The 72,089-nt window shown below is 34.1% G+C and overlaps 5 protein-coding genes, 1 non-coding gene and 4 pseudogenes across 6 annotated transcripts; 3 read left to right on the top strand and 7 right to left on the bottom strand.

Moving 5' to 3' along the window:
- Nucleotides 1–4,843: 4,843 nt before the first annotated feature.
- LOC120171631 (ABC transporter G family member 1-like) lies at nucleotides 4,844–7,482 on the top strand. The gene is made up of 7 exons (XM_039179312.1): nucleotides 4,844–5,199; nucleotides 5,281–5,360; nucleotides 5,443–5,913; nucleotides 6,010–6,096; nucleotides 6,174–6,299; nucleotides 6,385–6,666; nucleotides 6,747–7,482. The coding sequence occupies exons 1-7, from the start codon at nucleotides 4,911–4,913 to the stop codon at nucleotides 7,431–7,433; spliced, it is 2,022 nt and encodes a 673-aa protein (XP_039035243.1). The 5' UTR covers nucleotides 4,844–4,910; the 3' UTR covers nucleotides 7,434–7,482.
- A 4,805-nt stretch (nucleotides 7,483–12,287) lies between these two features.
- LOC120171547 lies at nucleotides 12,288–13,128 on the bottom strand (annotated as a pseudogene).
- Nucleotides 13,129–14,523: 1,395 nt separating this feature from the next.
- Nucleotides 14,524–16,306, bottom strand: LOC120171632. The gene is made up of 2 exons (XM_039179313.1): nucleotides 15,333–16,306; nucleotides 14,524–15,034 (listed from the first exon to the last, which is right to left on the bottom strand). Exons 1-2 carry the CDS (start codon nucleotides 16,171–16,173, stop codon nucleotides 14,679–14,681), a joined length of 1,197 nt encoding a protein of 398 aa, XP_039035244.1. The 5' UTR covers nucleotides 16,174–16,306; the 3' UTR covers nucleotides 14,524–14,678.
- Nucleotides 16,307–17,626: 1,320 nt separating this feature from the next.
- Nucleotides 17,627–22,833, bottom strand: LOC120171416 (annotated as a pseudogene).
- Nucleotides 22,834–24,853: 2,020 nt separating this feature from the next.
- On the bottom strand, nucleotides 24,854–24,925 carry TRNAT-UGU. Its single transcript has one exon. It is a non-coding gene; the product is annotated as a tRNA-Thr (tRNA).
- A 354-nt stretch (nucleotides 24,926–25,279) lies between these two features.
- LOC120171546 lies at nucleotides 25,280–26,385 on the bottom strand (annotated as a pseudogene).
- A 2,139-nt stretch (nucleotides 26,386–28,524) lies between these two features.
- On the top strand, nucleotides 28,525–32,418 carry LOC120171545 (tobamovirus multiplication protein 1-like). The gene is made up of 11 exons (XM_039179234.1): nucleotides 28,525–28,541; nucleotides 28,852–29,020; nucleotides 30,726–30,816; nucleotides 30,901–30,953; nucleotides 31,042–31,134; nucleotides 31,225–31,296; nucleotides 31,373–31,445; nucleotides 31,532–31,577; nucleotides 31,655–31,718; nucleotides 31,820–31,951; nucleotides 32,131–32,418. The coding sequence occupies exons 1-11, from the start codon at nucleotides 28,525–28,527 to the stop codon at nucleotides 32,221–32,223; spliced, it is 903 nt and encodes a 300-aa protein (XP_039035165.1). The 3' UTR covers nucleotides 32,224–32,418.
- Nucleotides 32,322–54,826, bottom strand: LOC120171488 (annotated as a pseudogene).
- Nucleotides 43,080–52,291, top strand: LOC120171490 (ubiquinol oxidase, mitochondrial-like). Its single transcript, XM_039179199.1, has 6 exons — nucleotides 43,080–43,085; nucleotides 46,750–46,756; nucleotides 50,510–50,887; nucleotides 51,303–51,431; nucleotides 51,519–52,007; nucleotides 52,175–52,291. Exons 3-6 carry the CDS (start codon nucleotides 50,534–50,536, stop codon nucleotides 52,232–52,234), a joined length of 1,032 nt encoding a protein of 343 aa, XP_039035130.1. The 5' UTR covers nucleotides 43,080–43,085; nucleotides 46,750–46,756; nucleotides 50,510–50,533; the 3' UTR covers nucleotides 52,235–52,291.
- A 2,178-nt stretch (nucleotides 54,827–57,004) lies between the features above and the next one.
- Nucleotides 57,005–66,964, bottom strand: LOC120171489 (copper-transporting ATPase PAA1, chloroplastic-like). Its single transcript, XM_039179198.1, has 17 exons — nucleotides 66,439–66,964; nucleotides 66,289–66,342; nucleotides 66,059–66,212; nucleotides 63,892–63,966; nucleotides 63,506–63,783; nucleotides 62,560–62,775; nucleotides 62,225–62,323; nucleotides 61,792–61,941; nucleotides 61,156–61,302; nucleotides 60,925–60,975; nucleotides 60,653–60,825; nucleotides 60,074–60,206; nucleotides 59,636–59,733; nucleotides 58,611–58,854; nucleotides 57,824–58,027; nucleotides 57,633–57,713; nucleotides 57,005–57,364 (listed from the first exon to the last, which is right to left on the bottom strand). Exons 1-17 carry the CDS (start codon nucleotides 66,946–66,948, stop codon nucleotides 57,107–57,109), a joined length of 2,925 nt encoding a protein of 974 aa, XP_039035129.1. The 5' UTR covers nucleotides 66,949–66,964; the 3' UTR covers nucleotides 57,005–57,106.
- Nucleotides 66,965–72,089: the final 5,125 nt, after the last annotated feature.

Genomic DNA, 72,089 nt, shown 5'->3' with positions numbered 1-72,089 from the left:
AACGGTCGAAATATTTGAATTTTACACTTAGGGAACCGATTCCCTATGATAGGGAACCGATTCCCCCCACTGTCCAAGCTGTTTTATTAAATGTTTTCACACTAAAACGGCTATAATATCTTCTCTAATTATCCCCAACGTTCAGAAGTGATTCAAGGTATATTTAAGCAAGCTTAGAAGCCATTGATCAACAACAAGAAACATCAAGCAACTAGAATCAAGAGAGAATCAAAGAGAAAGCATCAAACCTCAAGTTTGAGCATTTCAAGCCCATTTTCATTCAATATTCATTTTGCTTTCAAGAACACTTTTTGTGCTCAATTGTATTCATCTTTGAGTGTTCTTTTCTTTGTTCTAGAATTGTGCAAACATCTTACCTTGTGAGGTTTTCTTGTAAGTTTGCAAATTTGTAATCTTCTCTTTGAGAAAAGAGTGTTCTCAAGAGTTGGGGTATACTCTTGAGAGAATTGTAAGGTTATCTCTTTGGCCTCAAAAGAAAGAACAAATTAGTGAATTTGTTGGAAAATCCTTAGTGTGGATAGCTAAGGTAGTGGACGTAGACTTTGTTTGAGAAAGTCGAACCACTGTAAATCGCTGTGCAATTGCTTTCAATTTTCTGCAAAAGCTTCCACAAAATTTTTATTGCCAATTCACCCCCCTCTTGGCCAATTTCGTCATTCGATTAACTCAACAATTATCCTCGTAAAATTTTATAAATTTGCATTTTAAAGTTTAAAAAAAATCCATATATGATATTTCATTGGTCTTCTATATTTATGTTTAATTAGTTTCATTGGATTTAGACAGGTCACGGGGCTGTCTTGTAAACACCAATGAATAAATACAACATTTTCCTAATCAAATGTCATAATGACCATTAAGAAGCTGAAATCCACGAGAAAAGAATCTTGTATAGTGAAGCATAGATTTGGAGATCAATTTATTTTTTCAAGTTTAATTTACTAATTGACTTAATTATAATAAAAAATTATTTATTGTCGTTAATATATTATTAAAAATTATATTAATTCAGCGTGACATATAGAATGTGATGGGTGAATCGATTATAACCATTAGCCAGTTTGATTTTTACGTACGCCAGTAAATGAACAGAACGAACACGAACGAATATATGTTCATATTCGTTTGTTTAACTTTAATCGAATAAATGAATGAACACGAACATAAATAAATGAAAAATTTCTTGTTCGTGTTCGTTCATTTAAATGATAAACGAACACAAATGAACGAACATAAACGAACATAAACGAACACAATAAACGAACGTAAACGAACACAAGTGAACGAACTTAAACGAACACAATAAATGAACATAAATGATCGTAAACAAACATAAATGAAAATATATTTTTTTCTTTCCTAACAATTTTAGGATTATATTTTATTTAATAGTTTTGAGCTTTTTTTATTTGTATTTAAAATTAATTGATTTTTAAAATATTTATGGGTATCAAATTAAAATTTATTGGACTTTAATATTTTAAATGGGTCTAGAGAGACTGTGTTAAACATAAATGAACGCACATAAACAAACATAAACGAATGAAAATAAGCGAACATAAACGAGCATAAATGAATGAATATAAACGAACATATTACCGAACGTTCACGAACGTAAATGAACGAACGAGCGCTCTGTTCACGTTCGTTCATTTAATTAAACGAACACAAAATATTGATCATGTTCGTTCGTTTAATAAATAAATGAACATAAATGAACTTCCCGCCGAACTGTTCACGAATGGTCCGTTGAACATTCGGTTCGTTACAGGCCTATTTTTACGGTATCATGTCTGTAAGTAGGGATAGGGATAGACCAAGTCAGTTCAAATTTTCGATCAACTCAATTCGACCCAAAAATATAACCCTCAACCCAAACCTCGATTCTATCCGACTTAAGGGGTGACTTCACCCAACTTGAACTTGATCCAATTTTTTGGTGTAAAACCCGAACTAGACCTGACTCGAAATAAATATATTTATAAAAAATATTATTTTTATTCAATAAAATAGGGATCTAATTGAAAAAATAATATATATAGTGTTATTATTGTAATTATTCATAAATATATATGGGTTGGTCGGATATTTTTTATCCTAAATCTGAATCAAACCCGACCCGAATATATTTTCTAAAAAAAATTAACCCTATCAAATAGGGTTGAGATACATCGGGTTCGAGTCTTGCATCCATCCCTATCTATAAGAATGGATCGAAGGAGGAACATATGGATATCGTCATCCTTTTTAAAATTTAAATTATCTTATATTTAAATATTTATTTATATTTTTTTTATTAATAATTTATTTTGATTCTCGTAAAATTTTATTTTAAAATTTGAAAAAATGATCTTTCTTTGTTCATTATTGGATTTAGACAGGCCACGCGGCTGTCTTGTAAACACCAATGAATAAATACAACGTTTTCCTAATCAAATGTCAGAATGAGCATTAAGAAGTTGAAATCCACGAGAAAAGAATCTTGTATAGTGGAACATAGATTTGGAGATCAATTTATTTATTAAAGTGTAATTTATTAATTGACTTAATTGAAATAAAAATTATTTATTGTCGTTAATATACTATTTATAAAAAAATAATAGTGGATATGAATATATATCATTAGTACTGAATAGCGGTGAATGATACACAATATTTCTTCTTAGAACGTATTAATTTGACCCCATAGATGGGATCACCACCCCATAACATGTTACCGTCAAAAATAGAACCCGTATGTATTCTAGAGAATCTCTTAATTGTTTCAAAGCAAGAAAGAGATTTTTTAATCAGAAAGAATTTAGTTCAGATATATAATATCTATCCAGAAGTTTTTGCAACTCAATCATGTAAATCTTGTACAGAAAAAGAGATATTTATAGGTTCAAATTAGTTATTTAAAAAAATTATCAAAAAATTTATTTAAATTTCAAGGTTTGTCTTGCTTCTAGCACGTTCAATGACAGTAGACGACTTACAAATTGGATTTGAAACGAAAATATTATATTTAAATATCGATAGAATTTAGGTTTTGATATGGGTATTGACAATTTTATTCAAATATCATCCAAAAAAAATTATTACATCATCCTTTTACTGATGTGTACCAAATTAACACTCTTTTACTGATGTGGGTAAAATACGTGTTTCAGGAGATGAGCTTTTCAATGATTTTTTTTATCCACAACAAAAAAACTCTTGAAAAGCTCATCCTCTGAAACGCGTCTTTCATAAAACCTTGAAAATTTTACCACCAAAATGCGTAATCCTCTTATATCATCCTAAAACAAAAAACAAAAAACAATTTAAATATCGATAGAATTTAGGTTTTGATACAGGTATTGGTAATTTTATTCAAATATCATCATAAAACAAAAAACATCATTACAACATTTTTTTGGGTATCAAATAAACATTCTTTACGGACATGAATGAAAGGCGTGTTTCAGGAGATGAGTTTTTCAAGAATTTTTATCCATATCAGTAAAATCCTTGGAAAGCTCGTCCTCTGAAACGTGCCTTTCATCTACATCAGCAAGACCTATGAAAAGTTCGTTCCCCTAAAACACACTTTTCATAAAACCCTTGGAAAGTTTATCAGAAATGCGCCTTCTTCTTATTTTATCAGAAAGGATGCTAGTTTGATACATATTCGAGAAAAGATGCACCGTGCATCCCATTATTTGAGAAAAATGATTAAATTAAATTTAATGTATTAAGAATAAATAAATAAATAATTTGCATACCTATTAATTTTTAAAAAAAAAATTAAAATTTTGAACATTCATTCTTAAATTTTTAAATATATCACTGCATCTAGTTATTAGAGATGGTGAGTGGACCCAAATCCAACTCGAGAATTATATCTCTTTATTTACATTGAATTTAATTTAAATTTAGAAATGTTATGTTTAATTTAAAAATAGATTTAATTTATAAGATAAAAAATTATACTTAATACGATCTAACATAAATATATATTTTTCTAAAAAATTATTTGAGATAATTATAATATTTTCTAACGTCAATTTGATTTGTATTTTTCATCATAAATCTAAACTCGACTCATTTTATACTTGAAAATATATTAATCCAACTTGACCTAAATATAAACTAAAAAATAATAATATTATCAAATTAGATAAATCAAAACTCGTCATATTTGAATTAATGATAAATTATGCGTTTAATATTTAAACTGTCAGTTTTGATTTATTTAATACTTAAACTTTCATTTTTTTTAACTATAACTAATGGTTAGTTTTTGTTTTATTCTAGTAATTCGTTGTTAAACACTTAACGACACTGCAGTTTTTATGGGTAAATTATATCATTAATAACTCAACTATCTCCTCACTCATATTTTGATAATAAATTCTAATTTTTTTTTAATTTAACTACTCAACTTTCAAATTATTCATATTTTAATCACTCTAATTTATTTTATGAATAATTTTTGTGACATGAATTTTTTTATTATTTTATTAATATATAATTAAAATAAATAATTAAATTTGAAAGTTAAGTAATTGAATTAAAAAGTTTAAACTTTACTAACCAAAATAGGAGTGAGAAGATAATTAAGTGATAAATGATACAATTTACCTAAAAAAAAGTTCCACATGTGGATCACCCATAAATTTGTAACGGTAAGAAATTAAAACGAAACAAAAACTATACATTATATCTGATTTTGAAAAAATTAAAAGTTTAAATACTAAAATATGAAAAAATAGTTTATGTAATAAACTATAATTAACCTTAAATCAAATTGTTGATCTCTAATGGTCATCACATTCCCATTATAAATAAAGTATGCGTTTCTTTTGTGCTCCTTGAGCTATACAAAGGAGTAAGCTAAGTCGTAGTTCCTTCTTGTTTTCCTAATCATGACGGCTTCATTTCGTAGTTCAGAACCGGTTCGGAGTAGGCCGGAAACCCAAGCTGTTTTCGAAGTTGAAAGACGTAATCCGATACAAGCTAGTAACACTGGCGCCCGGAGTAACCTGTTCATGGAGGGTGGCTGCGTTTCATTGACTTGGGACGATTTGTGGGTCACGGTTGCCGGAGGAAGATCGATCCTTCGGGGATTAACAGGCTACGCCCGCCCCGGAGAGCTCTTGGCAATAATGGGTCCTTCCGGTTGTGGCAAGTCCACGCTTCTCGACACCTTAGCTGGTAAAAATTCATTAAACCGCATATGTTCCATGAAAATTCATTCATGGTGAGAAGAACAGATGATCAGTTTTTCATTTACAGGGAGACTTGGTCCAAACACAAGGCAAGCAGGAGATATTCTCATCAATGGCCGTAAACAAGCCTTGGCTTATGGAACATCAGTAAGAAGAAGATAGAAATCAACAAAAACAATAAATTTTGATCAAAAAAGTTTTTTTTTCATACAAATCATATTTACTGCAGGCGTATGTAACCCAAGACGACGCATTGATCACCACACTGACCGTACGCGAATCTGTTTACTACTCGGCTCAGCTTCAACTGCCTGATACAATGACGAGATCGGAGAAGAAAGAGAGAGCCGAGATGACAATAAGAGAAATGGGATTGCAAGACGCCATGGATATTCGGATCGGTGGGTGGGGAGCTAAAGGGCTGAGCGGTGGCCAAAAGAGGAGAGTCAGCATTTGCATTGGGATCCTCACAAAACCAAAGCTTCTGTTCCTCGATGAACCCACCAGTGGGCTCGACAGTGCCGCTTCTTACTATGTTATGAGCAGAATAGCCAGCTTGAACCAGAAGGATGAAACTGGAAGAACGATCGTTGCTTCCATTCATCAGCCTAGCTTTGAAGTGTTTCAACTCTTCACCAATCTATACCTTTTATCTGCAGGCAAAACAGTCTACTTCGGTCCTCTTTCTGCAGCAAATGAAGTATATCATTCTCCTTTTCCTAGTACCATAATCCCACATGGAATTGGCGTAACAATTAACATACTAATCTGTCTTGTTTTCTAAAATATGGTCCAGTTTTTTGCTTTGAATGGATTCCCATGCCCCAATCTCCAGAATCCATCAGATCACTTCCTCAAAACCATAAATAAGGATTTCGACAAGGTATGATCCGACCCTTTACTCTAAACGACTTTTTTCATCACAAATCTCGAAAAGACTAATATCGCGTACGATCTTAGGATATCGAGCTAGGATACGCGAATGGTATCCCGACAGAGGAAGTAATCGATATCCTGGTGAAGTCATACAAGTCTTCTGATGTGTATCAAATGGTTCAGTATGAGATTGCTCAGATTTGTAAACAGGTTGGGTTAATAGCAGCAACTCATTCTTTTTTCTTTTTTCTTTTTCTGTATGGAATGACAAATAAAAGATACTCCATATTGTAAGGGTGGGGAAGCGTTGGAGAAAAACAAAGGGCAGGCTAAGTTCTTCACCCAGTGCCATGTCCTGACTAGAAGATCTTTCACTAACATGTCTCGTGATCTCGGCTACTATTGGATGCGTCTGTGTATCTATGTCGCGTTATCCGCTGTCCTCGGCACCGTGTTTAGCCACATCGGGATGGGCGACGGATCGATTCAGGCTAGAGGTTCACTGCTAATGTTTGTGGCATCATTTCTAACCTTCATGGCCATTGGTGGATTCCCTTCTTTTGTCGAGGAAATGAAGGTTTGTGATTGTTTTCATCGAACTTTACTAGACGATCATCTCGTCGGTCCATCGAATTTTAATTTTTGTTATCGTTTTAGATATTCGAACGCGAAAGACTAAACGGGCACTACGGAGTGACTGCCTTTGTCATTGCAAACACATTATCTGCACTGCCATTCTTGGCAATGGTGGCACTGATTCCAGGCGCAATTACTTACTTCCTCCCGGGACTTCACAAGGGATATCAACACTTCTTGTTCTTCGTAACCATATTATTCGCTTGCATGATGTTGGTCGAGAGCTTGATGATGATCGTCGCGAGTTTGGTACCGAATTTCCTGATGGGAATCATAGTCGGTGCCGGAATTCAAGGCCTAATGATATTGGTCGGCGGATTCTTCCGATTACCGACCGATCTTCCGAAGCCAGTTTTTAAATATCCCTTGTACCACATCGCCTTCCACAAGTATGCTTTCCAGGGATTGTTCAAGAACGAGTTTGAAGGCACGACATTCCCTAATGCACAAGGTGGAACGATCAGTGGTGAAGAAATCTTGAATCAAACATGGCACTTAGAAATGGGATACTCCAAGTGGGTCGATCTTGCTATCTTGTTCGGAATGGTCGTGCTCTATCGGCTTTTGTTCTCGGTCATCGTCAAGACGACCGAGAAGGTGAAACCGATGGTCGTGAAATTCCGGTCGGCGGCTCACAAGGAAAGAGTGCAGGCCATGGTAAATCCATCGGCCGCACCTCCTGATGAAGAGAAGAGACAGTGCCAGTAATCACTTTCAAGATAATTTCGCTAGGGAAATCGTTACCGAGTTTATGAAATGTAATATTAACTTTGTTATTATCATAAAGTTACTGTTTTGAAGTTAAAGACTCATTTCCTATAACGTAATACGTTTAATTTTTATTTTTAAGAATAATTAGATTAATTGAGTTTGATGGTTAAAATTAAAAAAAATTAAAAATAAAAGATTTAAACTTTAAATATAGATTGGAAAATAGGAATGAAAGATAAAAATAAATAAAGATTCCTCGTACATTTTTATGTAGTTGCATGTCTTAAATTATTACCCGCCAGCTTTTAGTATTGGTTTGAACGTTGAAACATGCGGATACGACCACTAAATGTAGAGTTCAAATCGGAAAGAAACAGGTTCTATATTAGGGTAAACTATACCACCCAACTATAATCCCTTTTATTTTGACAATAATTTTTGAATTCTTATCAATTAAGTCACCTAATTATTTAAATACATTTAATCAAACCACTAACTGATAACTAAAAAATTTAGTATAATTACACGTTTAACTACCATATCATTACTTTCGTTGACAATAATTATTCCTAATTTAGTAACCATGCATGCACAATGGTGGGGTTCATAAGATTTAAATCCCTTAGACAATAGATTTAACTCTTTACACACTCTTCAAAATTAAGGGAGAACATGAGATACTTCCTAGGGACGGAACAATGACTAAATATTAGTAGGATCAAAATATATATTAGATCTTTTTAAAAAATATAATGGTTTATTAAGTATTTAAATTCAAAAATTAAAAGATAATGTTTAATTTATCTAATATCTAAGACCTAAATTGTTATTAGACCAAAAGACTTGAGAATATTGGATTATTCTTCTTTAGTTCGACTACTACTTAATTAAATATTTAATAAATTTTGTAATTTTTTTAAATTTGAATATTCAAGTATTTAGTTTCTCTACTTTTAATTAAAAAAATATTTTATGTGTTCTTTTGATTTAATAATTATAGTTTAATTGCCTCCTCCGGAATTATATTGACAACATGAGCAGAATGTTTTCTTTATGAAAATATATATAATCTAATTTAATGAAATTGCTTATAATTAGATTTCAATTATTAAATTAAATAGTGGATGAACTAAATTCTTTGTATTAAAAATAAAAGGAATTAAACTTCAAATGCACAAAATATATAGGAATTAGAGTATAATTTTTGGATTAATAATTTTTTATTAGCATGCGATAATTATAAGATAATATATGTTTAAAAAACTCTTAATCATTTAACAATGAACACTCAAATACCCTTACAAAAATTATACTCGAGTCCATAATCTCTAAATATAATAATTACACTTTTAACCATTAAGGTCGCTTAACTCGTGTTTATATTAATATTTTTTATTAAGAATGCAAGACATAACGATTACTAGACAAACTTAGGGTGAATTTTATCATTATATATATTTTATTCTAAGATTATATTGCCGGAGATATATCAGGTGATGCATTGTTCGTTTCTTTGTGGATCTTACAAAAACAGAATTTTGCATTATATTTCTTAGAGTGGATTATATTTTGGTTGATCAAAGATACCCTCATTACTACTTAGATATTCTATCATGACTAAACCTACCATTATCTTAGGCATATAATAAACATATACATAAGTGTATGTTCGTATTAGGGGATTCAAATTAATCCGTTACCGTTAATTGTAACTGTTATAAAGGTTAACTGACTGTTTAGACTAAACGGTAAAGTTAACCAACCATGAACACTCCTAATTAATTGATATGTATGCATGGATGTATGTCTCGTAGGCATCATTGTTATTTCTTTTCTCTTTCGGTCCTGCATATATGTATATGTTTTATGCATGCATGTATAGGCATCATTGTTATTTCTTTTCATTTTCAGCCCTGGTGGGCGGCGTTTTGTATCATGTAAAGAAGTCTCTTCACAGTCGTGGGCTGTTTGTTGCGAGGTGACCTCGGTCATGGGCTTGCAGTCCGTGATAATCTTTGCTTGGGTTGTTTTCAGACTGATTTAGCTGTAATAACTCAGAAAGCGATTAAAGCCGCACGTTCGAGTCGTTGAAGTTCGAAAGGTGTGACAAGTGGTTTTACTTATATGTTAAATTTGCATATACTGGCACTTTTGGGGCTTTGGACACCATATTTTCTTACATATGAGATTTCATTGAAGAAGCTACTTCAATGTTTTATGTTATCTATGTGTAACAGCAGGGAGAAGATGGTTTACGCAGCATCGACGAGGGGCATGACAATCTGACAGAATTCAATTTTTTTAAGGAAAATTATTTTTATTTTTACCGTTAGTTTCAATCATTCATCCTCACTTGTTCAATCATTAAAAAAATACAAAATTTAAAATTTTTATAGATGATGGTAAATTTTACCTCATTTATTTATTTAGAGAGGTAAAAAAATTTTACTGTTAATCTCAATCATTCATTCTCACTTGTTCAATAATTAAAAAAATACAAAATTAATTTTTTTATAGGTGAGAGTGAATTTTACCTCATATATTTACTTAGAGAGGTAGAATCTCTTAACCAAATAAAAAACTTAAAAGATTATATATATATATGTATATAATCCGTTAACACAATATAAAGCTTAAAAATTGTATATATATTTTTGAAATATTAAATAAGTGTAATTGTATGACTTAAATTTATAGTATAAAATGAAGATATTTTCAAAAATAAGAATGAATTATTTTAATTTAAAAAAAATAATGTAACATCCCAAATTCCGGGGTAGCAATTTCGAGTTTATCAGAGAGGTATGTGGACCTTGTGAATTTCATAATTTAAGTCGTTGGATTTAATTGGGTTGGAATTGAGCCCAATTATCCATAAAAGAGATATTTTTGAATGGTAGAAAGATGAGAAGGGACCAAAAACATAATTACCCCCATTTTAAAAGATGATAGCTTTTATATCTCTCATTTCATCTTCTTCCCTTCATTTTTTCTTCTTCCTTTCTCCACCTTTTCTTCTCCATTCTTCCACCCAAGTACCATAGCTCAAAGGTAAGTTCTTAAGCCTCTTTCATACTTCAATTTCGCTCCTAATCCCTCTAGCAACATCATTTTAATGATTCAAAACCTTGAGCTATTTGTTTATAAGAAAAGTGGGGTTTTATCATCTAAATCTTGGTGGAGGGTGATTGCTAGCTAAAGGAGCTTAATTTTTGGATTCTTTATCCAAGGTAGTGTATTTCTAATCATTTGGAGTGTTAAGGCTTTCATAAATATGAATAATTGCAAAGATTTGTGTAGTTGAGCATATTAGGGTTTAAACTTGATTTCATGATTTAATTACGTTTTATATGTAAATTTTTATGCAACTTTAAAGCCCTAAGTAATATCCTAAAGCTTTATCATGAGATTAAGAATCAAACTAAGACATTTAGGATGAATTTTGGGTGTTTCTCGAGCCTAAACAAGTTATTTCTGGGTTTGAGTATCGATACTAGATGAACAATATCGATATTGGATGAATTGGGGCAAAATTTAGGATTTTCCAATAGGGAGCATTGATACTGAGGATGGGAGTATCGATATTGATCCCTTGGTATCGATAATGAAGCTTTTAGTATCGATATTGAATGCTCGGAATCAATACTAGGTTCTCAGTATAGATACCCTTGGTCTCCGTATCGAATAAACTGGTATACATACCGAAGATCGGATATTCATATTAAAGGCTTGATATCAATACCCAAAGTGGTTGAGTGACTTCAAGATGTTAAATAGACTCAAGAGTGAGGACCTTAATATCGATCGAGATCGAGCATCTATTTCGGGTGTGAGAGATTACTAAAATGCCTTTAGGGGATGTAAATTACCAAATTACCCTTATGGGTCTCGTAGTGAGTAACTAAGAATGAAATATCATTATAGAGGGTATATCGGAAAACAATATGACAAATTAATCAAATTACAAAATAGAGGAATCATGTACTATTAGCATGTTAATGAACCGAGGACATACAATTGTTCATCCGATTCAACGGAAAATTAAGGGAAAGTGTGGTAAGAGTGACTAGAGTATTGCTACCAAGTAATGAACCCGAGTCAGATATCGAGCAACTAACTAATACAACCAACAACAAACACAATAATCATCGTAGAATCACGGAATGCGTAGAGACTTATCTAGAGACAAAGAATGACTAAAATGCCCTTAAGTAATGAATGAACAAAATAGACCAACTTAATAACTAACATCAACAATAAACCCTTGCATAACGTTCTAGATGAGAGAACGAGCGAGATAACAAATACTGAGAGGATGACCTCACTTTAGTATGTCCAACTATGCTACAGTGTAGACAGATTACCTTAGTTGCCCTAATAGGGCATTGTCAATGCACGAGGCACTTCAGTGGTTAACTAGGGCGCGAGGCCTAAACACTCACGAGGAGTGGGTTAGTAATGTTAGTGTTGTGCGATCTTTGGGCCCTTAGTCATGCATGTATAGTTGCATCAGTCCAGTAAAACATATATCTTAAATCTTGACTTGAAGGTTATGTGAGACCGAGCCAATGCTTCAGTTGAGCGGGAATTGTACCAATGCTATGTTACACCGAGTTCCCCCTCCATGATCTACCTGATGGCTATGTAAGACTAGGAGATTAGTCAAAACCTTAGTGAAAATTTCATCGATGCTATGTGACATGGGTTTTCTTAGTTAACTAGTTTTTGATGACTATGTGAGACTAGATACTAGTCAGGGTTGCATTCAAACAATGAACAATAAAGTCGGTGTTAAATTCAGATAATGCACAAGAGTGTCAGTGTTGCATTCAGATAATGCGGAGGAGTGTCTTAGTCTACAGAAGGCTCATAATTACCAGTCTCAAAGTTAACCCTTGAAACAGGTTTATTCAACAAATTTTCTGCAACTTTGGCCAGATTCTTCAGATTTTCCTTGGTTGAAACATCCACAGAGGAAAGCTCCCCTTTCAGCTTATCATCCTGTATGATTAGTTAATTCAGTTAAATCAGTGATAAAATTTGAAGCAAGAATATTACTGCTTGAAGATGACTTATTTAAACCTGGATGCGGAGATAATTCTTCTCGGAACTCAAAGCTTTGAAAACAACGGAAATGTGAAAATCAACCATATGCCTTCACTGAACGCGTTGATTAATGGGGTAGAACCGCCGGAGATTAACCAACCGATTACACCCCATCGTGCCGCTTGCTTTGCTGTGTATTTCTCTGTAAGTTTTTCTGAGCCTGTTCCCAAGGATAGCACCAAGAATCTGTTGTAATGATCTGCTGCTTTAATGCATGAGAAATCGGAATGCCCTTTGTTTATCTGTTTTGTCACTTCACCAATGGCAACTAAAGCCTGTGAAATTCAGTAAGTGTTAGTCACACATCCCATACTTAAACACATAATTGCCAGTTAATAGTTTTGTGGTGTGTTACCGGATTATTAGCAGCGACCCCACCGTCGATAAGATTGAACTTCTTAACCTTTCCATTAGTGTCTTCTGTTTCAAAATAATGGACAGGAAGATAAGTTGGAGCAGCTGAAGTTCCAATGCAAATATCCGACAGTAAGGCATTCAGGTCTGGATATTTCTTCACCTAAAGAAGAATGGTTAAATCAGTATATCTATAGAATAGTGTATAAAAACTTGATATCAATACCAACATCATAAGTGGAAACAATTAACGTCCACATCAACAGAAATTAAATGCTCTGTTAGTCAAGAAAGTCCACCTTGATGAAATTAAACAATTTCAAAGGCAAAATTGATGTGAAAATACGATAGAAATGAAATTGATAAATTTAATCTACTGTTGGGGGCAACCGTGACCCTTAAGCCATAATTTAATAATTTCTAACCAATAAAATTGTCTTATAATATCCAATAAATAATGCTTTCAAATAATTATGAATGTTATTTATTTATAATAATTAAATAATTTCCTACAATAGAATTATCTCACCATCCCAACCAAGTATTTTTGTGGATATAACAATCGAGTTTAATTGACTAGAAACCTAGCGCACCATGACGAACCTTGTCTACATGTGATACAAGAGCAAATACTGCCTACTCTGGCTTTGTAAGGAGGATGGAGGCCGAAGAAATGAGAATGTTTCGATGAGCATTTGGTAGGACTCTGTGGGACATGACACCAAACTCTGCTATTAGGACGTCCTTGGGGGTGGTGATTGTATCCGAAAAATTGAGAGAGGGAAGACTACGGTGGTTTGGGCATGTCCTTAGGCGACAATCGTCGGATACGGTCGGAGGGTAGAGTTGATTACAGTCGACGGTGCCAGAAGGAGATGACGACCAATGCGGAAGTGGGAAGACTGCTTGAGATCTGACTTGAAGGATTTAGCCCTTACCGAGGACATGACCTCTGATAGGAAAGTATGGAGACTTAAGATCAGGGTAGCCGAGTAGTGCGGGTCACAGTTATAGGTTATAACATCTATGTCTTCTTTTTAATGCATTTGTAGTAATTTACTGACTTCTACTTTCTTCACGTTTCTGTCATTGGAATTTATGAAGGCTTAGATCTAAGGTAGCGGAATAGTGTTGCCTTAGTTTAGGTTTTAACACATTTGACTTTACTCATTCTCGTAGCTTGCTATCGTTGGCTTCTGTATATCCTTCTCTCCATGTTTCCTCTTTTTAAATTTAGTCGGATCTTACGTTTCTGTTTATATTGCAGAGATTTTTATGCATGGATTTATTTGCAGGGATTACTTCTCATTACAGACGCGCATAAGAAGACTGCTTATAAAAAAACGGTCAACTATTTATTTATTTATTTATTTATACATGCATTGTATTTTATTTTTATTTATAATTTTTATGACTGCCGGAGGTCTTCTACGGAAGCTGCTTTCAACCTGATGTTGGGAACAACCTACTACCCTACCTCTCTCTTACCCCATTGCACATGAGAATAGGGTTTCGTTATTGTCGTTGGCTTTGTAATAATAGTTTATACCATCACGTGTTTATCATGTATTATATTTATATCATATAGATTTCGACATGTTTGTGTCATGTCTAATGTTACCGTAAATACTGCAAGCATCCCATCCTCTTATAATCTGATTAAGACTATAATAATATTCGAATCAAGATCAAAATAATATATATTTACAAGGAATAATTGTACCATGATGACCAATAGTCCTATCCTTGTATCATACAAGATGATTCTTCTGGTTCACATCTTCAATGGAGGGGTAAGAGTTTGCGAGAATCGGTACACCAGCGAGAATACGAAGCATGGAGGTTCGGCCAGTCGGATGACGGGCAATAAGCGAAATGGTGCAGCCATAGGGAGAGTACCTGCTCTTGCTCCTCGTGTTCTAGCCTTTCTATGGTCTCTTCCAAGACCTTCTCTAGCTCGGCTCTTTCCCCGATGCCGAGCACCGGCACATGGATGCCATTGCTAGCTCGGCAGAGCAATGGCAGCCATGACTTTAACAACTTCATCTTCGTTTCCCTCCAGTTATCCTCGTTGCCTTCTCCGGTCCCGTCCGGTGCCATATCCATCTCCATTGCCCTTGCTTGTTTGAACAAGAAGGCTGCACATTTGAATCACCAGACGGAAAAAACTAGGAGCATCAGTGTAATATTTCAAAATTTTCGAACACATTCGGATTTGACATCGAACAATTTAGTACAAGCATTCCAACAACACTATCAATTGACATCATATCCGTAAATCAGTGTCTCAATGTAATATTTCTCAAGATCATCGCAAAATTGAAACATCCGTGATATTAAAACATAATACATCTATGATCGGGACTGCGATCGTAATTTAATACTATGATCGGCATTCTTATTCAAATCTAGCAAAGAAGAAAGGGGGAAACGTACCGGAAATCTTAACGAGGGAACCCTGAACCCGTGGCTCAGACGAAAGAGAAAGCGAAGCCAGATTTGAAGCCGACGCCCACCGCTCAACAGCATCTTCCACAAACCCACAAGCAACCATCTTCTCCGCCAACCAAAGAAGCTCAGCCGCCAGCTTCTCCGCCGAATTCCCAGACCGGTTCACATCCTCTCTCCCGTTCCCGTTCCCGTTCCCTCCTCCCCTGGACCAAGCCCCATCCCCAACTGATCGAACCGTCCTCAAAACCCTCTTCACCAAATACTGAACCGGAGCAGGTCCGGCGCCGTCTAGAAAACCAACCCTATCTTGCCCCGATTCAACCATCGCAGCCTCAAGGTAGCAAAGGGTCCTCGAAAAAGCCGAAGACAAAACCGACCGGTTCACTTCACGCAAACCGTGGGTATCCGCCCTACGATTCTCTTCTATAAGTCTCTCGGCTAAAGATCGAACAATCGCGTACTTCCTCGAACTAACGGGAACATCATTAACAATAGTCAGTACCTGCAACAGAGCTCGAGCAATCCCGGAATCGTCAACTCCAGAAGCAACCGCGTAACGATCGTTCCCTTTCAAGGGATCAAACGTAGAAAACTGGGGTTGGGATTTAGGGGGTAAATCGGAGACGAAAAGAAAAGAAAGTAAGCGAAGGAAGAGGAGAAAAGACGAAATAAGAACGTAGCGTATGATTTCAAGAGGCTTGAATCTTTCGGCTAAGTTGAAGAACGATTTGTCGGCATAAATGAACGCTGAAGACGCCATGGACCGGAGGAGCAAAGGGGATATGATGGATGGTGCGTTGTCCATCATGTCCGTGTCCGTGTCCATGATGGTCTTTTCTACTTCTGGGGAGGAGAGGAGGGGAGGGGAGGATTAAGTTTTCGTATCAATGGAGAGAATATTCGAGATGGGGAAGAAGGAAGGAAGAAAGAACAGAGATTTTGGTGTTTGTGTTTTGTCTGAAAGTGCGTGATTTTAGTGGTGAATTAGGGATTGGTGGGCTGGAAATGGAAATTGATGATTTGCTTCCATATTTAGTTGGTGGTTTCGTGGGCTAATATGATACTACAGGCAGAATCATCATATGAATCACGAATGCCTGATTCATCAACCCAATTCCGTAATTTGATTCTTTTGGGAGTGTATTCATTATTAACAAGATTTTCTTTTTCAATTTTTTATATTCTCATCAAATTAATTATATAATAAATTTCTTATGATAATTGCTTTTTAACGTAATTTGTTTAATGAATTTAAGCATGTTTAACTCGCAACGTCAGAATTCAAAATTTTAATTTTATTTAAAAAACCTAATATTTTTTATCGCTAGACAAACTAATAATTGATTAATTTCGTCATTTATTTAACCTTCGAAAATATAAATTTTGTTCTTCACGAATCTCTACAAGTTTAGTGTTGTAGTAATTATATTTGACCTACCGATCAAGTTGCTCATATTTATTCTCTTAAATTCCTTTAGGTCATAGATTCTACACGAGTGCTATCTTTCTTTCCCCTAGAGTCTCCTTCCCCTCTCCTCAAATAAGATTAAGGTTATATTTAAAACTTATCAGAAAAATTGGAAAAATTACACATTTAGCATATAAATTACAATTTTGATCCGTTTTAATACCTAAACTTTCATTTTTTCCCAAATCACACCTAAAATTTAATTTTTATTTCATTGGTACCTGCCATTAAAAACTTTCGTTTTTGTTTCATTAGTATCCCATCGTTCAAAATTTAACGTTAAATTAAAAAAAATTGATTGGATACTAAAACAAACCAAAATTGTTAGTTTAGGTACTAAACGCATTAAGTTTTTAAAGGCGAGACACTAAAATGAAATGAAAATTAAGCATTAGGTATGGTTTTGAAAAAAAATAAAAATTTAGGTACTAAAATAGACCAAAACTGATAGTCTAGATACGTTACCCCCAAAAAATAATTTATTGTTCTAATTTTTCACTAAACAATACTAAACTCAATGAAGGAATATTCCAATTATATAAACTTGAAATAAGAAAGACGGGTAAAAACTCTAGTAACTTCTTCAAAATGAGTAAAAATATTCTTTGTTCGAAACAAGTCATGTAAACGATTAAAAATTTACTGCGAGTAAAATTAGTTTGTTGCTAACTCGTATAGTAAGATGTTCGTAGAAATAATAAGGAATCCTAGCAAAGATGGAATAAAACTTTGAGATTACATTTTTTTTCCTTTTTCAACATGAATATAGCACTTGAATAAGTTCTCATTGCATAGGTGACTCTCAATGGCATTGAACAAATCCAACATATATTGATTACAAAGAAACAATGTGTCCAAAACTAAAATTACGGCCAAAACCTGCAACAGCCGGCACCCTCTAAACAAGATGTGCTTTTGCACTTCGATTTTCAGTTTATCCAAAGGGCCGACTTTGCACAAAGATTGCGCATATCTTAAATCGGCGTTCTTTCATATTCGTTAGACAAGATAAGAAGCAGAGAAGGGGAGTATCAACTAACCAGTTTTCTTAATCTTCTCTCTGCAAGGTTAGCAACTTTATTTTGTGGCTCTAGAACCAGAGCGTGTTTGAAATCTGCAAATGCCACAAACAAACCGCTGCTTAAACTATGATGCATGGGGTTGAATTCAAAAACTATTAGATGCAAATAGATCGCGACCTGAGCAAAGAAATTAGTTCTAGGATCAATTCTTAAACTATCTTCTTCTCTCTCACACTTACTACAGATTCGAACACCATATAAATGAGTTTGGGCTCCAAACAAAGGGTAAATCTGTTTGCACCCATACATGTCCACCACTATGTATCCGGGAAGAACTTTTGCAAGATGCTCCATAAAACTTATACCTTATGTATGATTCTATTATACCCGCATCAGGTAGGAAACCCAGTATGAACAAATGGACCTACCAAAATGACGAGGAATAGGAATTCTATTATGTAAACTAATTTTCCCATCTTTATCCCAAATTAGGAAGTCCAAACACTTCATAATTTAGATGAAGAGAAGGAAATAAAAGAAAAGCCTGAAATGCATAATTAGTTGTATTTCATCAATAATTTTAGTCATATGGGTGGAAATGAGTCTCTTATCACAGGCAAAGGATAATAAGCACCATAAAGTATACTCACCTTGAAGGGCCTCTTTATAACAGAGTAGTGACTCTCTGGCCGTCCCACGTCTCAGATATGCCTTCACATTCTGCACAAAAGTGCAGCAGCTTTTTTCTCATGTGTGCATAAAAAAGCTCAACATTTGAAGTTTAAAAGATAGCTATTTCATTGAAGGGCACCATTGACCGTCAGTCCGTCACATGTTTTCTAAAGTCTAAATTACCTTTTTTCAAGTGATATTGCCTTATTGCAGTCCTCTTCAGCTTGCTGGAAGCTGCATATACGAAAATCATTTTCTTTTCGGAGGTATGTGAACTGAAGTGAAAGAAGGCAATAAAAAGTGGCAAAAATCTTAGAGACACTATACCATCCTAGTTCCAAGTAAGCTGCTGCCCGGTTGTTATAGTATGTCGCATTTGTCTCATTCAACTTAATAGCTTCACTGTAGTAATTAACTGCCTTGTTCCATTGCTTTCCCTTAAATGCAGCATTTCCCTGAGATGGAACTTGTCATTAAAAAAACTTATAACAGCAGATCTTTCCTAGACTAAAACTCAAAGCAAACAGAACGTACTACTTTAAATCATAACCAGTTCTGATTCTCCATACACCGAAACTTAAAAAAAATGTCTACTAGGATTTTATGCCGAAAATTCTACTTTTGATTCTGGTCACAGTTGCTGTTAATAAACTTAAGAAGAAATGACATATCACAAACACAAAAGAGGCTTGGATGCCACATTGCTCAGAAAAGTTGCAACATAAAAAAGAAGTTGAACAAGTGATACGCAAGAAATAGCAGTTATCCATAATTTCTTTACAGGTTCAAGAACTCAACCATCCAAGTAACAAGGCATTTTTCCTATTGTTTCTCGTCTAGTGTAAAACAACTTACAAATGGGAAACAATACAAATATACAAACTATGACATCATTCGGACAAGTTATAATCAGATAAGGTGCAAACTGACTCCATCAATAAAAAACTCCATGGCACTGTTCACATTGGCAGAAATTTTGTTTAGCAAATCAAACAATTTAGATATTGGGAGATGTTGGTAAAACCTTTTCCTTCAAGAGTTCAGAAGCATCCATATTACCATTGACATCAGGCAATGGTGCTGAATTGGATGCAATGCTCACTTGGTCTTGCAGAGAAGCGTACATATCCAAAACTGTATCAAGAAGAAATTTATCTGCTCCATGGTATGTGACAAAGGAAAACAGAAATAGGACAGCCATCATGCTTTCCTAATGGAACAGAGACCTGGAAAAAGCACGTAAGGTTAAATAAATGACTGATATCGAAGCTAGAAAACAACATACAAGATTGAAAACTTAAGCCTGGTACATCAAAAGCCACCTGACAGCCCCCAGACATGCTAGCAATGCTCAATAATGTGCATGCTCTGTCATGAAACTCCGTGGAATGCCCTTTCTTTGAATTAAGCTTTAGTGGAGGATCTACAATTGTGGGAATCACTAATATCCCATCATCCTGAAACAAAGAGGACAACTTGGTTATGTGAAAGTGAGATCATCCAATTCCAGGACATGTCCTATCATCCTAGCATTTTGGGCCCATGAAAGTAAAACCTAAATTAAACAGTGTTATGCTGCTAATGTACATCAGCCACTTAATATATATAAATTTTGATTCAATCAATTCTAGCAATCTCGTGTACCATTCTTCTGGCCGGTTCTATCATTTATTTATGGCAACAATTTCTCAAATATCAAGTTTGAGGTTCAGGATCTTAATAAGATAGTTGCTCCTGTTTCATATTAAAAAAAGCAAAATCTATGTTTTCATTTAAAAGTACAAGGCGAGATCATTCTAAGAAGTTGTCATAGCAACAAAGCTGTCCTGCCAATAAAAAGGGAAACTTATTTGTATTATTGTATTGGCTGAAATTCTTATCAAAAACAGAAACAGTAATTAACTATAACAATGGGTTAGAAAAAGCTTAACACCTTATGAGTGGAAACAAAATTGAACCAAAAGAAAAGGGGAAGTAGGAGAAGAATCTGCAACACCTTTAGAAGACTTTGCACAGCAGCCCGCATCTCAGTCTTGACTTTGTACATATTTTTTATATTTTCATACGTAGTGTTGATTGCAGCAAGAACACGATGAGAAACCTCAGGTCCTAGTCTTGGTTTTACATCTTTAAACCATTCTTCATGGTTTGTTTTAAACTCATATCTGAAAAGTAAAACAACAAGATTTTAGGAGTATTGGTCTGTCTACAAACCCAGAAACAAATATTCCACACAACAATGATTATTATAATATACCAATTCAAGGATTGCAACAAGTCAAGGTGGAAGAGGTATCTACTCCAGTATGTATATGACAAGTTATTCTCAAATACCTTTGTAATGACACCATCACAGAAGAAAGAGCTAGCAAAGCAGAAATTCCATTTTGTAGGTTTGTGGAATGTTGAAGAAAACCCTTCAGGCTAGGTACATTTGAAGCAATGAACTGAGAAAAGTTGGCATGCTTTGGAGGCTGGTCTGTGCAATTAACAAGAGATAGACACATCAAGAAGTATTCACACCATTGAAACAGGAGACCTAGTAGTAGACTATGACCAGGATTTCACACCAAAAAATATGCAACTGGTATGAAAAAAATTGAAGGCCATGCAACTTACATCCAGAAAGCGTTTCAACTGCTTTGCTAACAACATGCACCGTCTTTTGCCTGGGAACCTTTGAGAGCTGGAATAAGTCATCAGCAAAGACAAGCTGCCTTCCCCTTCTAGGTTCCACTGCTTTTAATTGAAGTAAAACATGTCCAACACGATGTAGAATAGATGCATCACGAGCAAACATCCTTAGACATGATAATTTAACAAAATCAGTAAAAAGAAACAAAGGAAATCTTGAAATGGCAATGTGAATTTCCAGAATTCTAATGCCAAGCAAGAAATTAGAATCTTGAATTGCCACTAAATATTTGAACTAGGAACTCTTATAATAGAAGAGCAACATGCATACCACAAACCTAGAGGGGCACCACACTTTTTTATCGGAGCGGTATCAATCCATTAATAGATCACACATTCCGACGACACACTTCAGTAAAAAGAAAGGAGGTAGTGAAGGCAAGTTAGTTGGCATAATTATAATTCATACTAGCTAATATAACAACAGCTATGATCTGTATGAAAGGCAACAAACATCTAACAATCTAAATAAGAATGCCGCATTACAGTACCAATAGCATCCAAACTTTGTGAAATGGGAACAATTCCAATCGTAGATACAGCTCCATGAGATGGACGGAACCCAATAATACCACAAAAGCGGATGGAATCCTCATGCAGCCAATTGTGTCAGTACCTACAAAGTCATCAAAATAGCATTATCCGCTTAGATAGAACTAAGAAGAACAAAGCCTGTATCAAGAAGATTCAGCAAAACAAGTCTACTGAAAGCGCACATCTTGGATGGAATGGAGAAGAAAAGGCTATGAAATTCCAGGCTTAGTTATAGGTACCGCTACTGGGGAACCATTTATTGATTACTTAGAAATGTAAAAGACTGAAATTACCTAGAGTAAAGTCCACAAGTTCAGCAGCAACTGCCACAGCAGAACCACTTGAAGAACCTCCGGAAGGTGCGACGGCATGATCGGATTTGTAGGTGTTCCATAATACTTATTTTCCCCAGTCATTCTATTAATATTTAACAAAAATAAGGGGAAAAAGGAACACTGAATACATTTTAACAAATACATTCTTCCTAGTAAAAAAACACAAGAACAAAATAAAAGGTTACCCGAAAGCCAGTTCGTCCATAACTGTCTTGCCAACACATTTAGCCCCGCCTTTCAACAAATCAGTAATCAAAACCGCCGTCCGATCAGCAGGCTCATGTGCTCTCTTCCAATCAGGATTCCCGAACCCCGTCACGTAACCCTTCACGTCAAATCTGTAGCAACCATTAAGAAATAAATAAAATACGAGAGAGAGCATAACCAAGGGGGAAAGACAAAGTGATGTAATTACGAACATATCCTCGACAGCAAACGTGAGGCCCGATAACGGAAGTTTGGCGGCGGGTGGTGGAGGCTGCGGGAAAGGAGTCAACTCGAAGCGTTCGAGGAAAGCGCCAAAGTCCTCTCTGTTGACGATCATCGCTTTTCTCCTCCTCCTACGGGTCTCCGCCACGACTATGATTCCGGCCACCGTTATTTCCGCCACAATCCACACCTTGGGGTTGGAAGCATTGTTTTTTATTAGACTCAGCGTTTTAGACATGATCGGATTCGAATAGAAAGGAAAAAGGGAATGGAAAGAAAGGGTTTTGGGAGGGTTTTAACTAAGGGTTTTTGTTTGCCAAAGGAAAAATTAAATTTTGATACCGTAAAGGCGTGAACGGACCTTTTCGTGGTTAAGCAGCGCGTAAAAAAGACGCACCGGGTTTCGGCTTTTGTAGGTATGGAAATTTTGCGTGCCGTATCGCGGTTGTTTATTTTATGCCTGTTTACATTTTTAAGGTTATGTCTGCTTTTGGCCCCTATATTATACACATATTCTCATTTTCCATTCAAAAATATTTTGGGTAATTATGCATTTAGTAACTAAACTATCAGTTTTCATCTGTTTTAGTACCTAAACTTTCAATTTCAAAACTATACCTAGAGTTTAGTTTTTATCATTTTTAGCACCACCGTTAAAAACTTTAGATTTTATTTTATTTTAGTATCCCGTTTAAAATTTAACGTTAAGTTTTAAAAAAAATGAAATTTTATATACTAAAATAGGACAAACTGATAGTTTAGGTACTAAACGCATTAAGTTTTTAATAACAAGGTACTAAAATGAAATGAAATGAAAATTAATCGTTAGGTATGATTTTGAAAAATTGAAAGTTTATTTATTAAAATTAATAGTTTAGGTACTAAATATGTAGTTTACCCAAATATTTTCAGTTTACCCACTAAATTTTCATTTCATTTATCATGTTATCAATCTCAATTTTCTGTTTGAAAAAATGCTATGTGATTTGTTCACAAGATATCAAGTGTAATAAGGATACAGATGACAATTCGACCCGACCTGATGCAATGGGACTAATTCTTTTATTCAACTTAAAATAATAATATATTTTTTCTATATTTTTATATATAATTGTTGTAATACTCTTCTCTATATTTTTTTCCAATTAGATTCATATATTATATTTACATTAAGTCGAATAGGATCTTATCCTAGAATTTTAACCAAATTTCGAATCGAATAAAACTTCTAAACTTAGAATGATCGAGTGGAGGGATATACTTCTCGGATCAAGTTAGTCAGAGTCCGGCTTAAATCGACCTATTATCAGCCCTAAAATAAGGATTTGCTTCAAAGCCTCTTATAACTAGGGGTGTGCAAAATTACCCGACCCGGTTGACCCGACCCGTTGACCCGTCGACCGAGATTTAAAAAAATCGGGTAATTCTCTAAAAAAAATACCCGACCGGGTCAGGTACCCAGCCTGACATTTCCCGGGTCGGGCCCGGGTCACAAAATCTAGTTTTTCCGGGTACTCGGTTAGTTTTTATTTCTTTTATTTTTTATATATAATTATATAAAATATAATGAATTATTTATATTATGGATTATTAGATTTTGTATTTCGAACTTTTAAATTTTATGTTCGGATATTAGAGTATGTAATTCGAAGTTTCGAACATTTCAATTTGTGTATATTTTTTTAAAATTAATATTTGAAAATAAAAAATAAAAAAACCGGGTACCCGTAACATCCGGGTCGGAACACGGGCCGAGAAATCGTCGACCCGAACCCGGACTGGGGTGTAATTTAATCATTGTGAAGTATTTAGATAATTGACGTAATTTGTAAGTCTCATTTAATCAATATATCAAATTATATTCTTAAGAGGAAAATTAGATTCTTAAGAGAAATGAGGTTCGATGTAATTGTACAAATGAATAATATTTTTAATTTTATAATTAATATTATTTTAAATTTCAAGTTTTAGATTATAATTTTCAATATAAAATTAAGACATTATTATAATTTGTACGATATAAATAACATAAACTAAGATATATATATATATATATATATATATATATTGTTCTTGTCAAATAAATATAAATTATTAAAATGGTTAACAATTACATGAATCATTTTTATACGTTTACGATATGATGTCCAAACTTATCTTCGATACAAAAAGATAGAAATTTTAAAATTAGCAGAAAAACAAAATAATATTATTAAAAATCGAAAAAAATTCCTAAAATTTCTACAAGGGACAAAAATATAATAATTTGATTTTATGTTTATTTTTTTAAATTAAAGTTATACTCAATTTCTTTTTATAAATTAAAATTTCCATAAACTGTAAAATTACCAGTGCCCCCATGCAGGATCGAACTACAGACCTTCAGTTTACAAGACTGACGCTCTACCACTGAGCTATAAGGGCTTTGGTGACGGATTGCTTTTAATGTATTAATTCAACAAAAAAATAACTAACACATTGATCTTAACATATATCAACCGTTAATTATTACCTTTTGCATCTTCTAATGAGATTGCTAGTTGGTGTTTACCCATTGATTCGTATTTTACGCAATCGAAGAACTGTTCTTCGTTGCGTTTCCGGTTTCACGTTTAACCTTGAAACGAACTATGATACATGAGATATCATCTTTGCCGTCTCGGTTTAATGCCTTGGCCATTAGCTGTTTAGCTGGTGGCAGCGGATCCTTGGTCTTTTTCGCAGTATCGACGGCTTCTTGGTTGGACGTGACCAGGATAAATTTGCAGATAAAATATGAGAACAAATTAGAAATTATTGGTCCGTGCAGAGAGAGATGTGGATCACCTTCCATACTTCATCACTTGCAAGGATAAGAAGTTCAGTATCCGAGTCAATATCAGCAGTTTTCATGTCCGGATCGGATCGGAGGTGTGATTTAAGATTCTTGTCTCCAAAAGCACGAGAAACAGCAAGTTGTCCGTTGACTCTTGCAACATCCCCTGGGAAAGAATGCAACAAGATCAATTTCCTATCAACAACATTACAACAGTACCAGTAAGTCGTTATCATACAAAATTTTAGTGCTGATTCATCTGCATTCGGAGGCAATAACTATACCGATATGGTGCTGATTAGTTTCGCTCGGTGATATTAGAAACGAATTTTCCTTAAAGAGAAAATCATACATAAGCACAGGGGAGTTGTGAAAGAACCTGGCATGTTACAGACAAAGCCACCTCTGTTCTCGATGCTTCCGTGCTCTGTGTTCGGCTCGTGATCAATACTCATCTGTATCGCCTGCCCTTTCTTTGAGAGAACAGCACGCGAACCTCCAATATTGGCCACCCATAATTTCTGCCCGTCTATCAAAATTGCAGTGACAGCAGGATCCCCCTCGACCCAAGTCGGGATTGTGTGAGAGAATCGCTTAGTCTGTATTCTCGTAAGCTTTAGAGATGGACCTGCCGGATCGGTCCAAAATTCCTCCTACAAGTTATTATATGGCACAAGGACATATTTAACAACCAATTAACACAGCCCGGAATTCGGTGCTATCATAATAAGAATCACAGAACCATCATCTCAGTTTATTATCCCCGGAACATTCGCTTTGACTGCGGTATCCAGAGCCCCTAAGCCCTTACGAATTATTAATATCGGATTAATCGATAACTCACATCGTTCAAGATATGGAAAACAAATGCTTTTGCAGATAAGATGGTACACTATCTCCAAATGGCCATCATATACAGCAAAAAGTCCGAGTTCGTGTCCCCGAAGCTGATCAAACTTTGCAACATGATAATCCTCCATGGGATGATTTGATTTGCCTTTTACTAGGATGATTCCCAAAAACCATGAACCACCGAAATCGGGAAGAGCACTCTCTCATGGTAAGCCATTGCTGTGATAGTAAATGAAACAGTATTTGCACAACACGAGCACAAGGCTGGCGATGTTCTCCGATGCTTCCAACCGAAACAATAGAAGGAATACAAACGATGAGTAATGCAGGTAATAACAACCCAGAAAAGGTTTGATACTTAAGCTAGCAATTGCTTATGCACTCGAAGTGAAAGAACACAGAATCTTGCATGAAATCAAAGGTACCACTAAACTAGATAATGTCCTTACAAAAATCTAACCAAAATCACCAACCAAAGAAATCCAATCATCTATATAAACATATGATGAAACAATATGATGAAACAATCTAAACTGAAGGGACTGAACTGAATATAAGCTGACCTGGGAATATACAGAGTTGAAACAATATAGGGTATCCATAAAATTCAACCCCTCTCCAGATTTCTCACCTTCTTCAGTTATCATTCAACATCTAAAGAAATCAAAATTTTCCCCAGAATTCCTCAACCTGCATAATCAAAGAAAGAATTTTTCTTGATCATCAAAAACAGGCCACCCTCCACCAACAACCCTAAATCCCTACAAACAGAAATCGATACAAAATCATGAAATGGGTAACTTTGAATTCACCTTACCGATCCACCAGAACACTCAAATCCCCAAGAAGAAAAGAAGAGACAAACAAACCACACAGACTATTTCCTCTGTTTTCAGCAGAGAAGAAATGACGATACCTTGAAAAGGGACAAGAATGAAATTAAAGTCTTTGGAGGGGCTAAGGGAGAAAGAAAATAACAAAGTGTACGAGGAAAAGGCAAGAGCTTGCCCTTATTGACTTTTGGTTTGGTTTCTCTTATTTGTTTACTGAGTACTAAGAATTAAGAAAGGTATTATTTTTCTTTTCTTTATCTTTCTCAATCTCCATTAAATTAGTGGTTCAGAAACTGGTAATTTGGAATCCTTGGATCAGTCACCCACCTCTGGAAGTGGAATTCACTTTGAAGTCAGCTCATTTGTTTAATCTTCAACTGGCAAACATCAAGATGACACTACTGCTTTTGGATATAGAAGTACTTTTCATGCTAAAACTAATAATACTAAACAGTCATTTCTTCAGGAACTAAAATAATATATATATATATATATATATATATATATTACAAAAGCACACTTATGTAGCAACGACTTTTAAAAATTACGTTCCAAAAGAAACGTCTTTGTTTATATAACATGTTGTTCGAGTGATTTCTTCAATGTTAACTTTCCTTGTAGCTAAGATGATGATATGATACATATTTAAAATGACGATATAATTAAATAAGTTATATTCTTGTAGATCTCGTACTTAAATTCGATACTCTAAATTTATATTTTCAAAGCAGAATAATTTTTTTAAAAAATTTTAGGGTCACTTGATTAAACTAGTGGCGAGTCCAAAAATATTTTTTAGGATAGACACTTATATATTCCATAAATGAAATGAGTAACTAATTGAAGAGAATTCAAATCTCTGGGTGGACACAATAAAATTCCAGGATGGACATCATCAATAAAATATGTGTATAATCGAAGAAAATTCGAATTTCATGGTGGACACGTGCCTACCCTCAACCATGAGTGCATCTGCTACTTATCGGATATATCAATATTTTTAAGGGTTACGTACACATATAGTCCCCACTGTATAGTATTATTTTATTAAGTCTTCGACTATTAAAAGTTACAAATTCAACTATAAAGTGTTGTTTTGTTGAGTTCCTTGACTAACAAAATGACATCTCGTTTATTCATTATGTTCAAAACTTATCATTTTCTGTTAAAAATTGATGGTATTCTGAGTTGAACGTTAACTTACTGACTGTGATATGATAAAATCTGATACCAGAATCTCAAATGACTATCATATCTCAGTCATCATGTTAACGTCCAGCTTAGACAACTGTCATTTTTTAACGAAAAAGTACGAGTTTTACATAATGAATAATTGTGTGACCATTTTATAACTTTTAATAGTCGAGATACTTAATAAAGTAATTTTCTATAGTCGAATGACTACTTTATAACTTTTAATAGTTGATAGACTTAATAATACAGTATTCTATAGTCGGAAGACTATTTGTGAACTCTACCCTACTTTTAAATAATGATATTTTTAAATGTCTCACCATCAGGCCATGGCTGCCACCGCCCAGTGAGTCAAAAAAGGAAGAAAGAACTCCGAAGCTTCTCAGCAAGGGGTTACATAAACAGCCATAACTGGCTAGCTTTCACCATCGATTCAATCACAGTTTGTAATTTGTCACCATTACCAAAGCCAAAAGCATTGTATGTTCCGAAAATCAACGAATATGCCACCGGCTATCCTACATTATCTCTCTCCTCCACATTTTCTTCTTGATCTCTCCTTCTTTTGTATGAACTTTGCCCTATGGGTTTATAAAATTTTCTCTCTTTTTGATCTTTTAATTGGGTTTTTTTTCATTTGATGTCATTGTTTGCAGGGCTAAAATGGTGAGAGTAAAGGGTTTTGTTTTAACCGAGGAAATATGGTTGAAAGGTGGAGGAATGATGTTTGATTGGTGGGATGAGATTGACGAATCTGAGGGATGGCAGAGATTCATTTTCTGTTTGTTATCAGCTTCATACGCTTTGGTTTCCATTGTTGCCCTGGTAACTTCTTACTTTGCTGCATTTTTTGTTGATTTGTGAAAAGAACAATGTGATCTAAGATGACTTTTTTGATTGCATGCATGCATGTGATATCATGTTGGGGTGTAACCGAGTTGAGCTCCATATCACTGAATTTGATTCGACTTGAAAACTCTAAAATGAATTCGATTCAATTTCAAAATCAAGAGCCTAAAATTTTCAAACTCGACTCGAACTCGAAATTATGAATTAAAGCTCGTAAAAACTCAAAACTAAAAAAAAAACTTTAACTTAACTCTTGAAAATTCAAATTCAAACTCGAACCTGAACTTTAAATATATGAAAATTATACAGTATTTTTAAAAAAAACACATACATAAATGTAATATTATTAATAATTTATTCTTTTTAAAAAATAAATTTTAATATATTATATTTTCGAGTTGCTCGCGAGTTTTTCGAGTCGAGTATCAGGTAACTCGTTTCGGCTCATGAAGAACTCAAGCCGAGCTCGAGTTCGAGTCCATTCAAGTCTAGTATTTATCAAACTTCGACCGAATTAATCTCAAGTAGCTCCGATATATCTCTCTCATTTATGTCCCTAATGATATGTAAGCTTGAATCTTTGTCTTCAATTTCCTTTCATAATAAAATTCAGGATTCTCTCTCTCTGGCTCCTTGATTGCTTGATAGAAATAGTGATTTGTATTTACAAGAGAGAGTAATTACTTTTAGGGTAAAAATTAAAATACCTTGATGATCACTGAATTTTAGAACTTGTATTACAAGTCATTAAATTTCTAATTAGTTTCCCGTTAGTTACCCTCAGAAAAAAAAATAGTTGTTCTGACGTGTTAAAGTCTCATTCTGCAAAAAGAAAAAAAATTAAAAGTTTTAAATTAGCAGTCTCCGGAAATGTCAAGTTTTCGATGAAAGGAACGATCGCGGATCAATATCAAACATGTGAACTTCATTTGGCTAGAAATAGCCAAATAAACATAGTTTGATTACAAGTTGATCATACGGTCAATGACAGTAGAAAATCGAAAAATTTTAATTTTCACTTTCGACTGAGATTTCAGAAGATTAAAAGGTTTTCCGACGGGTTTGAAATGAATGAAAGAAAAAGTACTTCGGTGATATTTTCGACTAGAAAAACTATCGAGCGGCGGCAGAAACAACAACGGAAGAAACAGCAATGACTGGCAAGATTTTTTAATGTACCACTTCAATTTTCTTTAATGATTTTAACGGTTCATTGACTGAAATGAAATTTTTTCGATTTCGATAATCAAAGTTTCCTAAAGGTTCATTGATCAGTATAGCTTAACCTTTAATTTTATCGATATTAGATACCCATTTTTATGTTGCTTCAAGCATGCTCAGTTCAATACCTTGAACAAGTTTTGCCACTTTCTTTCCTTTAGGTAACAAGTGCTTAAGTGCTCTTCTTCAATAATGTTTGATATGGATATGCGTTTTTCGACATGTTTATACTCAAAGTTGTTTCACATATTGGTAGTATCATAACTGTGGATATTTTAAGAAAAATGAAGAGTTCGAATAACATAGATGGAAATCATACCAATCATTTATTTCCGATTAATCGACTCATGGTTTAGAAGTAACAGGTTTATGTTATTCTTTACTATCCCAATCTCATGGACTGCTGTGAATCTCGACACTGATATGTACGACTAATGACATTAATGCTTCTAAGTTTTAGGTACAACTGTGTCGTACTCGCTTGAGAGTGCCAGAGTTTGGGTGGACAACGCAGAAAGTTTTCCACTTGATGAACTTCATTGTGAATGGATGTAAGGGTTGTGTGTTTTCTGCATAGCTATGACGAAAGCCGTTTTATAACTTCTGCTAACAGATTTTGTGCTGCATTTCAACAGTGAGGGCCGTTCTGTTCGGTTTCTACAAGAGCGTGTTTCTCGTTCGTTCAAAGGTATGGATCGTTGTCTAGAGTCGATGTACCATGCCGGTGTTTTGTGCTACTTATAGTGAAAGAGTATTTGGTTCACCTATGGTTACAGGCACTTGAAATGGTGCTTCTGGATCTCCCCGGTCTTCTGTTTTTCTCGACATATGCATTGCTTGTTCTTTTCTGGGCTGAGATATATCACCAGGTAGACAACCATCCCTTTTTACGAAGTCCTTTGACACAAGTAATCAACATCACTTTACGAATCGATGCTTGTGGGATCATTCTTTTACAGGCAAGAAGTCTTCCAGTTAATAAACTCCGGCCTGCATACTATAGCATCAACGGACTTATATACTTTGCTCAGGTAATGTAATCACCCATCAGCTAAAAACTACACCTAAAATTCATCCAAGTTGTCTACTTGTGTCCTCTGTTACCAGGCATGCCTATGGATTTCTGTACGATTAAGTGAGAGCCAGCTTACAGTGGAAATCAGTAAACTCTCTGTTTCAGGTTAGGGCTTTATACCCTGATTCAACAAATGAGTAGCTTCCTAGGAATTGATGAACACGTCTGGTCTTTTCATCTTGTTTTGACAGTCATATCGTTTTTTGCTGCATTGGGGTTCATGATATATGGTGGGAGGTAAGAATCGATATCAACTGGATGGAGTTTCGGTTCCATTCCTTGTCTATTTACTTTTCAATCTTCTATGCCGGTAGGTTGTTCTTCATGTTGAGACGGTTCCCTATCGAATCGAGAGGCCGTCAGAAGAAACTGTTCGAGGTATGTATGCGATTTTCCTCTTACAATGGTGTCTTCGACTGGTTTTTCTTTCTTTTAGTAGCATGCAAAGAAAGCTAGCAATGTAACAATGTCTATCTCAGGTTGGCTTTGTGACAGGAATCTGCTGTATTTGTTTCTTGATAAGATGCATTGTGGTGACACTTTCAGCCTTCGACCCCAAAGCTGACCTTGATGTTCTGGATCATCCAATCCTAAATCTTATCTACTACATGGTACATTTGATGTTCATGGCTTCATGCTACAATTAAACTGGTCACGTTAGATCGGTTTACTTGCTTAACGACTCGATATGTTTCTAGGTTTCCTTTTGATGATAGCTAGAGCACTTTATCATTAACAACTTATCGAATGGTGCTTAACCTCTTTTTCTTTCTTGTTGTGGGTGTAACAGTTGGTAGAAATTCTTCCATCGGCTTTGGTGCTGTTCATTCTACGAAAACTGCCTCCGAAGCGCGGATTGGAACAAGATCACCAAATAAGGTGAAGAGCTGAATGCATTTGAATTTGTACCTGCAACTCCAAAAGATTATTTGCCCCGAAAAACATGAACAGTCTGCTTCAATCGTTATTGCTGCTCCAATCTTGTTCATGATCAGTTACTTGGTTTGATAAATGAACATAAACAAACAAAAATCGAACTATCCATGAGCACCATGTATGCTTAATCTATAGTCTAACTTCCTGTCACATGGACTTAACATTCTCAAATCTCATGTATATTCATTCATTCTATTTCCCCTTTTCCTACATAAAACCATTAAATTAACATTTTTGCTACTACAAATTCAGAAGTACCAAGAGAATGAAGGCTCTGTTACCACAGATAAATGGTATGAAATCTGACTGGATTTTTCCAAGCTTCCTCTATTGAGTTAGGTCAAGTGTATCAAGTCACCTAAACCAAGCAGAGTATTAATTTATACATCAGAACCTAAAAGAGTTGGATGTTATATTTATAGACAGAATGAAGTTAGTGACCTTCCAAAATGCTGCAATGGAGTTGTCGGTCTATGTACAACGTTGGACGCCCCTGTAGGTTATTCAAATGTATAAGACATAAAAGTATCGTCAGCCAAAAGAGAGTCAACGTCGAGAAGGTCTTCATCATCACAACCAGCCACTTCTTCTGTACTGTTCAGAACCATGCTGCAAGCCTGTAGGATAGTATCTCAAACCAATTCAGTCATTTAAGGTGCAAAGATCGATCTTCAGATCGACTTCGTTATGGCTGTCTAACGTCATCAAGATTACTGAATTGCCAATTTTACTAAAATATAAATTTATGTCAAATAAAACAACATATACCTTGTTTTCTTGAATTCCTTGAACCAATGTCAGCAGCCTACGATATTGGCCTCGTCCTTCAGGATTCTGAGCCATGGACTTCACCCTAGTAAGTGCTTTCTGCAGCCTTTCTTCAGTTTGTTTTCTTCCCTCCTTTAGAAAATCGTAATCATCCTCTTCTGGGGGCATGCACTCTGGAGCAGGTTCTTTGATAATTGCATCCCGTCGAAATCCTCGCAAACCACTCCCTTTACGCCTCCACCGTAAAATAACTTTCTCCAGAATTCCCACTGACCAGGTGATCGTTCTATACTGTTTCCGCACCTGGTGTCCTCTAACATGGGCCTTCAAACCATAAAATTATACAACAATAAATCAATTTTTCATGAGGTAAATAATTTCACATTTATGGTAAAAAAATTAATTAATTTCTTCCCAGTTTTTTATAAGTAAATGCTATAAACAAATGAAGAAGGTTAGGGCACAGTAGCCAACAGAAACCAAATGATCAAATATGAAAGACGACATCGTAATATGTTCTCGTGAAAAAAGAAGTCGCATGGAAAAATTGTCCATGAAAATATCACCATATCAGAAAGTCATCACTTGAGCTTTCCAGACAATGGACGACTTATCCTTACATTGTAAGGCAACTACATAGAGACAACCAGATTATGGCATAACCCCTTTCCAAAAGAAAAATATAAACGAAGATACCAAGAAAGATAAAAACAGCAATGAACCTGAATTTTGACAATTCTTTGCCGGATTAACAAGAATTCTTTTCTTTTCTTCCATCCACGGAACTTTTTCTGGATTTGTGTTGCAGCAGCATAAACTACCCCATCACTTTGCAATGGCCTGCGTGCCTTAGTCGATAGAAGTGAAATGGCATGTTCATTGGACGCATCATCAACAGTCTTGCACAACTGTTTCCACTGGAAGGATAGCATCCTGAACATTTGATGTATACGATCAGCAGCTTGTGTGGCATTACATACAGCATTAATTGAGTCCTTCAATGACATGTCTTGCACATCACTATCATTCAGAGAAGTTGCTATTCGATCTGAAACTGTCCGTACAGCTTCCTTTCGATCATTCATTGTGAGAGAAGAAAGGTGACTGGTCAAGGAAGATTCCGCAAGGAAACCCGAGATCCCTTTGTATCCATTACCAGAAGCCAAGTCAGCAGGAGTTCTGCCCAAAGGAAATTCTGGAGATGGGTCCGTAAGAGTTCCAGGAGCTACTCCCAGGGAGACTAGTACTGCAACTGTTTGCTCTCTGAGTATTGCAAAAAAAAAAATAATCGAATAAAAAACAATATAAGTTCAGCTTCTAAAGCGACATTTAATTTTATCATAAGCCAATGAACTAATGCAACAAAACCTGAGATGTGATCAAATGATTTCATAATCAAAGAGTACATATCAGATTATAGCCGATTCAGTCAGAATTGCCGGAATATAAATTGAAGGCTCTAAGCCTGAATATAAAACAAACAAGAGTAAGTTTGGGGGTGCTTGCCTGCCATAATAAGCAGCCCAGTGAAGCGCAGTCCATCCATTCACATCACGGAAATTTATGCTCACTCCAGCAGTAACGGTAGGGTTTATTGCCCAATCATAACCAAGTGCAGCTGCTAAGTGTAGCACACCTTGCCCCTTCTCGTCTAATATATTCGGCCCTTTACCATCTTCCATTATTTTATGAAGAAGCCACGAGTACAACTTCTCTTTCATCAATTTCTGAAGGAGGCACTCCTTTTCTTTATATTCAGATAAATCCTGGTTGGTTGAGGGGTCCATAATCTGGTGGCATTCCTCTTCTTCTTTCATTGATATGAGTTTAGTAATTAACTCTCGTTTCTCAATAACACCATCAAAATGATGATTAGGAGGAATGAAAGATTTCAGAGAAAGTAGCATCTCCAATCGCAACAGCGTTTCTCTTGAAGCAACACCATAGATATCAAAAAGATTTATGTTTTTAGTGAATCCACCTCGGTAGTCAAAGTCTCGGACTTCACTACAAGCTAACCTGTTGGAACATGTGACATAAAATGGGACTTGTCCAACATTGTGAGGTGGAGCATGAGAAGAAAGAATGCCATCAGCAATAACCACAGCCGGAACCTCCACTTCCCCAAACATACATGACCAGTTATATTTTGATACTTCCTCTTGACTCTTAAAAATGTTCCAATAATCAACACCTGTTTCATGATACAGAAAATGAGAAGGGAAAAAACCCAGTTTTCTCAAAAGTAATTGAAAACTGGATAGACATCTAAAGGGAAATGGGGCAGTTGCGTGACCTTGAAAATACTTACAGCATGGAGGACAATGTGCAGCAACATATATTGCATTAAGAAGATAAAGGTGAAAAATGCACAATAAAACATGACAGTTATCTATTTTTCAGTGAGAAAGTTGGAGAGAGAAAAGGCCAAGTGAATAAGCAAGTATTGATTAAATCTTCAACTTTCCAGATGCACAAAAGCTTTGATACCTCAGTTTCTAGGTCTATGTAAGCCCACTTCGGTGAAAAATCAACTATGCTGAAAAGTTGGTCTTGGGATAGAGAGGGGCTCAAAGAGGCATCATCCGATACATTTCCACACTCAACAGTGCTCCAGGCAAAACCAGACGAGGACTGCATCTGTAGATCATCTACTTCTCCAAGTTCTTTAGTAGCCCATCGTGAAAAACTGTCAACTTTCTTTAAGCTTTCTTCTCCATGAAGTAATGATTTCTTCAGAGAGAAAGCATAGTTGTCATTTCCATCCAAATATATATCATTCTCAGGATATGTTTTTGTGACGGAATTAGTATCAGCATCGGTATGCTGCATTTGAAGTGTTTTATGCTCAGGCAGCTCATTTAGAACATCATGACTGGTAAATTTTTCGAAAGCATTAGTTAAATGAAAATCATGAGTCTTTTGCTCGAATGACCTAGTATCATATGGCAATTCAAAACTTGACAACAGATCCGAAGGCCATTTGGGAAACTCTAGGGGATATCCAAACTCCTTGTCCACGCTCTCAACAGCTAATAACTTGCCTTCCATCATGTTTTCTTGTTGCAGGCTGATGCTCGTAGTATCAGAATGACAGGAAGTCATTGAAACATTAGAAGATGCAGCAGCAGCATATGCAGGAATATATTGCTCCAAGCCTTGTTCCCAAGATTGCAAATAAAGAGCTCTTTGAGATTCAGTCAAGCAAGTGCCATATTTAATATCCTCAGGTCTATCTCCGGGAACAGATGACCAACCTTCATAATCATATTGCAAGAGTTTCAAGTTCCCATAAAACTCAAATGCAAAATCAGCAAAGCATGAATTTGAAAGGAAAGAAGGACAAAAAATACCAGAATCAGCAACTTCACATAAGGATGTTAAAGTGCTGGTAGGGCTTGCTAAATCTGCATTTGCAGAAGGGGCTTTTGTATGAACAGAATAGCTAGAAGTTGAAGGACTGCTTGTTTGAGAATTTGATACATCGCTAGTCTCTCTTATGCCTCCAATCGTCCTACCCTGAAGGTAAAGAAGACTAAAGGGGTCTGAACTCTGAAGTATGACGAACTTTAACACATGAAATAATTAACCATTCAAAAAGCCTAAACAGTGGCCTAGTTGAAATCAAGCTACTAAAGAAATAACATAAATAGTTTAAAAGCTAAAATTAAAATCATTCTTTTCTAACTACTCAATCAATCAATGTTGATACTTAAAAGGCAATAGTTAGTTGGAATATTAGTCCAGAGAAATACAAGAAACAACACATGACTACCAAGTTCAACCCCAACTCCAGCACTACACTCGCAAATATTCCCCCGCCTCCCCTTAAACCAGTCCAGAATTAGTTCTAATTAATGAAGAACCAGACGTGAGTTGAAGGGCACAAAGAAACTAGTCAACTGTCAACCTGAGTCCTGATCTTTGCTTATTAAGGATGTACCAAATAATTTTCTTCATTCATTTCTTATCTAAAGTTATTGGTAAAGAACAGTGGATATGGAGACTGTATGCTACAATATAACAAATCTTGCAAACAATCAATCATCTAGCCTTTCTAAAAATTAAAGGTGAAAAATTGGAGATTTTAATAGAAGTGAGCAGTACCTTGACTTCCAAGTAGTGCACAAAAACTATATGCGTCAAATCCCTACAATATTAACAAAATCATTCAAAACAAAAATAAAAAAGGTTATAGACAATAAATTGAGTATATAATTCATAAATATTTCACCAGGAAAAAAAACAGATTTCCTATAAAATCCAGAGGCATGATCATTATTCGTTCGAGATTCTGCTACAATGAGTACATCTTCTTCTCTTACATAGACTTGCAAAGGAAGTAAAGAAATTGAGTATATAATTCAGCCCTAAAAATGCTTAACTTTCTTTACAAGTCTATGTAAGAGAAGATGATGTACTCATTGTAGCAGAAATTCTAAAGAAAATGGATCATGGCATAACTATTACACTGCAATTATTTCCTACAGTTACCACCCATTAGAGGCTTCTTAAGAAGCAAACATGTATTACATGGTTCATGAGGCGAAACCATAAACAAAAATTTTAATACTTCCATCTGAGATAATACCTCATGCCAGTATAGCCGGGACACGTTAAAGTACCTTAGCATTCTGGCATTAGCACACAGTTTTAGAGTAGAATATAAAAATAATCAACCAGAATAAAGAAATACAACAAATAGAGCAAAATGTAAAATAACTTAGGGGGTGTAACACATCTTGGGATGCGGAATGCTATAAGTAACGGCAAAAGCAAAATACGATATATAAAAATAATCCATACTGTTCAAGCATCCAATAGCTGCGCCTTTGAAAGCTTTCATTCTCTTCTCCATGGGCGTAGTAGCAGTGCAACACATCAATGCTTCCAACCTAGAAATTTTTTTAAAGAAGTTACTCTTACAAAAAAAATTCAATCCGGGAGTATGAGCCACTGAATAAAGACTTCTGAATCAGGAAAATTATCATACGAAAAAGAAAACTTCATTTTCTATAGATGCATTGCTTACCTTCAGCTTCTCATGAGCTTCCTTCACAGTTTTTCCATCTCTTTTCTTCCTCCAATTATGTCCATCCTTCCTAAAGTATCTTAAAACCTTCCGATCAAAAAGAAAAAGTGAACCACCTGGCAGGTTTAAAATTCATGTCAATCTACTTGGTTTTCCAATCAATCACAATTTAATCAAATAATCTTTCACAATCATAAGATCAAATTGCATGTTTTACTTAAAGCATTTTTGTTCAGCTTAATGGTTGAATTAAGCAAAGTTTTTCAGGAGCTTAAAGTATAACAACAGAACAAGATTAATCTACTTCCGAAACAATTATTTCTGCAGCTTTTATCACTTGCTTGGTAATCATAATATAATTATGTTTATCTGCAATAAATAAATAGTCTGATAAATTTTAACCAGCTCTAAAACGGTTTTTATCATTCTTACTTGGGGGTCTGGCTGGAGCCTCTGATGAAATAAGAAACTTCTGATGATTACAAAGAATTTCACAGATTTCAGCAGGTCGCAACCATCTATGCTGGGCTTCCATTAATATCTGTTCAATATCTGCAATCAGGAAACAGAATATAATTAACGGAATACATACACAAGCAAACATAAGCAAACTGAGTAATAAAACCCTGAATCTAGCAAAAATAAATTTGAATAATTAATGGTCAGAAGAGGGAGGGCGGACTACTTTAGCAAAAAGCTTCATCATGTTATCATTCAATAGCATTCTTGACCCACATTTCTCTCAGAAAAACTTGACTGATAACGAATGAAAAGAATAATATAACTCAAACCATGCACCAATTCCATGTAGTACGTAAACATAAATCATTATTTTCATTCTCTGTTTCCAGAATTCTCAGTACCTTCAAGGAGATAAAATTGCAAAATGTCCACGACACATAAACCCTCTGCTTATATTGCAGATTATCAAGCATCAAAATGCAATTCCAATTGGTATATACCTATCAGAAATTATTACTACGGACACATTATTGTCTTTAAAGTTTATATGAAAGTGATCTTACATCAAAACAACTTCATGTCTAGGAAAAAAAAAACTTTCCAATCATCTCTGCAAGCAGAAGAAAGCTAAAATCACTGGTCATTCCACCATTGGACAATCAAGCCCTAATTCACGGGCTATCCAGATAAATTGAGTTCTTAAATGCTATCAATTTATCAATTCGTCCCACACAGCCTCAATTATAGAATCAAACTATGTACCTCGGACCTAACTATATTTTCTAAAACATAGATAATTAACGGAACCACACGCAAATTCAGATGAAAAACGCGTTAAAAGTGTACGCGAATCTAAATAAAGAATATACATCAAATTAAAAAACCGTTGGAAACTGACCTAATCGGGGCGCCAAACTAAACGAGGCTCGATCCGCCATGAGAAGACGAAAAAGATCGATCGAGTTGAAATTGTTGTGTGATTTTGGAGATGAGCAAAGTATGCACGAAAGCTGCTGAGATGATGAGATATTTTTCCTTCTTTTTGACTGTAATTAATTTATCTTTCCGGGGTTTTGTTTTCTCATGTGTGAAAGCCGAAACAACCAGGAAAGTTCAGGTCGTTGAATAGTAGCAAGTTAGAGTTTACCAATTCGTGAGCGACATCTGGCGGCGCGTTCAAATTCTTGGCGGCGGATCTTAAACGTTTACCCCTTTTTCGGTTTTATATTTATATATATATATATATATTGAGCTTTCCAATTTTGAAAAAAGGCATCAATCAAATTTTCTCAAATAGATCACTTTTATTGTTTTTATTTTAATTATTGATAATATCATTAGTTGATTCTGATTTCTATAACATTGATTTGTAGTTTTATAGTAAATTATTTATTAAATAAAAGAGTAAATCGCAAATTTGATAACTTTACTTTACTTTCTCTCATATTTCACTCACTTTAGTTTAAATATTTTCAATTTCCTCATTGAACTTAATAAGTTAGGTTTTTTTTATCACTATGTTGTTAAATAGTTAACAACATTAAAATAGGCAGTTGTATAGATGCAAAACGATGTCATTTTGGTGAATTTTTTTTAAACAACATCGCTTTTAACGTCGTTAACTATTTAACGGTGAAGTGACCAAAATAGGAGAGGGAGTAAAGTTCAGTGACCAAAAGAACTAAATATATTAAGTTCAGTGAGAAAATTGAAAACTTTTATTCAATGAACAAAATATGATATAGAGTAAAGTTCAGTGATGAAATTTGTAATTTACCCTAACTTAAATCAACGAATATTATTAATTAAAAAATAGGGTAACCTACGCAATTTGTTCCTAAACTATCATTTTTTATCCATTTTAGTATCTAAACTTTCAAAAAAAATATGTAGCGTTTAGTTTTCATTTTAATATTCCTCTGTTAAAAACTTAACGCGTTTAGACCTAAACTATTAGTTTTGGTCTTATTAGTACCTAAACTTTCAATCTTTTAAAAACTTAACGTTAAATTTTGAACATGATACTAAAATGAAACAAAAATTAAAGTTTTTACGTCAGGTACTAGAATAAAGTTTAGGTATGGTTTTGAAAAAAAAAATAAAAGTTTAGGTAGTAAAACAGACTAAGGGGTTGTTTGTTTGGCTCTGAATGGAACCGTTCAACATTCAGCGTGTTTGTTTCTCACCTCTGAATGATTCAGTGCTGACTGATTCAGCAAAACAATGCTGACTGATTCAGCAAAACAATGTTGAATGATTCAACATCAAAGTACATTCTGGATGATTTAGAGTCATTATCAAACAGCATATCACATTCAGAGCTAATTCATACAGTGCCTATGAATCATTCAGCATTTGAATCATTCAACGCTTAATCATTCTGAAATAAACAAACAGCCTCTAAAACTGATAGTTTAAATACTAAATACATAATTTACCCTACAAATTATTATATTATCACAACTTAAATTTGATTTATATGAGATGATTGCACATTCACAAATTATATAATAATATCACACTTATATAATAAACCAACAACAATATCAATTGAGTTGTTATCTTTTATTCATGTCACATTGATATGCGTATTTTTTGTCGTATAACATCGTGTATGTCTAGTATGAGTTCTCTAATGTAAATTGTTCATTCTGGTTGTCCTGATACATAACACGTGATATTAATTTTCTCTTTGCGAAATCTTGAGGAATGATAGTCTAATTGAAGTGAAGATCTCTTGCCAGTTCCTTTTATTATGGTCTAATCTTTTTAATCGGTGTTAACTTCTTGTTGCATTATGTTTAATGGAGATTTTCCTTGTCAGAAAAAGTATACTAAACCCCAAATTAGGTCTTTGGAACTATATATTTGTAACACCTCAGTTTTTATTTTTATTTCTATTGAAACTTATTTAATTCACTTTTGGGGATCAATTTGAGATATCTTGAAGTTTTAGGAATTTTTTTGAATATTTATGAAAGTACAGGGACTCATTACTGAATTTTACTATTGATGGTCTGCAAATAAAAAATAATAATAAGAGATTTGGTGAAAATACAGCCGTGGTTGCTTGAACCCACGGGATACAGCATGGCCGCCCATGCCCTGGAGGTGCTAGGGAACTGTTTGCTTGTATTTTAATCAAGGGTAACTACATGATTATTTACCACTTTTAGTCACTAAATTTAAAATTCATAAGATATAATTATTTATATTTTTATTTAAACAAGATTTGGTCACTTAGAGATAACATATTTTAACATCAGTTAAATATTTTGATATATTCATACATTTGGTTTCTGTTATTTATATATTCTCTCAATTTAGTCATATTTTTAATAAATTAAAATAAGTCATATATTTTTAAATGGAAATAAAAAAATTATTTTTAAATTAAGTTAATAGTAAAATATATTTAACAAGTTAATATAAAAATATTTTAAGTTAATATATATTAGTATATTATATATAATCCGGGTCACGAGTACCCAGTTCATAATTTTTTATTTTTTCTTTAAATTATATTATTTTTTAAAAAAATTATATAAAAATCTAAAATCTAAAATTTAAAATTCTAAAATATATATAATCTACACATAAAGTTCAAAAATTCAAATTACATCATTAAAATAAAATTTATTAAAATTTAAAATATAAATAAATTTCAAATGTTTTTGAAGTTAAAATAAATATTTTAAAAAATAATTTATATGTGAAATAATTTAAGAAATTAAGAATTTAGAACGTTATGATGTTAAAATTTAAGAAATTAGGGTTTTAAAATGTTAGAGTCAAATAATTTGAGGATTATGAATAAAAATTTAATATAAAATTAAAATTAAAATATATAATAAATCGGGTACCGGGTCAGAGGGTACCCAGTTAACCAACATTGTGTGACATATGCTCGACCCAGTAACCTGGTCGAGTACTTGACCCAAAAAATCATGTATTTTTATTATAAATACCCGATATTTTTTAACTGGGTCAATGGGTCAGCTCAATCGAGTCGGGTATTTTTTAACAATCTTACTGACATGACATGTGACATCGTTCGATTGAATTATTAAATTTATTTTAATTTATTAAAATTATGATTAAATTAAAAGAATATGTAATAACATGAACCAAATGTGTGATTATATAAAAAATATTTAATTATTGTTAACGGTAGTTAACTCGGAGTTACTATATCTTAATTAAGAAAAAATGAATGTTATCATATCTTAATTAAATAAAAACGTAAGTTGACATATTTTATGTATTTTAAAAACAGTAGACAAAATTAAAATATAAGTGATCTACAATATAATTAATCTTTTAATCAAAATATCTTATAAACTTTTTAGAATGAGATTTTAAAATCCCCAAATTTCCTTCTTAGTGGAATCGAGCCAAATCCCTAACTTTTAAAATCCCTAAATTGTGTTAAGCCATTCGCCCCACCGTACGATTCCTGTCTGACCAAAAACTCCCTTACCATTCGTCGAGATTAATCGCCAAACATCGTGAATTTTCCTTCGAAGCTTCTTCGGGAAATTCAAAACGTTCCCTCGGTCTTTCACCGTTTTGTACGGATTGGTCGTCCATGTATTTCACAGTCTTAGCCATTGGGTTCTTCGGTCAGTTCCGATCAAAACCCAGTAATGTTGACCTTCCATCGTCGTTGCCTCGGTTGGTCATCGTTGAAGGTAAGTCCCGTTCACTTTTTCGATCGTTTTATGATGTTTTGGTTGGATTTTTGAATTATTTTTGGTTGATTTTTTATGAGTGTTTGAGCAGAAAGTAATTGACCGACCTCAGCAGCCCCATCACCACTACACACGTTGCCATGCGCCGCACTGGTGCGTGGGCTTCGACTCCAACAGTTGAGTCTTCTAAAACCAATTCGGGTCAACTTGGATCAGATTAAGTTAACTTAGATCGAACCGAGTCAACTCAAACCAGTATGGGTTGTTGACTTTACTGTTAATCGTTCACTTTGATTAAAAAGTTATTTTTAAAGTTATATTTCATATTTTTTACGTCCTAAGTCTGGATCCGAAGTTTGTTTTGTCAAATTGGAACCTGATAACTTGTTTTTCAGTGTTTTACATTCTGATTCGATCCATTTTTCTGATTAAGTTATGTTTTTATTATGTAATTTCTTTTGTTATGTATCTGAGATATTATGGACTTTGAATTCAAGTTTGAGAAAATCGAATAGATTTTAATTGGTCGACTAGTGGGGCTAAAAAATCGAAGTAATACTCTACCAACATTTGTATGTTTTACAAACTCGTTGATAATTGATAAATGTATGAATGGAAATTATTGGTTAATTATGTGTATTTAACTATTGTTGGACTCGAAATGAATATGGTATAAAGGCCGTAAAAGGAAAAAGACTTGATTGACATATGTAAGAAACTAGAAGATTGATAAGAAATAATTTTCAATGTTATTAAAATCGGACTGGACCGGTCGATTCGACCGGTTGAACCGTGAACCGGTGGCCTGTCCGGTCCGGTTAACTCCCAAAACAGGATTAGCATAGAACCGGTAAAGAACCGGTTGAAAACCGAGAAAATCGGGGTGAACCGGTTGAAAACCGAGGTGAACCGGCTGAAAACTGGCAAAATCGATTTGAATCGTTGGTTCACTTTTTTTTCTTTAAAAAAAATTAAATTAAACGACGTCGTTTGTTCAACGAGCCGAGTCAAATTCGAGTATTGCTGAGCTCGACTCGAACTCGAAAACTTTAAAAGTAAGCTCAACTCGACTCAAAAACTCACGAGCTAAAAATTATCAACTCGAAATATAATATTAAAACTTGAAATCGAAAAGGCTCGAACTCAAAAAAAAAATTAGAAGTTCGATTGAAGCCTAAAATTTGAGCTCAATTGAATCCTAAAATTTGAGCTCAATTGAAGCAAAAGAATAGTTCGCTTTGTGCTCACCAAAAAGCTCCATGATTTTGAATGTCAAATTACCTCTATTATTTATAGAAGTAAGTTGGGATGCTCTTCTATGTTTCTTAGCCATGTGAGATTGTTTTGTTCTCATATTTTTACTCTTTAAATTTTTGGGATAATCTTCTATGTTTCTTAGCCATGTGAATTTTTTTTTTAAACAATTAAACCAAATGACATCATTTGTTATGATTTTTTTAAACCCCAATTTTATTTTTTTGATTATAGTTATATAATTATATTTATTATTTAATATGTTTTACCTTAAATATTATGTTGTAGTTGATTTGAATCATTTTGTTTCACTTGATTTTATGATTTTTCATTTATACATGTTATGACTTGTGATATTTTTATACCTTTTAATATTGTAAACTTAAAAAAAGTGTTATATATATTAATATTGCTTTGAATATTATGTAAAATTAAAAAAAATATTATTTTATATAAAATCCGGTTCAACCGCGGTTGAACCAATGAATCAGTACCTTCACCGGTTCAATGTCCGGTTCGGTTTTGAAAACATTGATAATTTCAAGTTCAGTGATTAATTTGTAATTCGATTAGCCTTGAAATCCTTAAAATTCTGATTATTTTTGTTTAAAGTCTTAATGTTAGAAATGCTTGAATAGGAAAATTATGAAAATACAGTTGCGATGTAAGAAGACAATGATTGCCCTTGAAAGTGAAAAATAACCTGAAAAAGACCTTGATTCAATTAAACTACTGATGTACATGTTAAATACTTGTTTTATTTAGAAAACTTTCTATATTAGATTTTAACATCCAAAATGGCAAAAGACTTAAAATTTTGAATAAATACTTGAAGACTTATTTAATGGAAGTAATGTGAATGACATAAATAAATAAAATGACAAAAATACTTTTAAAGTGAAAAAGGGACTAGCGATGACCATGATAGTAAAAACAACATGTAAACTCATATTTTGATCCATTAGAATCTTTGAATCACTAATTAAATAAATTCTTTCATGACCTACAAGTAAGTGAATGTCATTAAATAAATTCTGGAAATATCTATAAACCAAATTGTTGTATCGTCTTTAAAGGTTATGGAGCACGACCCATATCATTCTTGATACTATTACAATACAAAAACAAAATAATTACCACCGAAACACTTGTTTTTCTTCCCAAGATCTATTCAATAACGTTTCTGAATGTGAGTAGTTCAACTTTATAGTGCAATCAATATTAAGAAAGTGAATATTTGTAACATATCTCGGTCTGAATGAGCACTAAGTACCACAATGTTGAGATTTGTTTAATATGTTCGATTCGAAATCCTGATAATTCGATATAAATCTTGAATACTACAAATCATTGTTTTACTCTTATTAGGTTAAATTATTAAGAAATTTTCAAGAATCCTAATGACTAAAATGCCTTGATGGTATGAGAATAAAATCGGTTTTGTTATATCAGAATCTTAAATAATTATGATGTAAGGTTCCAGAATACCTTTCTGATGCACCTGAAATACTAAAATGTCTTAAAACATCAATTTCTGAATGTTTGATTAGATATGTTAGTAATCCAACCCCTTTTAATAAGGACCTCATTTTCTATATCCAATCAATTTACAGAAGTTTCATGTTTCCCTTCCTGGTAATTACCTAGCGCCTCTAAAAAATATATGGATCCTTTAGTATGTTCTTGATAACTCTCCAAAAGAGTTATTACTTAGAGCCTTTTACTTAGATTAAGCTTGTACTTTAGTATTTTTAGAATTATATTTAGATATATTTTAGCATATTGTATATCATTTGCATATTGGGAGTGAATTGTTTATACTGGGTTGATTTTAATATTTTTGCTGCAAATTGATATATTGATGATGTGACAATGTTAATATTGTAGTCGTTGTTGGGTGTTGATGTTGGATTAGATTGTTGAGATGATTCTGAAGCAATTGCTGAGTCACAATGCAGTTAGAGAAATTTTAGGAATTGACAAAGCTACGGGATAAAATACTCTATATGTTCTAAATCCACTTTTAACACCTCATATCTCTTAATTCATTCACTGACAAGTTAAATCTAATCTCAATTTCCACTTATCAACTTTATTCCAAATTTTAATTCAAGAGTTCATAATCTTTAATCCCTCCTAACTCCTCCATCATTTGATTTTAAGATAACTTAAGCTTTCTTAATACCTTAGGAATCAAAACTCACTTAAACATTAAGAAATAGTCCACAGAAATCATACTCACCTTAACCAAGGAGCTCACGGGAAGAAGAAAGCAAGAAGAAGAATAAGCTTCCAGACTTCTCCTTTAAATCCCACGTGTTTATCCTTAAATAAAGAAGATAAAATATCCTTAATGTTGAAAAGACCATAATAACCTTCGTTCTTTACATCCTTACAATTTAATTCACTACTTAAATATTCCTATTTAATTTCTTATACTTTTCAATCTTTCAAAATCAAACCTCAAAATTTCAAAATTTCCATTTTAGTCACTAACCCCAAATTTTGGGATATTACAAAATGTTTCTTATGTATTGTAAGTTTCCTGACGATTGCCTAAGGAATTAATTAGTGAAACCTCAACTCATCACTGAAATCTGTATATATCTGGATAACTAAGGAAATTTTTCATGATTCATCATATATTTGCTTGGCCTTTACTATCTATTAGTAGTTTTGTATTACTGAGCTTTCCCAAAGCTCACTCTGTTATTTACCATTTTGGGTTAAAGAATCGATATTGTGCAGTTAACGACATCAGTAATGGGAGTTTCTTCGACATTGCTTGCGAATATGGTACATGTATAATTAGGGGGCATGTAAGTTACATTTTATTTTTATACTGAGTTTGAAACTTGTACAATTTTAATTCTATTTTTAATATATGAATGATTTTATTTATTTTTATTTTTAATTATAATTGTTTTATGTTTTGAAAGGTTTAACAAAAAAATTAATTTTTCTTAGATTTTCAATGTGGGTCGCTCTGATGACCATAATGTGACACCTCGAGTCGGATCGGGTAACCTGTATTGGTCTAAGAGGGTTACATTTAGTGGTATTAGAGCTTATGTTGAGTAGAGTATGTTGGTTAGATCATTCGATCGACTGTCATATGATGTTTGGTCAGTACATGCCTCTAAATTATAACCGTACTCCTCTAAGCCAAAACTCTAAAGTTGAGTCATCTTTTTGTAATAAGCTAGCCTAAGTATTATGCCTGTAAGGATTCGACCTCTATAAGAAATGAATATTGTAAGCATTCATCCAGATTTTGAAAAAATCACATCGTGAGTAACGTATAAGTTATTCAAAAATTCTAATCTGACTTCTGATATAAAATTGGATTATCTTATTCACTGTGTGAACCTAACCTCGTAGCTAAACTTTATAGGTGGAACCTTGAAGTTGCTTTTTGGGACATAATCAAGGAATATTTCTTTGAGATGTATTCTCGTTGGTGTCGCCAAGTATATTGTAGAGCAAGTACATTCTCCAAGTCCTGACAATGTGACCCCCCTAAGTTATGCTTCGATGAACTAAATTAGATAATTTATAGAATCATGCTCGTTCCAATTGCATAAGTTAGAAGTCGATAAATGTTGAGCCTCTTAACCTAGTGATTTGATCGGTATGGGATTAAAGGATAGTGTTCATGTACTTGAAAAATGTATAAATCTCGAGGTGGTTTCATTACATTTGAAAAAAATACAATTGTGTATGCATGTTACACTGAAGATAAACAAGTGTTATTCTGATTAAGAACGGTAATTAAGGTCTAATTAATTCTACAAGGAAAATTATGTTTAGAATTTGAAATTATGATGAAGAAGAGTTATGGCGAGTAAATGTATTTTAATGGCTAAGGTTCAATGGAGGAATCATGGTCATGTAATGATTACCTAAAGATATTGAAGAATTGATGAAAGCTCAGTTCCACATTTCTTTGACTTGAGTGATTTTCGAAGACGAAATTTTCTTTAGGGGGAGTTGTAACACTCCAATTTTTATTTTGATTTCTATTGAAACTTATTTAATTACTTTTTAAGGATCAATTTGTGATATTTTGAAGTTTTAGGATAGTTTTCAAATTTCTAAAATTTCAGTTACTCGTTCCGGAATTTGACCATTGTTGGGAAAGAAAAATTAATAATAAGGGATTTGGTGAAAATACCGCTGTCCGTGTGCTACAACATAGCCGCCCATGCCCTAGCCACCATGTTAGGGCACTATTTAAATATAATTTAATCAAAATATGTTATAATCTTTTTAGAAATGAATTTTAAAATCCCTAAATTTCCTTCCCGGGCTGAATATTCAACATGTTTTGGGATTTTATATTATTTGCCTTTTATAATCCACGTCAAATACATGCATTTGACTCTGTCATTCTATTCATTTTACAATTTCTTTTTATATAATATTTGTTGATAATTTTTTCTATTAATTAATAAAATATGTAAGTTTGCAAACATTATTATTCGAATCTAAAATTTTATATAATAATTCAATTCAATAAAATTTAGTTTTATTTCCATATCACTTATAGATTTTGAGTTTTTAAATTTTATTTTGAAAAACAATTGAATTTTATGATTTTTGAACATTATTTAGTATTTTTTTTTTAAAAAAATACAAAAAAATCAACTTGAAAATATTTGTGTAATTTTTTAATTTTGTAGAATAACTTTTATATTATAAAAAATTAAAGTTAGTTATAAATTGAATAAAATATATAATTCATTTTGAATAACTATAAACTTTAAATTCATGAATCATAAATAGCACAGATAATATGATTTTAAGTTTTTGGATCCAATTACATTTTAGGTCTTTCTTAATTTTGAAACTAATTAAATTAAGTCTCAACCCTATTTTTAAAAATTATTTATCAAAATATTTTCATTTTTAAAATTAAATATGTTAAACTGTCAATTTTTAAAATTTTAAATGAATAATTTAATAATATTGACCTTTATATTATTTTTTTGTTAATAATTCATTATGCAACACACCAACAACTCCGAATATCAAACATAGAGGAGAGAAACTGCAGCTTAGAAAACCGTAGATCCACCACTTGTGCAAGGTAGATGTGGGAAATAATTTAGGCTTAACATTGGTTTATGTTGAAATAAAAATTATAATTAAGAAGCGACGGATGTAATATTAAAATAAATTGTAAAAACTAATTCAAATTTGAATTAAAAAAATATTAGAAAATAATTGTATTTATGAAAGATATCAAAAAGAAATTATATTACGAAAAATGACAGAACAACGAAAGCTTTATGGCATCCAACAAACTATCCCGTATATCACTTTGGCATAATACTAAATTTTAGGGGCTAAATGTGAGATTAATCCAAATATTTTGAAAATCAGAAGCCACGTCATAACGGGACGACGTAACTTTCAGACATCTTCCTACAGAGGTGACGCGTGTAAGTCAAACACTGATCCGCGACGTCAACAACACAAGTAGTCTCTCGTGATATTAATTGCTATTAAAATAATTCCCATAAGACAGGAAAATCCAAGTGGCAGGGACGTAAATTTTAGAAAGATCAAGGGTATAACAAAATATGAGCCGCTATGAAGTACAGGCTATATTAATAAACATATACAGTTTTGATTAAATTTCGTCCTCTAGATTTGGAGGCTTCCAATCAAAGCGGTTGATAGTGAATAAAAATATCTTCAACGCATACACTAACAAAGTTCTCACCCGTAGAGAATTTTGATTCCGAAAGTAGCCGCCACACTCCAGCGATATTCGCGGGGAAACTATGTGGTAGTACAAAAGGACACAACATGTTTTCATCATCGCTAAATCTCAGCCCATAAAATTTCTTGCCCCCCAAGTAACGGGAGATCAAGACACGAGTAAATCGATTAAGATACACCGCGAAACACCGAATCGTGAACGGTTTCCCCTCTGCCCCAATCCTTCTTGACCATTCTCTTTCCTCTACCATACCATTATATATAACCGCCATCCCTGCACGATTTCATTGCATTTCAACAAATTCAAAACAAGGAAGAAGAAGATGAATCGTTTTGTAGTGAGGTCGGTGATGCGGGGCCTGATGAATGGCCGAAGCTACTGCAGTGGAAGCAGCATAATCAGTGGACAAGCGTACAGGTCCGCCATAGTTGGGAGGAGCTTGCAGTTGAGCGGACATCATTACGGTGTTACGTTTGGTGGATTTGAATGGAGAAGGATGATGAGCTCTTCTCCTGCTTCTGTGGAAAAAGTGACGTCTGAAAGGGAGGAGAAAACCGAGAAATCGGCTGCGGAAGAGTCGAAAGGGACGGAGGTGGCGACATCGAGTTATTGGGGGATTTCAAGGCCGAAGGTCACCAGAGAGGATGGCACCGATTGGCATTGGAACTGTTTCATGGTACGATACATTATTTTTCTATAGTTTTAAACTTCAAAGCTCGTTTTCTTTCATTCTTTTTGCATTTTCTTCCCTTTTTCTTGGATCAATTTTGCTGTTTGGCTTTTCAATTTCCGTTTCCGCCTGAATCTCATCTGTTAACTTCCTATTCTATTGATAAAAATCTAAGGTTTTTTTTTAATGATGTCGTCTAAAAACAAATTCAACAACGATTTCTCTGTTATTTTTTTCTACTTTTTCATTTCTTTTCGCAGATGATTTAAAGATCTGAAATGAATAAATTATTTTAATCAAAGAGTAATTCAGCTTTAGAGAAACATTTACACGTTGCAGAAAGGTTTTTAGAGATTTGACAGATTTTCATTACTCCTTAGTTTTGATTTTCTTGTTTGTTTGTTTCTACTTCTTTATGTAGCCATGGGAAACTTACAGATCAGACTTGTCAATCGATTTGAAAAAGCACCACGAGCCAAAGAACTTCATGGATAAATTTGCTTACAGGACAGTCAAGATCCTTCGCATTCCTACAGATATATTCTTCCAGGTTTTACATTTTTCCACCTTTGCATTAATCTGCTTAAGATTCATGTTTGTCTCGATATGCTAAAGTCAAGCTCCTTTGAAATGCCAGAGACGATACGGCTGTCGAGCCGTGATGCTGGAAACAGTGGCGGCGGTTCCCGGCATGGTCGGAGGGATGCTTCTGCATCTGAAATCTCTCCGCAAGTTCAAGCAAAGTGGAGGTTGGATCAAAGCCTTGCTAGAAGAAGCCGAGAACGAGAGGATGCATTTAATGACGATGATAGAGCTTGTGCAACCCAAGTGGTACGAGAGGCTCCTCGTTCTTACTGTACAGGGAGTCTTCTTCAATGCCTTCTTTGTTCTTTATTTGCTTTCTCCCAAATTAGCACATAGAATTGTTGGGTATCTGGAGGAGGAAGCCATTCACTCGTATACAGAGTATTTGAAGGACATTGAAAGTGGTAGAATCGAAAACGTCCCAGCCCCTTCCATTGCAATAGATTACTGGAGATTGCCTAAAGATGCTACGCTGAAGGATGTTATCACTGTGATCCGTGCTGATGAAGCTCATCATAGGGATGTTAACCATTTTGCTTCTGTAAGTATTACCTTCATCTATCACTACTACCGATGGCATTAAATTGCGGTATCTAGGTGATTTTGAAATACGACTATTACATTGCTTTAAGGTTGCAAATTCAGTGTATTCTTCTTCTTGCTGCCATGATTTGGATTAATTTATGGGGGTTGGATCTTGTATTGCAGGATATACATTTTCAGGGTAAGGAGCTGAGAGAAGCGCCTGCTCCCCTTGGTTATCACTAAGGTTTGCCCTGGTCTGTGGAGATTCTTTCAGATACTTCTGCTTGTGTTGCATATTTGAGTTTTTTCTTTTATTTTTCTATTTTGATCATTGAATTTTTTTTTCTAGCTTGTAAATCATATTTCCCCCCCTTATTTTCGGACAAAATTATCTCATGTTCTCATTACTTTTATCTTTAAAAAGGTTAAAATATGTTTCATTCATTTGAAGTTTTCTTTTCAAAGTTATTGATGTAATATTTTGAAAAAGAAAATTTGAGCCAATCGCACCATATGTCCTCAAAGTAATACTTTTATTTAAATTGGTCCTTGAACTTTTAAATGTCCTAATTTCATTCTTAAACTATGACTATCATTTCAAATTAGTCCCATATTATACATGTATATTAATCACATCTTTTGTTAATAAAATCGTTAGTTCACGTTATATTATTGTATATTTGGAGAGAGAGAAATTAAGTTAAACTACAGCTGAAATATTTTGGATGAATTTGTGAATAAAATTGGAATATTTAAAAGTTTAGGGACCAATAAAGAAAGAGGTGATGCTTTAGGGATGAAATTAGAATATTTAAAAGTTTAAGGATCAATTTAAAATGAGTGTTATAATTTGGGGATGTATGATGCTATTAACTCATAAAAAATCACATAAAAATATATTTTAGTGGATATGAATTTAATTTAATATAATTTTAACAGTATTGGATTTATTTTTTAAAATAGAATATTTTTTTTTTGGAAAATATTTATAGAAATTATAAGGAGTACAACGGTTTAAGGAGTTATACTAACAATCAGTTGGTCTAATGAGATGAGTCACTAAGTTTTTTAAGCAAGGTAAAGAGTGTGAATCATGACGTTTGCGAATGCAGCAAATTGAGTTGGGAGGGTCGCCCTCGCCTCTACAGTATCTGATTTGAATTAATTAGTTAATAGATTGAATACCAATAATTAATTCAAAGAAAAAAGAATTCTAACCATTATAAAAAATGTAAGTAATTGGATTTAAAATTTTGAACTATAAAAGGTTCCCATTTTAAAATAAATAAAAAACTATATTCAAAACGGAAAGTATAGGACTTGAAGCGTATTTTAACCATTATAAAATATTTTAAATTCTAATATGCCTGAGCCCGGGTTTAAACCGGGGACCTCCAGTGTGTAAAACTAGCGTCACCGTGATACCCAACTGCACCACCCAGACTGATTTGTTAGTTTTCCGTGGCCCATTTTAATCAAGAATAAAAATGGTTAGGGTAAACTACAACGAATGCAATTAGAGACGGGTGCGGAACCCAAACCTGAGAAAAAAAATTGGGTTTGAGTTGAGTTGGATTGAATTGAGTTTTTTAGAAGATATGTTCGGGTTAGATTCTAGTTTAGTGTGAAAAATATTCGTCCCGACTTAAAAAATAATGCAATTATACCTTTTATATATTTATATATATATATATATGGATAATTGTAATAATACACATATCTATATTATTTTTTCAATTAGATCTCTATTTTTATCGAATGAAATTAATATTTTTTTATAAATATATATTTTGTCCATGCATGTGCATAACAGGCAGCATTGTCTTGCAACTTCCATTTCATTGTCATTGATCTAATTTAAGGCGAAGGAACGACAAAAAAAATGCAATTGAATACGTGATAAAAAAATATAACATTTTCTGTTAGACGTAACTTAAAATGTCATGAAAAATGTAACATTTTCGGTTTAATAAAAAATATTAGAAAAAAGTTAACATTTTAAATTGTGTCCTACAAAATATGTTATGTTTTTATCACATTTTCGATCTTGCTAATTCCCAATAGTTTCTTAATCTTAAATTATGCCGTTGTACCTTAAATTTCCCGATCATATGGCCATTGTTAAACTTGAATTCTTTTGGCAAATGGGTGCCCGATCACATGGCCATTATTAAAGGCAAAATACTATACCAACATGTTCAATAATTTAGCCAGAGAAGAAAAAGAAGACTATTCTTTCTTGTTTATCCTCAAGGATCGCCTTTGGTAGATTGTCTCCTTTATTTTGGGTACGCATATTCAATGGCCTATGGCTTCTACGTGGGATCCTTCACCAAAACAAAATGGGAGATGAAAAATCACTGTGGCCGTTAAAATTGTACGGATTAATTGGTTGAATCGGTTAAACTAAAGATTGATGGCTCAAGCGACTAAATTAGTGTGGTATAATTAAAAAATGTATGGACATTTACGGTTTATTAAAAATAATAAAAGTCAAAATAAAATTAAGGTAAAAAAGGCATCAGATCCATGTAATTTTGAAAGAAAAAAAATCAATGTAGCCATCCTATTATTTTTTTCTCTCAATGTGGCATTCCAACTCAGAAAATAAACTCAATGTGGCCCTTTGACCAATATTTTTTTTCGTTGACCGTTACGGTGCTGGCGTGGTAGTTCACAGTGCTGATCTGTCAATCCATTTGACATGTTTGATTTACCAATTTAGCCCATTTGTTATTTCATCCGCAACGTAATCAACCACTGTGGACTGTCATGGCAATACAATGACGAAAAACGTTGGTCAGAGAGTCACATTGAATTTATTTTCTGAGTTGAAGTACTATATTGAAAGAAAAAATAATATGAGAACCACATTATTATTTTTAGACAGAGACCCTTATGGATTTTTACCTAAAATTTATAGGCTGAAATTTTCAAATAATGCTTTGGAAAAAAAAATCTCAAATAAAGCTGTGTAGAAATTATTTCGCGAAATAGGGTGAATGCTACAGAGTACCCCGAAGTCGCGATGCCATCCCAGTCCAAACCCCCTCGAAGACACATTGTGGTCGGCGAGCAAGGAGGAGTTGCATGCCCTGCAATGCATCTCCCAAAGGAGGGCCACTCTCCCGGGTGCTGGGTTGCAAGTGGCTGCATGCGTCTCCTGGCGGTCCCCTCGCATGGCCGATAATGTTGTATGGCATGTCACTCACGTAGATGCAATAGGTAGCTGACATTCAAATGATAAAAATTTAACTCATACCATATAATAACAAGTTGAACATTAATTTTTTTTTCTTTTAACTATATATAAGAATGAAATCGAGGCAATTGCAATTCAGAAAATTGATAGAGGGAGTAGAAGCAGTTGTAAAGAAGATTACAGAGGGAGCATTTTAAAAAATTTAATGTATTTTTCTTTCGTTATTCTAATTTGAGTATGTATTATATGGTAAATTGGTTTAAATTTCTATTATTTTGTCTGATATTAGTCTAATAGTTTGTTAATTTTTTTACATAATGAAGGTGAATTAAGTTTGAATAAATTTTATTTGAGGTATTTTACTATTGATTATTATGTTAATATTATTTTTATAAATATTTGTTAATTTTACGATTGTTGTTATGTTAATATTATTTTTATATTATATAATATAATCTTTTAATTAAATTTTATAAAAAATATATTTGAAAACAATATAATTAAAGATTTTTAAAATATATTTTTATCAATAATAAATTTTAAATAATAATTAACCACTTAAACCAACCCACTCAGAGACTCACCTATTAAAGCTAAGTGTGCTACCCAGATCGATTTGAATTAGTCAAGACAAAATATTGAGAACCGAAAAGAAAAAAAAGTCAATAATGCACATCTTTCTTAGGATAGGGGGAGTATTCAACGTCAAATCATCACACGATAAATATCTCTTAAATAATTTTCTTTTTAGATTTGATAACGACCGTCTCCAAAATTTGATAATTGACATCTTATATTTTTGGATAAGCTATGTATTTAATACCTAAATTATCAATTTTGATTCATTTTAATATCTAAATTTACAATTTTTTTCAAAATCATGCTTAACACTTAGTTTTTGTTTCATTTTAATATCTCGCCGTTAAAAATTTAACGCTTTTAATGCATAAACTATAAATTTTGGTACATTTTAGTACCTAAACTTTCAATTTTTTCAAAACTTAATGTTAAATTTTGAACATGAAACAAAAACTAAACTTTAGGTATGATTTTGAAAAAATTGAATGTTTAAGTACTAAATTAAACTAAAACTAATAGTTTAGATACTAAAAACATAATTTACCCTATTTTTTTTGTTTAGGCAGGAGACATTCAACACAAACGACATTACACGACAGGAATCTATTACTCCCTCTAGCTCGTAAAATATGCTCATCATTAACTTTTTTGTTTAAATTTTTTAAATTTTGATTAATTATTATTTAAAATTTATAATTGCTAAAAATATATAAAATTATATCTTAAAAACTTTTAATCAATTAGTTTTCAAATGTATAATTTATAAAATCTATTTATTTAAAATATTTAAAATAACCATAATCAAAGTTTAAAAATTTTAACTTTTAAAATATCAATAAAAGATATTTTTTTACAAAGTAAATCATTTCGTCTATAGATTTGGTAATGACCATTTTCAGATTTGATAACCTTTTTTTTTAATTTGACCATTAATATTTTCCATATTAGTTTTAATTTTTTATAATTATTTTAATAATATAATACTCTGAAATTACACCAAAATTTAAAATTCAGAGAATAATGTTGTTCAATTCCTTCCCCATATCAAACTTTTTTAAAGATTCATAATTAATCTGAAAACTGTTAATTCAACAAAAAATCTCTTCAATATTTGATATCTAATCTATTCTAATTTTGATTCCAACAATATTAAATATCCGAATTCCTCTATTCTGGAAAAATTATTAGATATTCAATCATAATGTAACGATTCAATAATTATTTCAATGTTGGGGTTAAAACTAATTGGGCTGCCTCCTTAATTACTAAAAGTTCTGTATTTGTACCTCGTTTCCATCTAAGAGGGAGACACTGAAAACAGGCACAGCTTCAAGTTATGTTATGGAGTCAGGTTTCTTCAATTTTCCTTTTGCACGATCCTCTGCAAAATCCGTGTTAATATCGATCGTGGCATGCGGTTGCGCTGATGATCCGTGAGGTTGCTGCTGTTCCAAGGAAAATCTGAATCTTAGAAGCAATGAATTTGTTACCACCCCAATAGAACTGAGACCCATAAGGGCTCCGGCAATCGATGGCGTAAGCATGGTCCCCGTAAACGGCAGTAATGTACCGGCAGCTATTGGAATCCCAACCTATATTAGTAACCGAAGAAGCATTAGATGGTTTTGCCAGAAGAAAGCGAACAGTTACAAAGCACATGCCGGATTCTGCCTTTTCAGACAGGCAAAGGCATCTCATATTGAAGATAACTTGCATGAAAAGGATGTTAAAAGAAGAAAGGATTTGTAAATAATTGGTGATAGTCGGGGCAGCAACCACTTGTTCTATCAGAGTCTACTACTTGCTTTAAAAGAAGATGGTTTGGCGTGTTTCAGATGTAAATAATGCTAAAAAGCTTACAAGGTTGTATGCGAAGGCCCACCAAAGATTTTGCTTCACCGTCTTCATTGTTAGCCTGCTAAGCGCCAAGGCATCAAGCAACTGCATCGAGATAAACCGAGTCAACTCACGTTACATTTGATACTGCGTAATATGGATAGCTGATTGTAGAAAAGGCAACTGAATTCACAAATTTTAGTTTAAGAAAATACCTGTGACAGCCGATTACCCATCAATACGATGGAAGACACTTCGCTTGCAGCACCGACACCACCACCCATGCCAACTCCAATATGTGCCGAAGCCAAGGCAGCAGCGTCATTGATTCCATCACCAACCATAGCTACCACATTTTGATTCTTCTGAAGTTGACTTACAAAGTTTCTCTTCTCATCTGGTTTAACCTCAGAGATCACCTGAAAAACCATATAGAACTATCTTTATTATTTAATCAAGCTCAGTTTAATCTCTGAATATTGCACACATATGGTATCTACATCATAAACTTGTAAAATGGGAAAATCTACTACTGCTTTTCTTCTGTACTAGGAACAGAGTATCTCAGACCGAGAGTCTTTTTAATCATTCATTCGGCATGGATTCTTAAGTTGTACTGCCTTTTATCTTGTTATTCTTCTGTAAATTCCTTCGTCAACTAATGCTAGCGGCATAAACCCTAAACATACATACAACAAATTTCTTCTGATAGTAATTACAGTTCATATATTTAATGCTTTAGCTCATTTATGTAGTGCCTAGACCTATGAGATTGATTTCGGATTCATAACGGCTAGTTGTCTACACAGATGTCAACCGTTAATTCCTAATGCCAGCCAGAATATGCTAGTTTCGATAATGATTTACTAAAAAGCCCATAAACGACCCAAGTAGCTCTAACCGTCTCTTTTTCCTGCAGAACTCAACAAAAACTAGCAGATAATTTCACACCAGATACTAACCTATATGAATTACTTGTTCCATCATAAAAGAACAACTTACTTTATCCTTTGGAATTCCGACAATTGATGCAACATACTCGGCAGTGGCCCTTTTGTCCCCAGAAAGCATGTACACACTTACTCCTTGCCTATGCAAAGAATCAACAACATGCCTGGCATCTTCTCTGACCTGATCCTCGAAATAAATAAGACCGGCAAGCGCATTATTCACTCCAACATAAGCCACGGATTTATTCTTAAGCTCCTCATCTGCTTCCAAAACCAAACTATCACGAACTCCATTCCTGAAGAAAATAGACTCCTATGTCACGCAGAAATTACCTACTGATGTCTATATTACAAGGAGAGTCCTAGTATGTATCAACACTTGGCTGATTATTGACTGTGCTATATTGAATTGATTGGCCCTCTCATAGAAACAAATATGACAAATAATTAAAAGGGGTTTGGGGTCTTTGTACATTCCATAAGCCATATTAATTATGATCAATGTGATTGGCTTTCTAGGGTTACATAAGTAATTCAAGACAAAATAGCTAAAAGGCTTGAAACTAAAAAAGATAATCTCTCAGCGTTTTCACTTCAATTTCAAGAAAGAGTGCCGATTGTAAGATTTTTCATCCTTGAAGAGAGAGAAAATATTATGATCATCATGAAACATTATGGTTCTGTTTGCTTTGCCGATTACTACCTCATTCATAAACACTCATAACAGGACAGTTAATGTGATTCAGAAGGATAAATTTAGATTTTGAATAATGCTGAGGCACAATGATAGCCACTCGACAAAAGGATTTAGGATTACAACTATTGTCACAAAAATTAATGAATTTGTTCATATGGAGTACATTCACTAGTATATTATAATACTTACGTTGATACAAATCATGTCCAAAATTTTTAAAATGGAAGTGACTAACAGAACCATTCTTTAAATCCAGGGAAAAAAGGTCTAACACAGCAATTCTCAAATCTAAGTCTCCATAAAAGCAACTTCAAGTGCAGAATGCATATGGAAGCAATAGTGAAAGTAAATGGGAGGAAGAAAAAACATGAATACACTACCTTCGAACCCACTCTAATGTCCCAACCGACACTGTTTTATCATCAACGACAGCTACAGCTCCAGATCCAGGTTCCTCAACAAATGTTCCGTCCACCACCTGCAAGGGTAGCCTTTTGCATGATAATCACAGCCAATAGACAAACGGGAAGGACATCATCACAGTCCAGGCAGATCTAACGAACATGGATGTTTCAACACATCAGAAAGAACGTAACTGTCATTGTAAGTTTATGACAACTTGAAAGCTGAAAAAGAAGATAAAGAAAATCCAAATCTGATTGAAAGTGACAGCAAAAGGATGTAACATTGAAAGCTAAGTCACTGTTTCTTGTTTAGGGTAGATTTGCACATTTCTTATTACATAATTATGTATCAAAGAAAGGATTAAATGTACATCTAAACAGAAGCCCATAACCAAGATGAGAAAAAAAAAGCACCTTTATATTTGGACATTTTGCAGCCTGGGAAGCTTCTACAATCGCTTTACCAACTGGGTGAATCGTATTTGATTCTACAGCAGCAGCCAACTTAAGAACTTCATCTTCTGACCAAATATTATCAGAATGTTGTCTACATCAAGCACACATTTCATAATCATTAAAAACGTATAATCCGGAAAAAGCTGCACATCATCTTTCATGAAAGCTGATTGCTTAAAACTATACCATATCATCTAAAAGCACAAAAGGATACTATTATAATTGCATCCAGAACCCTCACAACTACCATTGACACTTATAATGAGATTTTTTTCATTAAAATAATGCTTAGAAACTTTCAACTGAGACCTGGACCAAGATATCTTCTATCCAGCCATTATGTGGATGCACCATCAAAATTATATATTCTGAATTAATTTCGTATCATGGATTTAAGAACTGGTATTTTAGCAAATATTATACTTCCACAGTGAAGAACTTAAAATAGTAGTCAGGATGACACCTATACACAAATTTATAAGCTAGGAACTGGTCTTTTAGCCATTTTAAGGCTAAAAGTTTCAGAAACCACTCAACCTGGAATCGCTATGATCCATGCCACTTGGAGTTACAACCTTTGTCACAACAGGTCTGCCAATGGTAAGGGTTCCCGTTTTGTCAAATACAACTGCATTCACCATAGAAAATTTCTCTAAAATATTTCCACCACGCAAAAGCAATCCTCTTGTTGCCCCTAATGAAGTTCCAACCTGAAAAATCAAAATACCCAATATAGGCCATAAAGTATCAAATACAACTTTTAACTGTCACTAATCTAACATGGTGTACAATGTGAATCAAGGGGTTACCAGCATAGCTGTAGGTGTGGCTAGACCCAGTGCACATGGACAAGCAACAACCTATGCCAAGAGATAAAGGTTCACTCAGACTAGAAGGTAAAGAAATAAAACATGGAACCCACACATTTACATCAGACTACGGAGTAAAGCAACAGTTGGAGTTGCACTTAGAAGAAGCAAAACCAATCAATTCATTAATAAACCTCATTCGATACGGATATAGATTTCCATATATTATACCAGAACACTGCAGGAAAGCTGCAGGGCAAGTGAAACTGCACTTCCTTGATAAATGGAAGCTGGAATAATTTGTGCGCCAAACAGATTCCAGAACATAAAGGTAGCGACAGAGAGAGCCATCACTCCATAAGTGAAGTGTCCAGCCACCTGTAATTCCAAAAAGACTTTTGAGAAAGTGGAACTACCTTTCACTAATAGCGAACAACACTGTTGAAAGAAATGACATTCTCTGTAAAACTCATATATTTCTGCTGTAGGTAGTGTTACATATTTATGTACAAGTAGCAGCCTTAACTTAGGAAACTCTTAAGCTAGGAAAGTAACTAGTTCTAAGGAATATACAATCCCTTAAAGTAAGGGATTATAACTACTAAAAATATTCACAGAATCCTATCTTAATTATTCATAATATTCCTAATTTAGGAATCTATTTTCTGACAAACACACGCCATGGTCCTTTTTCTTTCTGTCTCAATACACCCATTAAACAAGAAAGCTAAACGAGGATACAGCTCTATTATGTTGAATAATTATTTCAGTTCTTTATATCAAAATTTGAAATGGGAAAAAGACATTCTTAGCCCATTGAAGTATGAAATAAGTTCTGCAAAAAGTATAGGGTACAAATTGAAGAACCTTGTCAGCCAACCGCTGCACTGGAGCTTCCCTGCTCTGTGCTTCTTCCACCAAACGAACAATGTCTCCCATTGCAGTCTCACCACCGGGTCTCCTCACTTCAATTGTTAGAGTTCCATTGAGGTTTATGCTTCCAGCTGCAACTTGACTCTAGAAAAAACATAAGTTTCACGTTGGTAATTTGGTATAATATGATCAAAGGAGGCAGCTATTAATACTATGGACTTGGTGATTATCATTAGATGATGTAATTCAAAGGGATAAAGTCAATCAGGTAAAAAAAAAGGGGGGGGGGTAGATAGAGAAGAAAAATTCTTGGCCATGAGGAAGGAATAAAAATGACGAATTTATAACTATGCATGTACTGAACAAGGTAATAGATACCATCTGGATTTTCAAAAAACAAGAAATCATTACAACAGAAGAGCAATACCCCTGGCTCTTTGGTAACTGGCATTGGTTCCCCAGTAAAGCTTGACTCATCAATGGTGCTTCTACCTGCTCTGACTATTCCTTCAGCTGGAACACGGTCCTAGAATAAAAACAAGAATATTTGTCAAGAAATAGAAGTCTTCTACAATAAAAGAAAATTCACGAAACTGTTTAGCACAAGTTTGAAAGAAAAAAAAACAGAAAAATAAATGTTCTAAGTTGGGAAGGAACTACATTCTTTGCTAAACAGAACATAATTATAAGTGGGAAACACATCACAAATAGGAAAACAAGAAGATATGAGATGCTAACCAGATTGCACGACTATTTACTTACTCCTGGTAGTACAACAATTTGGTCTCCAACAGCGAGACTGTTACAAGGAACTTCGACAATTGAACCATCAACCATAAGACGAGCTTGTGAGGGCAAACTACTAAGAAGTCCAGTCATATCACTGGTTGCTTTGATTTTTGCTCTTTGTTCAAGGTTCCTTCCTAACAAGACGAATGCTATTAACATGACTGGTTCCTCAAAGAATGCCTTCCAACCCTGCGTGCAATCATTCAAAATGATTGTATAGTTAAATGAACGGAGAGATGCTTTAAGCAACTATATTGAGCCTTTATAATGAGATGCCAAAATAGCACCAAAAATTGAGACTGCATGCTGAAATTTAGCAATTAAAGAGTGACAGTAAACTGAGAATATTTGTGATCGGCTTTTCTTCGACCTCTCTTCTAAATTCCAATAAGAGGATCTATTTGGTTTTTCAAGCTAGCTGGCTTTTATATATCATAGAATGTGACTTCTATTATTTGCCAACTCATGGAAGCTGTATTTCAGTTCAAACAAAATAACTAAAAGAAGTAAGGCAAAGAGAATAACAAGAGAGTCAACAAGACAATGAAATCCTGAACTAGAACTACTATCATTTATAAATACAAATCTCAATATCATAAGCTCCGACTCTAAATACAAAATTACTGTCAAGGCTGAAATTAATCAAAACGTAAAATGAGAAGCTAATACTAATAACTGAAATAGGAATCAGTTATGATATATACAAAGCGAGATCAAAGTATGCTACCGAAAAACATGCACTTGTTAGTAGGGGAAAAAGTCATAACATAAAAATTCAAAAATTTGAAGTCATAAACATGCTATAAACAATATAGATATCAAAACGCAAGCTAGTTATTTTACAGCATTTCATATGTCTACACACACAAAATATGAATACATATAGACTACACATGTACGAGTAAGGATCAAGGCTTACCAATTTTGGTATCAAGACAGCTAGTGAACTAACACCAAAAGAGGATAAAGCCCCAAGACCAACCAAAGTGTTCATGTTTGGAGCTCCCTTGAAAAGGCTTTTCATACCCTCAAAGATAAGTTGACGCCCAGGACCAAGCAAAGTAAACAAAGATAACGACAAATGGAACCCTGTTGAATGAAATGCATGCATCCATGAAGCCTTAGCTCCTAAAAAATGGGCAAGATGGCCAATGAGGCACACGGCACATAAAGCCCAAGAGACTGCAAGCTCACGACCTATAACAGAGTAAGAAATTAACCTTGATTTCAGAGAAATACAACCACTGGTATGCTATTGCCTATTACAATCTACTAAACAAACAAAGAACGTGAAAAGGCATCTACCACTTTCTTTTAAACGGTTACGCTTTTCATCCATCTTTCTTTCAAAAACTTTGAAGAAATTGTCATGTCCTGAATCTGAATGGAAGAAATAAGCCAAGCAGTCAATTCATTTACGTAGACTAGTAGTAGGAACTTATGGAATAATTTACAAGTCTGAAAAATACAAGTTATATCTTTAAAAAACCAAGGCAGGTAAATCAATAAAACAGATCAGAATGGCTAAACTTTGCCGTCAAGTAAAACACAATGAGAACAATAAGAATAAATAAAACATTCCTAGTTAAATTACCCATGACCAATTCACAGCACAATCATTTCTAGCAATTAATCTCGAAGCAAGTCAATACCAAGAAAGCCCTTTTTTTCTTGGAGATGGCGACATGGATAAGATTCTACCATGGTGCTCTATTTAGGACCATATCCATGCTCTTAGACAATGTCAAATAGCATATGGTGTTGGTTATATTATGGGCAAACAAATTTACAACAATAGGGATGAAAATTAAAGGAAACTAAGAGATACATTGATACATGGCCATGATATTTCATCTTAATTAACATAATGTTTATTAGACAGCCCGTTTCTAAATGTGTAGAGGTCACTCACAATTCTTCAACCAAAAAAAAAAAAAGAGGTCACTCAAAAGAGGTAACAGAGAACAGAACCTCAGAAACAAAGGTTGTTTGAGTATTACTTCACAAACTTCAACTGCAGTATAATAACTTCGCTGTAAATTAGTACAAAACAGGTTCTGTAGAAATAGAGAAGAAAGTTTTGGAACATAGAGGAAGCTGGATTCTTTTTATTTTCTCACTCAGAAAACAAATACATAGGTTAGGCCTGATATAGATTTACAAGGAAGATAGGTAGATACAATAGGAAAACAATTCATAATGACCTACTAGGAGTTAACCTAATATAATTAATATCCTATCTAATCTCTTAATTAGATAAGATGTAGAGTACAAAGTAAATAGAAAATAAAACTCTAACACTTAAGTTATGCGGCTAGAATCTACAAGTTCTCTTTTAAATATCATACAGAATAATGCTAGTAACATTCCAAGAATAAAAAGACCTTACTTTCCCAATAATTACTATAGAATTGTCATGACTAATTCCTCAAAATATTAGGGGACTTCAGCACCATAAAATCCTCTCTCCAACCATTTTATGCAAGTGGTTGCTGGCTGACATATTGAAAGGAGAAATGATAAACTAATTATATCTGACATCAAAGCTTAAACACATCTATATGAAGAGGAGAGTCACAAGTTCCAGAGACATACCATGGGGGATTATGATTGCTATTCAATATTTTTTTCCATTATTTTGTCGAGACATCTCCTTCAATAGCTTCCTCAGCTACCACTAACCCCACCAAACTTACATGAACATATTAAAACCCGATCATATGTTATAACTCTCTCTTTTAAAATTAGATTAGCTTAATGAATCATCATTCACAATAGATCTAAAGATCTATTCTGGAATACCATAAACATATTTTTGTTTGATCAACATTTCATAATTGATAATCCTGCACGAGGGGTAATATATAATACTTCAAGCTACTAGAAAAGAGGAACTTCATAACCAACAACTTAGAAACCAGTGATAAATACATAGTACCTGCAAAGTAACCAATCAATAACCTGAAATTCAAAACTCATGATCTCCAAGAGCCATGTGCATGAGAGCAAATTTTAGAAAGGAACCTCAAGTACATAGCTCTACCACACATTCTGTTATAGTATGATGTTTAGAGCTACATGACAGAATAGAGCCCCGGTAAGCAAGATCTTTGCGAGTCTAAGTGCCTAATGGCTCAATACTTGGTTAGTCCTAAGGCCAGTACATGACTCCATGACAACATTTTAAAACACTATCACTCTGGCAGCACATATTAAGATGTTATCAATTATCCGGACTACCTTTACTAAAAACTTCCACTTTTTGACTTTTTAGCAAAAAGAAAATAAATCAAATTAAAAATAAAACAAATGGGAAGGGGTTACCAATCCAATCACAAGCACAGTACACAGGATTTATGAAGTATGACAATCAAATCAAGCACATGATCCAGTAATAGGTGAAAAGAAGTACGCAGACCATATTCAAACAACAAAGAGTTTTTGCAGCAGAATGAATATGAGTGTTCATTACCTCGCAGGTTAGAACTAAAACCACAGTTGGTCAACTGTCTAGCTAACGCCTCTCCGACTTCTTTTTGCCAATTTGGTAAAACCTTGGCTTCAGAAACCGGCCATACTATTGCTGTCTCAGTTGCGAGATTGACACTTGCAGAGGATACTTGGGGCTGCACAACAACGCAATAACACAATGAAAAATGCAAATAATTGATTCACAAAAGGAAAAACATAGAAACAACTTACTTGATTTTCTAGTATTCTCTTCACACTTGCAGCACACCCGCCGCAAGTCATTCCCTAAGACCAGAAAAATTAAGGCCAAGAATCAATAACCCAAGTCGATTTCTTCTGTCTAATCTTAAGAATCAAATACGGAGAGAGAGGAAACCATACCGTAACATCAAGAATAATAATATCTGGAGATAAAGCAGATAGCTCATCAGCAGCTCCCGATCCCAATTTAGCCTTCGAGTCTCCGCCGTCATTTCCTCCTCCACCAATTCCGCCTCCGCCGCTACCGCTTCCATTACCTCCATCAAACACTCCGCCGCCGCCGCCAGAAGTCCCAAAATAAGCCGCGGAACCCGCGACGCACTCCAAACGGAGGAGTAAGCGTTTGGAAACGAAGGCAGCGCCCGAACTCCTAAGTGGAGACGTATAATAGCGGGAAGCCAGAGGATTAACTCCTCGGGCATGAGCGAAGAGGCTAGAGTGGATGCATCGAGCGATGAGAGGGGATTTGTTGCTGCACAAATGAAGATTTAATGCTCTGGAGATGGAGAAGAGAGTCAATGTCGGCACTGAAACTGAAAGCGCTGCTTCCATTTCAAGACTGAAGTCGTAGGATATAGAAGAAGAAGAAGAAACGGTAATATGAAATTTCTGGCCTGAAATCAAAGGCATTGATGGTCGTATCGTATCTACCTCATTTCAGTACAATTATTCGCGGTTGACCCTGTCAAATTCAATATATAAACGTCTTAAACCTTTCATTTACGTTTCTTTGGTAAATCTTCTAATTCACGAATTTTGCGGGTCAAATATAAAAGAGAAAATAATTTCAGTGACCAAAAATTTCATATAATATACGATTTTAATTAATTTTTTTTAGATTTGCTAAAATGACTAACAAAATCGTAATGCGATCGCTAATTCGTAACGCGATCTCCATTATCGCAAATCAGTTTCCAGATTGGCAACGCGATTATGACTATCGCGATGCGATTTTCTAATTTCGCGTTGCGATTTTCCCAATTCGCAATGCGAATAAGTAAATCGCAACGCGAATTGGGAAAATTGCAATGCGATACTGACTATCGCAATGCGATAATACAAAATCGTAATGAGATACTGACTTTCGCAACGCGATACTGACTTTCGCAACGCGATTCTGACTTTCGCAACGCGATAATACATAATCGCAATGCGATTTTCAAAGCGCCATTAGTATCCTGGCCAAGTATTTTATTTTTAAATTTCAAACACGAATATTAATATATTGGAACACTGAACCGTCCACAGTATATCCCGTAATCGCAACTCATAACCTAAAACCTAAAATCACAACTCAGTCCCATCTCCATCTCTCACCCATCTCCGACGAAATCCGTCCACATCTCCGGCGAAATCCGTCTATCTCCATCTCTCAGAGCCACCCTCACAATCAGAAATGGAAAATCAACCACCGAGGGTTAGTTTTTTTAATTATTTTCTTTTTGAAATTTTTGCATTATTATTAGGTTTTTCATATTGAAATTGATGATAAGTTTACTGGTAATTTCAATAATAGATTAACCATTTCACTTAGATTGCTTATTAAATCAACCGAGAATCGCAACGCGAAATGAAAATCACAACGACAAAATCGCAACGCGATTTTAGTTTCGCGTTGCGATTCTCTCGTTGCGATAGTCAAATTCGCGTTGCGATAGTCATTTTCGTGTTGCGATTTTCATTTTCAGAAACTATTCTTCTTCTGCAAATTGAAACTTGAATGAATTGCATTACTTCAACAAAAAAACAAAGACAAATACGAAATTCACAGTGTTGCAAATTTAAGTTTGAAGAATAAATTATTACTCTTTATGTTTATTATTGTTTTTGGTATATCTTCACAATGTAGTTTTTGGTATATCTAACTTAGTATGTTTATTGTTTTTGTAGAACTTTTATTCGGCTCAATTGACCTTAAGAAATAAAGTCAGCCTGGCCAAAACAATTGCGTCGAATCTTTCACCTGCACAAAGAAAAATGTTTGAGTATACTTGCTTCGGGCCATGGCTGAAAGTACAACATCCCGGTGGAGATGCGATGTTGACACACCTGTTTCTTCAAACCATGACTAGCGATCTACCAGAGACTATACAACGTCGTGATGAAGAGATATGGTTTGATTTTCCACTGGCGTATACCTGTTTTGGGCGGGAGGAGTTTTGCTTAATCACCGGTCTACGCTTCGGACACGATGATGTAGGTCGGTACACTACACACATTACCCGCCCATCATGGCTATCCCTGGTTTTTCCTGAGCTGGAGAGGCCGAATCTACACGTGGAAGACCTGACGAGATTATTGAATAAGAAAGATGGTTTTACTCGGATGGATGACGTCGACGTTGTCTGAGTATGCCTTCTAATACTTTTGCATGCCGGATTTTTAGGCAGAGAGGCCAAACAACCTATTCCGAATGATCTAATCAAATTGGTAGAAGACCTAAATGCGTGGAACCTGTTTCCGTGGGGCTCGTATTTATGGAAAGCTACATGGAATAAGTTATCGTCTGCCTTGGATGATCGAAAAAGTTTGCATGGCGATGGTTCCAAATACACTTTGACAGGCTTTATTTGGGCCTTTAAGGTAAGAATTTTTATATAATGTTTCCAAAATTATAAGTAATTATTTAACAATTACTAATGTTTGTTATTATATTGTTTGTAAATTTGGATATTTGAGGCCTTTCCCACCATGAAGACATATGCAATAAAAACTTCAAATGATATTCTCAGGGCTATTTCCTGGAAGAGGAAACAGACCTTGCAATGGGAAGATTTACATTGGTATACGACAATAAATAATGTAAGTTAACATAAATACTACCATATGTTTATAAACAAGTTATTACTAGTACACGTTTAACTTTGTTTGAGCTTTTATATTGTTAGGAGGCCAACATTCCTCTACAGAGGCTGACACCTACGGAAGCTGAGCTTGCCACTGATTGGTGGCAAGCTAGTAAGCATTTTTTGATGGAACGGATGATGAGAAGCCTCCACTTTGGGAGCCATCACCTCACCCAGAGCCATCACCTCACCCAGAGCTATCACCTCACCCAGAGCCATCACCTGATCGACCCGACTATACACCTCCACAACGACAGCCATCACCTATTCTGTCACATCATCGAGCCTCTTCTCCACCATCACCGTAAGATAGGAGACCGGTAAAGATGCCACGACGTTTATCTCCCTGTTCTCCACCTCCACGAGATGAGTTAGGGGAGTTATGTGATGAGGTCAATGCCTTGTGTGAGGAGGTCGGTACTTTACGCAAAGACGATGGTGCATGGCGTGTTGAGGTGTCTACTTTACGCGGTGAGGTAGCCGCTCTACGTGAGATGGTAGCATCGTTGCAGAATGAGGTTCATACTCTACGCAACGAGGTAAGTTTAAGATTTTTCATATTTAACTTGATGATAAATTTACTCGTAATTTCACTTAGATTGCTTAATAAATTCATTCGGTTGCTGCCAATACTGCTAAATTGTTTTTGTTAGTATTTGTTTTTGGTTTTGTTTTTATCTTTTGGTTGAAGTAATGCAATCCATTCAAGTTTCAATTTGCAGAAGAAGAATAGTTTACTTTCGCAACACGAAAATGACTATCGCAACGCGGAAATGGCTATCGCAATGCGAAATGAAAATCGCAACGACAAAATCGCAATGCGAAATGAAAATCGCAACGACAAAATCGCAACGCGAAATGAAAATCGCATTATTTCCGCGTTACGATAGTCATTTTCGCGTTGCGATAGTCGTTTTCGCGTTGCGATTTTAAGTTTCATGTTGCGAAAATAAACTATTCTTCTTCTGGAATGTTTATATATGTTGTCCTTTTAAATGTTTATATAAGTGCTTACTTCTGAAATGTTATCTGAGCATTTTGTGAACTATGATAGAATAATGACTTGGGTGAATACAATGCTAGTTTGAAACATATTTGTCTTTGTTTAATATCATGTATATTTATTTACTGATTTATGTATTAATTTTTTTTAGCGGCCCGATAAGGTGGATACTTTACGTCGGGTTTTCCTTGCACGACGGAGTTCACGCATCAGACGGCGTGCACGTGCTATTACATCTCCGTTCACCCCAATGGTGCGAAGACTCTGCAAGAAGAATGTAACACCCCCAACCCGTATCCGACCCGGATACGAGTCCGAAGTGTCACATTAACTTTTCAAACCTTGACTCTTAAGAAAAATCCCGGGAAATTTAAAACTTTATTAAATCAAAATAAAGACTTTATCAGAGTGCTCGTACTTAATGACTTATTACATGCCAACACTTTATACATAACCCAATACATACTTTGACAAATATTTCTGATCTGATCTTTTGGTAAGGAAAACTGACCTGTCTTGCTCCGCATCCCTCCTTACTCTTCTCGAAACCTACGTGTGAAACAATCACACGCTAAGTCGAAGACTTAGTGAGGCATAATCACTTATAATGCACTTTAAAACATATATTGATACATGCATGTTCTGTTCTATCATGTTATAGCAATTCCAGGCATTTTTCATATCGTATAGAATCATATCAGATTAATCGCAGTAAATTCATACATACACATAATTCATCATTCACATGTTATCATATAATCACATACTTTTTCAATCAAACACTATACACACAACATCATATAATTTCTATAGCATTTATCATACCACTAACTTATATTTGTTCATATCTCTGGATTAGCCCATGTATATATGTGAGAACTATTGATATGTGAGTCTATAGAGGTTGTGCACTATGCTGTCACCACAGCTCGTATAAATGCACCGAAGTGCCCGTAGAATTGCACCGAAGTGCCCGTAGAATTGCACCGAAGTGCCCGTAGAATTATGTCCATAAGGACCACATAGAATTCCTTAAGAATCATATACATATACTATGGATCAAGTATGTGTCTTTCAAGACTTCACACAGGTTCCAAAGGATATACATATGTCCTAAAGAACCGAATAAACCCTCGACTCTTGGCATGCCAACTATACCCTAGCTCTCATGACACATAACATGGGCGTTATCATTTATTTCATTTCAAATATACACATAAACTTGTAATTCACTTTCACCTATCACGTATCACATAGCTTCTTTTCATATGATCACATAGTCACGTAGTTCACTTACCCGTAGATCATTTCCATATAATTCACATGTCATATATGTCATGTTTTCATATAATTTCTATCATTTCTCACCCAATCCACTGTATTCATGTAAACATACTTATCATATCTTGTTCACCTAAGATCATTTTCACGTAGCTTATATTCATAGGTTTTGTCTCGTAACATATACTTGTTTTCACATATATATTTCCTATAAATTCTTATACCATCACATAATTCCTTTAACATACATAACATATCATGTAACATCATAATAGAAATACTTATAAGTCATATTGCTTATATCTTAATCGTATGCCTTCTCTTAAACATATATATATATTCACATGTTCAGGTAATTCACCATTTCATCACATAATTGGGTATTCATATAACTCATTTCATTTCATATCTATCTATATATATATATATATATATATCCTCAAGATTATCCTAATATAAATCATATAGCACTCTTATATTTCGTATTCATCTAGGGCAGACTTATAAACATATCTTACTTCTATTATTTCTATATATAATCTAATTTGTTACTTAATTTAATTTCATATAGCTCTTATAATCTTCTCATATAACTTCACAAATTTCTATCATTCAACTCATGTGTTATAGTTTTATTTAAA

Source organism: Hibiscus syriacus, unplaced genomic scaffold (assembly GCF_006381635.1).
Source record: "Hibiscus syriacus cultivar Baekdansim isolate YM2019G1 unplaced genomic scaffold, ASM638163v2 tig00111834_pilon, whole genome shotgun sequence".
NCBI lineage: Eukaryota > Viridiplantae > Streptophyta > Magnoliopsida > Malvales > Malvaceae > Hibiscus > Hibiscus syriacus.
This window is presented reverse-complemented; position numbering and strand designations above follow the sequence as displayed.

What these genes read in the sequence shown, in the direction of transcription:
- LOC120171545 (XM_039179234.1), top strand. An exon ending in CAGTAAACTCTCTGTTTCAG is followed by an intron (nt 31,446 to 31,531) that starts GTTAGGGCTTTA and finishes TTGTTTTGACAG; the next exon opens with TCATATCGTTTTTTGCTGCA. An exon ending in TAAATCTTATCTACTACATG is followed by an intron (nt 31,952 to 32,130) that starts GTACATTTGATG and finishes TGGGTGTAACAG; the next exon opens with TTGGTAGAAATTCTTCCATC.
- LOC120171489 (XM_039179198.1), bottom strand. Translation starts at nt 66,948, where the DNA reads ATGCCTTTGATTTCAGGCCAGAAATTTCATATTACCGTTTCTTCTTCT. An exon ending in CTGTCTTGATACCAAAATTG is followed by an intron (nt 62,776 to 63,505) that starts GTAAGCCTTGAT and finishes GATTGCACGCAG; the next exon opens with GGTTGGAAGGCATTCTTTGA. An exon ending in CAAAATGTCCAAATATAAAG is followed by an intron (nt 59,734 to 60,073) that starts GTGCTTTTTTTT and finishes CTACCCTTGCAG; the next exon opens with GTGGTGGACGGAACATTTGT.
- LOC120171631 (XM_039179312.1), top strand. Translation starts at nt 4,911, where the DNA reads ATGACGGCTTCATTTCGTAGTTCAGAACCGGTTCGGAGTAGGCCGGAA. An exon ending in GCTTCTCGACACCTTAGCTG is followed by an intron (nt 5,200 to 5,280) that starts GTAAAAATTCAT and finishes TTTCATTTACAG; the next exon opens with GGAGACTTGGTCCAAACACA. An exon ending in CTCTTTCTGCAGCAAATGAA is followed by an intron (nt 5,914 to 6,009) that starts GTATATCATTCT and finishes AATATGGTCCAG; the next exon opens with TTTTTTGCTTTGAATGGATT.
- LOC120171632 (XM_039179313.1), bottom strand. Translation starts at nt 16,173, where the DNA reads ATGGACACGGACACGGACATGATGGACAACGCACCATCCATCATATCC. An exon ending in TTCCCTCGTTAAGATTTCCG is followed by an intron (nt 15,035 to 15,332) that starts GTACGTTTCCCC and finishes TCAAATGTGCAG; the next exon opens with CCTTCTTGTTCAAACAAGCA.
- LOC120171490 (XM_039179199.1), top strand. Translation starts at nt 50,534, where the DNA reads ATGAATCGTTTTGTAGTGAGGTCGGTGATGCGGGGCCTGATGAATGGC. An exon ending in GGCATTGGAACTGTTTCATG is followed by an intron (nt 50,888 to 51,302) that starts GTACGATACATT and finishes TTCTTTATGTAG; the next exon opens with CCATGGGAAACTTACAGATC. An exon ending in CTACAGATATATTCTTCCAG is followed by an intron (nt 51,432 to 51,518) that starts GTTTTACATTTT and finishes TTGAAATGCCAG; the next exon opens with AGACGATACGGCTGTCGAGC.